General features: G+C 43.2%; 1 protein-coding gene across 1 annotated transcript; it reads left to right on the top strand.

Moving 5' to 3' along the window:
* Nucleotides 1–11,905: 11,905 nt before the first annotated feature.
* On the top strand, nt 11,906–70,956 carry RFX8 (regulatory factor X8). The gene is made up of 15 exons (XM_039253107.1): nt 11,906–11,981; nt 19,808–19,931; nt 31,081–31,142; nt 32,664–32,750; nt 47,860–47,923; nt 51,171–51,281; nt 51,867–51,944; nt 54,287–54,400; nt 55,205–55,355; nt 57,465–57,523; nt 58,957–59,113; nt 59,972–60,066; nt 63,312–63,426; nt 65,703–66,019; nt 70,625–70,956. The coding sequence occupies exons 1-15, from the start codon at nt 11,908–11,910 to the stop codon at nt 70,754–70,756; spliced, it is 1,740 nt and encodes a 579-aa protein (XP_039109038.1). The 5' UTR covers nt 11,906–11,907; the 3' UTR covers nt 70,757–70,956.
* The last annotated feature ends 1,133 nt before the right edge of the window (nt 70,957–72,089 follow it).

Raw genomic sequence — 72,089 nt, 5'->3', positions numbered from 1 at the left:
TTCAAGACATTAAATATTTATGCTGTAATTTCTAAATTTTTTTAACGTATATTTATTTTGAGAGACAGAGAGACAGAGCATGAGTGGGGGAAGGGCAGAGAGAGGGGAAGACAAAATCTGAAGCAGGTTCTAGGCTCTGAGCTGTCAGCACAGAGCCCCATGTGGGACTCAAACCTATGAACAGTGAGATCATGGCCTGAGCTGAAGTCAGACACTCAACAGACTGAGTCACCAAGGTGCCCCTATGTTGTAATTTCTAGAGTAATGTTTTAAAAATAGACACAGGATGTTACTTCCAAATTACTAGATCATAAGATAAGAAATGAGATGATAAAAAAACTAAGTTAACCCAAAAGAAAGCAAGAAAGGAGAGAAAATTATTTTTAAAATTGTCATGAGATCAGAGGGTAATTTGACAAATAATGAAACTAGTAACACAGACATCACACAGTAGGAGGTCACTATTAAATGGAGTGAGAGCAGGTATTCTCAGCACTTAGAGGAAGACACAAGATGAAAATAGGGGCAGAACCTCTTTCACCATCTATACAACCATGTGGGACTTGATAGCTTCCTCCAAAACATCTGATGATTCCATGGTGTGTCTTTAAACTTGTGTATTGTCCAAAGGTGCTGTAAGTCATAGCTATTGTCCCTCTCATCCTCAAAACCAAATGGATCCACTCCTCAGTGGGATGCTGTCAGCCTCTCTTTCCTCCACTAGTCTGTGGGTTCACAGAAGTCACTTGACCGTCAACCTGTATTGTGAATGTTCCTCTCATTCCTGGCAAAGTTGCTTTATCCAGGAAGAAGAGTTGCCTTTGTTGGATTTGAGGAACTCTCTTCCTTGTATAAGACAAATAGTTTTTTCAGCAATGTGAGAGCTGAGTTTGGGAGCCATTGTTTAAGCTTTCCTGTGCTGGGTTTTGTGATAAATTGAGACTTTTGTTTTGTTTTGTTTTTCTTCCTTGCAGAGGAAATCAAATGTGGCCGGCCTCTTTATGGTGGGCTGGATCTGATGTGACACAGGCAACAAAGTCAGGAAGTTCAAGTGATGCCTCCTAGGATGCGTCCAAGCAAAAAACACCACCCCCACCTTATGAAATAGAAAATATTATGCTAAAACAAACAATGCAAGAAATGGTCCTTTTAAGAACACAAAACTCAAGTTCCTATCATCTCTCCCAGGAGGACATTCCTCATTTCTTAAGCCATTCAACAAATATTTACTCAGCACCTACCAGTGTCTGTCCAGCACTATGCTCATCAGTCCCTACCTTAAGGAGCTCACCATATAGAAGAAGGACAGCTAGGCACACAGAGTGGTAGAGCCCAGCATGTGCAATGCTGTGATGGGATTGAACCCAGGAGTATAGGAGGGCACTGGGGATCCCCCCCCATTTAGATAGGATGAAGTAGAGGGGCCTGGGAAAGCTTCCAGGACAAGGAGAGATGAAGCCAAAGTAGGATGGACGGAAGTTAGCCAGGAGAAGATAAGAGAAAGTCTAGAGATTGCAGGCAGAAGGAGTAGGTGGTGCAAAGGCACTAAGACACACAGATGGGCAGCTCCTCAAGGAACTGCAAGTTCAGACTTTCAAATCTACATAATTTCTGTACGAATATCTGAACTATAGGTGTACACCTATAGAGAAGAAAAATCTTCAGGTGTGCGGTTATATCACTGCAGTCAGTTGTGAGAAACTGAGGATCCAGAGGACTGACCAAAACGTGAATGATAGCAAAAGTTTAGATGGGTCACAGAATTAGCTGCAATACAAATTGCAACTGTACGATCTTGAGCAAACTGCTTAACTTCTCTCTAAGGAATGTTTTACTTTTTTAAAATAAGGAATGGTTTTTTTAACCTACAAAACAATAAAAATATTCCATAAATGGATGGACAGAACAGTGTTTTATGAACTTTAGGAGCAAATGTGATGTAACAGTAACAGCAATTGTGCTAAGGAACATTGTGTAAAGTATTAGCATTCTTAGTATCATAATGCTCATCGCCGGCACGAGGTTTGCTTTGTCTTCTCAGCCCTCCACATGTCAAGAGACAGAAAGAAAGGAAGACTAAAGAAGATACAGTGGAGGGGATCGGAGGGGAAGGGCAGAGGACTCCAGGATCTCAGATGCACCATGGGCTATTGATAGAGTAAAGAATGAGGAGGAAGGTGTGTGCGGGTGTTTGGCTGGACTGCAGAAGGATCAGGAAGGGGAAGTGGCTAATTGTGTGGTGGGTGGATAAATAAAAAGTGAGTCTGTCAGTCAACATTCTGTGACTCTCAGCATATTTTTTGAGCAGTTATGATCACACTCTTCTTACTGTTATTGTTTTTTAATAAAACTTCCAGATCAAGGAAATCCCAAATTGATCCATCTATTCAGTTTTCATCATGCTTTCCAATGCACAGGTAAAACAGGGGCGCCTGGGTGGCTCAATCAGTTAAGCAGCCAACTTCAGCTCAGGTCAGGTCATGATATTGCAGTTCATGGGTTCGAGCCCCATGTTAGGCTCTGTGCTGACAGCTCGGAGCCTGGAGCCTGCTTCAGATTCTGTGTCTCCTTCTCTCTATGCCCCTCCCCTCACTCACACTCTGTCTCTCAAAAATAAACATTAAAAAAAATTTTAAAAACATGAATCCGAGTGCTAGCTAAGAGGAAAATCAGAGAAAATTCATTTGCATCATATCAGAATGCTGAATGTATAAAACCTAATTATATATGTCTTTTAAATCTCCCATGTTCTCTCTCCTTGTATAAAACCAAACTCTGACTTAAATCTTGCTTGCCATAAGAAGGCCTGACGTGTATGTAATTTGTGGGAGGAAAGAGTAGAAGCTGAGACTTCACCCAGAGCCCCAAGGAACCAGAACTGTTCCTCTAGCCTCCCTTTCACACTAGTCAGAGACACTGCTTCTGTGGGAAAGGTCAACAAGATTCCTTCACAAATCCACCTCTTTCTCTTCTCTGGGTATGTGGCAGCTGGTGGTTCGGGGCCATGGGGAAGTAGAGTAGGGAGAAGAAAAGTAGACAAAGGAAACATGAGACAAGGACACTAAGCTTCCTTTTTGCTAAACCTTTAGAAGCCATTTTGTCTAACAGAACCCTTGCATCCTGGACAGCCCACAAGATCTGACTTATTCTGTGATGTAGCTCATACCAGCTTTTCTCAAACTGAGTTCCATGGAACCCCCTCATCCTTCAAGATGTTTATCAGTGGTAATCAGTGTTATGTAAAAACAGACAAATCAATGGGGAGCAAGTGGGGATCTGTAGATAATTAAACATGGAAACACTAAGTTAAATGAAATTAAACAGGCTTATCTACTGCAGGATCTCTCAGGTCCTTTAATATAATACATCTGTGAATCATCAAGACAGAAATATAGTATCTGGTCGTTTCCAAAGAAGAATGTTTTGTATATGTGTGCAGAACGCTTACTTGCAAGAGTGCTCTGCAGAACACTAAACCAGAGTCCTCATAATTGCATATTGAAAAAATACTAGGGCTAATTATACTGTTAATAACATATTATGTTTGGATATTCTGCATGTTGAAGAGGGTTTTAGGCAGATCTGAAATAAGTGTATGTGTGTGTTTATTGTGGATAAATGTCTTTTATGCATCATCCCCCAGAATACAGTCTATATATATATATATATATATATATATATATATCAACTTTATCAACTTGCTTTTTGCCTCATAGCTATTCTCAGAGGTAGTTACTGCCCATTTTGCAACCAAGGAAGCTGCCACTTAGACTTCCCCCAGTGGAGTGGTTAAACCTGTGGCCCTATGTGTTCTGCGGCTTAGTGGCTAGATGACTTTGGAACAAAGTCTCTTCAAGTCTCCTTTCCCTTCCTGTGAAATGAGGCAAACAATACTATGCTCCTCTAGTGGACTTATTATCATGTATAAGAATCTAAGGAGTACTGTTCTCTTCTGCACATGCTGGGTACGAGGGGGGAAATCTATATTTTAATCCAAACCACTAGAGTGAGTCCAGTGTAATGATTCAGCAAGCACTCTGAGATCATGCCCAGTCTCCTTAGGGAAATATGATTTATCTCTGTTTCATTTCCCTTCCCTGTCTTGCACCAAGATGGCCCCAGTTTTGTGGGAGAACCACCTAACTCCTAGTTTAAGCTGGGGCACTCTTCAGAATGGAAAAGCGGGGGCACCTGGGTAGCTCAGTCGGGTTAGCATTCGACTTTGGCTCAGGTCACAATCTCACCATTCTGTTGATTCTTAGCCTGCATTGGGCTCCGCGCTGACAGCTCAGAGGCTGGAGCCTGCTTTGGATTCTCTGTCTCCCTTTCTCTCTGCCCCTCCCCTGCTCACCTCTGTCTCTGTCTCTCTCTCAAAAATAAATAAACTTTAAAAAACATTTTTTTTAAAGAATGGAAAAGAGAGCAAGAAGCAGTTGCACAAGGGTGGTAGGCATAAGCCAGGGGCAAACCCCACCCAACATAGGTCCCTTCTCAGGCTGACCCTCTTCCCTGGCCCCCAGCACACAGACAATGCCCTTGTCCTCATGGGTGCTGCCCACTCTGGTAGCAGCACAGCCAATATCTGTGGCTGGCCATGGTTAGACTTCAGTCACCCTCCCTGGAGGACTTGTGACCTCTTACTACTGAGGACTGTTGTGGACCCCTGATATCTCACTGCATCTTTACTATGTTCCCTGCCAGAAGGCCCACCCTGTGGCCCTGTTATATGTCTGCTCTGACAAAGTCCTTAGCTAGACTTTCAACCTCTATCTAATGTGTTCGATTCTACAGAGTCTTTTGAGGTAGCCCTATTTTCACTTCTATGTCTCTGTCAGGAACAGTGATTGCCATGGGTACCATGAGGCAGGTACCATTGCAATGTGTCCTCACTGAGGTCTCCCCAATCCCTGGCATGCATATGGCTCATGTAGGTACTTCATAAATACTTATTAAGTAAAATGTTCAAATTGAACACCCCCTCCACTTAGCCACAATACATCAACTATACTTCAGGATGATCACCTCCAGGTTGGCAAGAGAGCAACCTGCTTCTCCCAGAATGTTCACTGAAAATATAAATGACAAGTATCAGAAACACATCCATTTGCTTTAAGAAAAGGAAATCTGCTCAGGTGAAAAAATAGTCAGTTGGAGAACACAGAGGAATCTTGCAGAGCTCAACTTTAGGAGAGATAGCAGAGCCACTGGGGAACTAGAAGGTTATCAGGCATTGATCCTCTCCAGCTCTCCCCTCAGCTTCTCCTGGATCATCTGCTTCCTTTAGAAGCTTGTAAGAAGTGTTACAAACTGGGCTGGCTGGGGGATTATCAGAGCCAGGTGGGAGAGGTATGACCTGGACCACTCAGCTGCATGTCGCTGTGGATGAGAGGCACTGGGCAAGCTTTTGGCACAGCGATGGCACCTGAAAAATTGTACTTGAGAAAGATGATCTTTGACAACTGTTTTCGTCGTGGACTAGCTCTTTGGGGTCTGCATGTTAGTGGTTTTTAACCCAGGTGAAAACAAGCTTCTATTCATAAGACATGCTTTGCTTTAACAATTTTTAGGCATCTGTCCGGATGTTTACTTTTGTCCTGCAACAAAGCATGTAGGCAGATGCCCTTTATAAAGCACTCTCCCTGTCTCTCTCTGCTGGGGAATTCCAACTGCTAGTTAGCAGAAGAGGGTCATACAACCAATAGAAAGGCAGTCTGCTATACTTTCTCTGCTGTCAAAGATGTGTCCAACATGTGTTTTGTTTGGGGATGCTTTAGTGAAATTCATTTCATGGTGGGGATGTCACGAGATAATTCCATGTGGAATAGCTGGGAGCAAACGGCTATTGGAGTACGTTTTTGCCAAAGAATAATATGAATTGTGAAGAAAGATGAAGGTTTTTTAGCAAAAAGTCAGCTAATGTTATCATTTAAAAAACTGCTTTTAAAAATAATTCCTTCATGCTCATAAAAACCTTTAAAATAGCATTCACACAAACCCAAACTAATTGTGTTAGTGTGCCTTTGTACATTCTCTTAGAAAATTATTAAACAAGTTAGGGTGTGATTTGTGATTTTCCACACACTCATGATCTGAACAGGTGCCTTTTGAGGTTATGTGACAGCTCTAATAGGGTGACTTATTTCATTCCTACTGTTCTTTTGCAAGTGAAACCACTTTTCACTTTGTTTTTGCTTGGTTTCCTATCAGACTTCAGAAAGAAAATCCCACTTTTAATGTAGCAAGAGTTCAAAATGTATTCCTCTACAAATTATTATTTACGAGAATTCTGTGAGGAATGAAGGCTGTTCCCTTTCATTCCACACATTCTCTGAGTTCCTCTGCAGATAATACTGTTTGTTACAGCGCATGTGGCCAACTTTTCACGTGATCTGTACAAGAGCAGGGAGAAAAAAACCTGTGGGTCGGTAGAAATGAGCTTCTACAGAATCGGTCTGTCTCCAAGGTGCTCCAAATCATGGATTTCAGATGAAGAAACAGCAGAGATATTGTTTGTGTGGAGCTGGATTTTCTTTCCCACCACCCTCATGTCTGTGAATATGGTGTACACGATCAATTTCAACTGGAGCATGAACCAGACACTCAAGAAGGTGAATCTAGACCAATGAAAATTTTAACATGTAATAGCAATTTGGAATCTCTTCAATGAGATGGCTTTGCTCCAGTATAGTTTGAAGTTTCCACGACTTACTGCTTTAGAGCCCAATGATCTTAGAAAGTCTCTTCCAGATGAAAATGGAACACACAGTTGTCTGTTCTCTGTAATGCTTTCTCCATGCAGATGCTAACTACATTCTACATTCTCAACCAAATGCATTATACTCATTAGATTCATTCAAAAATACATCTATTGCCTGAAGACACCTGGTACATCCACAGAAAGTGAATAATTGTAAGGATTGAATGAAATTAAGCACCCCAGATTAGAGATGGTTTTGTGCAAGGATAAGGCACAGCTGGTGCCCTTTTAGAAGGTGAAATGAGACTAATTAGATAATCTAGAAACCAATTAGACTGAAGCAGGCAAAAGAAGTCACTGTTTAACTAAAAGAGATATATTCAATGGCAGAGGGAGAAAAGGCTTGTTGTGCATAAAATGTGACATGAGGAATTGGAATTCTGTTTGATATTAACTTTAAGATTTCTTTTCCCTGTAACAGTATAGGACATTAGTGGTCAGATGCTGAACCTAAGTTAGAGGGAGACTGGACTTTTCAGATACAAGAGAGCATATAGATGGGTCTGGCTACCCCATCAGTGAATGCCATAAAAGGAAGTTTTTTTGTTATGTCAGTTGCAATTAAACAGCCTTTGAAAATAAAATGAATTTTATTTTTAAATTTTTTTAATGTTTATTTATTTTTGAGAGAGAGAGTATGTGATCAGGGGAGGGTCAGAGAGAGAGGGAGACACAGAATCCAAAGCAGACTCCAGCATCCAAACTGTCAGCACAGAGCCCAACACGGGGCTTGAACCCACAGACTATGAGATCATAACCTGAGCCAAAGTCAGACGCTTAACTGACTGAGCTCCATTCAGGTGCCCCCAAAATAAAATGAACTTTAAACCTAATTCTACTTAGCAGTCTATGTGGAAATATGCTCAACCCAGATGAAAGCCTTAATTATCCTGCTGGTAAAAGTCACTTTCAGAGCAAATGTATTTTGCATATTTATCACATTAGGAAGGCATACACTGTGAATAAATCTAAGAATGTTATTGTATTCGCATGTAACTACTCAGAGTCTTCATCTATATGAGGGTTGGTCAAACTAGGGACACCAGCTGTCACCTGTCATAGATGAAATTAACTGGTCCTTTGGGTGGAGGGTATGAAATTGACCCCATGGCCTCATTTCTATAGTCCTCCATCCAACTGGCCTCAACAGCTCTGCAGTAACGCAAAGTAATGTTTGGATTTTGCCGCATCTAATATTTGATGATTATCAAATCTGGTCAACCAGAAGATCATGGTGTTCCATTGTATTTCCAAGCTCTGTTCCAATGCCTAGTACTGACTGGAGCAAAGTTAATATGCAAATATCACATAATCATCAGTAATATAATAAGACCTCAAGTTGGCCATAACAAGTTGAGCCTAATAACAGAAGCCTCTCTCTCGGTTATTTCCAGTCTCTGTGAAAATGGGTGGGCATCTTAAGAAGTTTCTTGGGTGGCAAGGAGCTGCGGTAGGACCTACATAAAGAATGGAGGGAGCCATGTCCTCAGCTTCCATAGACCATTGAGAAGGACCTGTCCCACTTCACATCCCAGGATGTGAGCACTCAGGGCAAAGCAAAATGGGTGAAGCAGCCTGACAGAGCTCCCACCCAATGTCCTGAGACACCATCCACTTCTCTGGAAACAACCAGAAAAAAAAAGTGTTGAACTCAAGAGAGCTTCCGTGGAGAACCTTCTAGCCCATGGCACTTGGTTGTTTCCTCTCTCCTCCTGCCAGTCCTTCATCACAGTTACCATTCAGCTTTCCCTGTTCAGTGGAGTCTCCTGGCACTACCTGAAACCAGCTGCTGTCAACCTGCTTCTTACCCACACAGTTGGCCTCCTCTCTTTGTCAGGTCATAAAGGAGCCTCTCCACGTGCTGTTCTCCTTGACTCCTGGCCTGAGAGGAGTTGATGTGGTGTCATCTGTCCCCTACTGGATGGCTTTTTTGTTAATTTATCTATTTTGAGAGTGAGCGAGAGAGAAACAGAGATAGAGAGAGAGAGAGGGAAAAAAAAAGCATGTGTGCTCACGAGTGGGGGAGGGACAAAGAGAAAGAATCCCAAGCAGGCTTCATACTGTCAGCACAGGGCCTGACATGATACTCATACTCATGAACCTCAGTATCATGACCTAAGCCGAAATCAAGAGTGGGATGCCAAACTGTTTGAGCCACCCAGGTGCCCCTCTATAGATGGCTTTTTAAAGCAGCCAGCCCTAAACAGGGAAACTCAGCTGAGAAGATAAGCAGGGCAAACATCGGCCTCCATCACTTACTGATCATAAGTCCTTCCCACCCCACCCCCTACACCAGAAAAATACTCTCCCCAAATTTCAGGACCAGGCTGATTCCTGGTGTAGCTCCCTAAAGGGAAGCCAGATGCCATCTGAGGTTGGCTCCAGTGACCTGGCCAAACTTCAAGGCTCAGGCTCTTTTCAATGAATGTCCTGTGATCTCCCCTCTAGAACTGCTTTTGGAAACTTACTCCTGGTACCTGATGATGGTGTCCCATTAGAGGGAGAGTGTTGGCCCTGGAGACCTCTAGTATGCCCCAGCAACTACTCTCTAGTGCTATCACACAGAAGAGAGACATTGCTGTTTGTTGAATGAAACTCTGCCCTGCTTCCAAAATGTATGCGTGTGGTGTTGCGGGGTGTCTTTTTTTTTTTGAGGAAGATTTTTTAAATTATGGCAAAATATGCATAACATAAAATTTACCATTCTAACCAGTTTTAAGATGTCAATTCAGTGGCATTAAGTAATTTACATTATGCAACTACTGCCACTATTAATCTCCAGAACTTTTCCCCTCATCCCATACTGAAACTCTATACTCATTAACGTCTCCCCATTTTTCCTCCTCCAGCCCCTGGTAACCACCATTCTTTCTGTCTCTATGAGTTTGACAGTACTAGGTACCTCATATAAGTAGAATCATCCTTTTGTGACTGGCTTATTTCATTTAGCATAATGTCTTTCAAGTTCATTCATGTTGTACCATGTAATAGAGGTCTGTTCTTTTTTAAGGCTAATATTCCATAGTATGTAAATACCACAGAAATATTGTGTGAATGCATTCATCCATTGACAGACACTTGGATTGCTTCTACCTGTTAGCTATTGTGAATAATACCACTATGAATGAGGTACAAATTACAGATGTCTGTTCAAGTCCCTGCTTTCAGTTCTTTTGGATACTGAAGGAATTCAGAACAAGTCTCCCCAGAATGTGCCACGTTAGGATGGGGACTATTTTGAACTAAAGGTAGCTGACACCCTGTGGGCTCAAAAGAAACTTCTGCCCCTCCCTTAACCACCTAGAACCATCTAAATTGGGGGTGTTTCCCAGAATAAAGTTACTACAGAGATAAATTTTATTTGTATAACTCATCAGTATGGCAGGGCAAACATCTAATTACCAAATGTTTGCCCCTTTTTCTTATTGTCCTATGAATTGCCCTGTTCCCCTTTGAATCCCCAGGCCGCTACCCATTCCTCAGCTCAGGATGGCATATAAACCTCATCTAACTTTTCTCTTTATACCTTTCATGTATGTATGTGTGGTTCCCATACATACAAAATTAAATTTGTTTTTCTCCTGTTAATCTGCCTGATGCAAGTTTAATCCTTAGACCAGCCATAGAAATTTTTGAAGGATGAAGGAAAATTTTTCCTCCCCAAGAGTACATACCCTAGAAGTGGAATGATGGGTCCTGTGTTAATTCTATTTTTAATTTTTTGAGAAACCGCCTGGTTTTATAGCAGCTGCACCATTTGCCTTCCCACCAGCAAGAGAACATGGTTCTACTTTCTTCACATCTTCATCAACAATTGTGATTTTGTTTTATTTCTTCTTTTTAACAATAGCAATCCCAATGAGTGTAGAGTGATATTTCATTGTGATTTTGATTTGCATTTCTCTCGTGGCCAATGATATTTAACATCTTTCCATGTGTTTATTAGCCATTTGTACGTCTTCTTTTGGTAAAAATATTCAAGTCCTTTGCTCATTACAGAGAAAGAGAGATTGACGCAGCACAAGTGAGGAAGGGGCAGAGAGAGAGGAAGGCACAGAATCCAAAGCAGGCCCCAGGCTCTGAGTTGGCAACACAGAGCCTGACGTGGGGCTCAAATTCACAAACTGAGCTCATGACCTGAGCTGAAGTCGACCCTTAACAGACTGGGCCACCCAGGTGCCCCCTTTGCCCATTTTTTAATTGTGCTGTTTTGTTGTTGCTTTTGTGGAGTTGTGAAGTGTATTTTTAGACTAGATGAAGAAATCCTTATGACAGGACTTGTGCAGTCAGCAGCCAAAGTAACAGTTGTCTGACTGAGCTCTTCTTTATGCCACACATCCTGCATTTATTAGCTCACTTAATACTTAACAATAACCACACAAGACAAGTGAGGTTGGGAGAGAGTGAGCAGTTCAACATCATGCAACACCATGCAGCACCGACGTGAACATATAGCTCTTGAGGACAAAGACAGCCGGCACCTGGCCGCAGGCTCAGGGGATCACTCCGAGGCAGCAATTCCCAGCAGGAGCTAAGGCTAGAGCAACCTGGGGTCGTCCTCTTAAAAGTCCTGATCCCGGCTCCCTTCAAAACTCAGGACCAGTGGTTCTCAGCCCTGGCTGCACACCAGCATCACTAAAGTCCTGGGGAGTTTGTAAAAGCCGGTTTGCCCACGCCCCTCGCATCCCCAGACCAATTACATCAGACCCTTTGGTGTTGGCGCTGGGGCGTCAATGTTTTTGAAAACTCCACGTAATTCCAAAGTGCGGACAGGGTTGAAGACCACTGTTAGTCAAACACCGCGACCTGGTCTGAGACTTATACATTGGTTTCTCTTTATTGCTTCCTCCTTTGTTTGATGGATTGGTAGCAAGGTGAGAAGAGCGCCTTCTGTATTTCTGTCTTTTCTATCTTTTGAATCAGGGGCCGGCTACCCCGTCCGCCCCCAACCAACCCTCACAGCGGGGCGCGGGGCATGACCGAGGAGCCCGCGCCGCGCGCCAGGGGGCTCCAGCCCGCTGCCTCGGCTCCGGCCCCCGCGCCCCCCGCGCGCCCAGCTCTAAAGTAAACACCGAGGAGCGGCGACGGTCCGACGGGTGCAGCGCCGCCGCCAGCTCCCTGCCTCGGTGCGGCGGGCGCGGGTCTGAGCCATGGCCGAGGATGTGCCGGCCGCCCCGTTAGGCGGCGCGGGCACCCCGGGCCTGCACGGCGGCATCATCCAGTGGTGAGCGGCCCCGGCGTCTTCCCACCGGGCCGGGTTTCAAGGTTAGGGCTGGGAGGCGCCCTGGGCAGATAAAATGGAAGAGGTGGTGCAGGAAAAGCGGGGAAGGAGTCACTCCCTCCGCTGTTGTTCCCAGGACCTGGGGCCAGTCCCCAGGGTAAGGAGCGACCGTCGGCGCTCCGAAGCCCTGATTTTTAAAAAAAGGTCTGGAAGGACAGACGTTCGCACCCAGGACCAGCGCGCCTTTTGTTGCTGGCTTGCCCGAGCTGCGGATGGGACTGGAGACACACACACACACACTGTAAAGCCCTCCTGGTGTGGGTTTTCCATGGAAGGGCTTCCCTGTTGGTCACACTGACCGCGGGAAGCAATCCAGAACACCCCCAATAGGGGGCCTGTTGGTTGGACTCGTGCTTTACATACACATCTGAAGTCACGTGGGCCTTGGCCCCAAGAGGAAATGTTTCCCCTTGGTATGACATCCAGAATGGGATGTTTTCTAATTTAAAGCAAAGCAATTTTTAGCTTTAACAATGCATTCCACACTGTTTGTGAAATTCACTTCTGGCTATTTATATAGGGGCAGAAAAACTGGAAAGAAAAATATCATTAGCCCTTGGGACTGATGAACTCATGGGCTTGTAGCTTTTCATAAATAGGAAAATAATTGAAACCAGTCCTAAAACCTAAAACCTAACATTTATAAGGTGAATAAATAGCAGAGATCTGATTACTTTTTAACAAGGTTTTAAGAAATATTTTTCAGGAAAGCCTTCTTGAAAAAATTGTATGAGTGGGTGTGTTTGTGACTATAACATGAAAAGCCCTAAAGGGTTACCCTTTTCCTCCAACAGAAAATGTTTGATATATTTTATCTTGCATAAAAGAAAAAAAATTTTTAAATACATATGACAGCCCACATCATGTTTTCAGAATATTACACAGCAGTGCTCTTTCTTTTATAGTCGCTAACTCAGACCCCTCAGCACAGTGTCTCTTTCTTGAAAGAAAGGACTATGAGGATGACTTTGTTAAATATTCCAGGTCACCATTTAGTAAATTAGAGTTTCTGAGGTTTGCATTATATTCCAGAGACTTGAAAGAATGATTAGAGATGCAAAAATACCTGGACACCTTCCTATCATTGCTCGTGAACTGACAATGCAGACTGCCCGCTGTGCAGATGCCTTAAATCACTTAGGATGCTGTAGACCATTGTAGCAGTGAGCTGAACTAATTCCTATCACGGCAGACCTCTAAAACACAGGGGTCATGCTCTTCAAGTTTGGGAAGAGGTGGAGCAGTAGAGGTGAGGAGAAGCATAGTTTCCTGCAGAGGGCTTCTCTTTAAGCATCCAGTCTAAGAGGCGGAATATTCAACAGATCACTGGTACAGGTGGCTTTAACATTGGCCTTAAAAACACAGCCCCATGCACTTCACACCCGTTAGGAGGGACATTATCAAACAAAAATAGAAAATAACAAGTGTTATCAAAGACATGGGGAAATTGGAGTCCATGTGCACTGTTGGTGGGAATGTAAGATGGTACAGCCAGATGGAAAATAGTATAGCAGTGCCTCAGGAAAACTGACAATAAAACTACCCTGATGATCCCACGGTTCCACTTCTGGGTATGTGTCCCAAAGAACTGAAAGCAGGGGCTCAAACAGATTTTTTTTAAATATTTTTTATTTATTTCTAGGAGAGAGAGAGAGAGAGACAGCGTGAGCAGGGGAGGGTCAGAGAGAGAGGGAGTCACAGACTGAAACAGGCTCCAGGCTCTGAGCTGGCAGTCAGTACAGAGCCCGATGCGGGGCTCGAACCCATGAATCGTGAGATCGTGACCAAAGCGAAAGTCGGACGCTTAACCGACTAAGCCACCCAGGCGCCCCTCAAACAGATTTTTGCACATGCATGTTTATAGCAGCATTATCCACAATAGCCAAAAGGTGGAAATGATCCAAGTATCCATCAACAGATGAATGGATAAACAAAATGTGATATGTACATGTAATGGACTATTACTCAGCCTTAAAAAAGAAGGAAATTCTGATGCATACTACAATATGGATGAAACTTGAAGACACGCTAAATAAGATAAGCCAGTCACAGAAAGGTAAATATTATATGATTCCACCTGTATGAGGGACCTAAAGTAGTCACGTTCATAGAGGCAGAAAGTAAAATGGTGGTTGCCAGGGGCTGGGGGACAGGGAGTGAGGAGTCAGTGTTTCATGGGTACAGAATTTCAGTTTTGCAAAATGAAAAGCGTTCTTTGGATGGATGATGGTGAAGGCTGCACAACCATGCAAAGGTACTTAACACCCCTGAGCTGTATATTTTTAAATGGTAAATTTTGTTATACATATTTTATCACAATTAAAAAATAAATATATACTTTTAAAAACCACACACACAGTAGAGCCGCTCAGTTTGTAACCCAGAGCCTTGGCACCCTGGAGGGTCTTAGAAGATGCCCAAGGAGACCAGCTTCCTAGAAGAGCAGCAGTGGGCACTGACTGGTGGCTGAGCTGTCCAGACACTCAGCAACCGCTCAGGCTTCCCAGTGAAAGACAAGGGAGACTGACTGTTGTCATGTGGAAGAAATGTACCATTTTCAGCATTACTTCATTGCTTCTTTTTCTAGTCACTAGTCAGGTCCTCAACATTTCATAGAGGCTTCAGTGCCACTGTCCTAAGCAGATGAGAAATTCTCCAAAGAGAAAGAAATTCTCCTCCAAGGAGGAGTGGAACCATCTCCAAGAATGGAAGTAATAGATGTTTTCTGTTTCACAGGCAGAAAGGACAGTAGAAATGGAGAGAAAAGTGGTCAGACCTCGGGGGAGTACAAAGGGATGAAGACCAGGGACTTGACCTCCCCTGCTGGGGGGTGCAGACCAAACAGATCTGACTAGGTGGGGCCCCTGGCTTCAGACCTCAGAGGAAACTAAGCATCTTCTAATCCCGATGCATGCTGAGCCTGGCCATAGACTAAAATAACTGTCTCCCACATAGAATATGGCTTTCTCAAATTTCGAAAGACTGTGGAAATTAATGAAATGCAAATTTATTTTGAAAGACACAGAATTCATAGGAGCTTTGGATCAGGCTGAACCAAAGGGTACTGTAATTCCCAGCATATGTAATTCCCTGAGTTATAGCTTTCTTTACCATGAAAAGGAATACTCGGAAAATGTGATAATCGCAGGGCTAGGTATGTGTGCTCTGATGTTGGCTATTATCAGAGTTTCCATCACTCAAAACGTGGAGAACATCATGAATGTTTTTAAGATCCTAGCAATCAACTTCATCTGATTGTGAGACCTGGAAAATACAGTGCTTATGCAGCTCAGCAAGGAATCCAGTGATCTGATTCACTCCACACCTGGACAGGCTGTATAATTATGGATCACCAAACAACATTTTGGTGGCGTAGTGTGAAATCATGAACCAATCCCACCTGCTAGTGGTTCTGCCCAGTCTTACTGCCTGCACATCCACAGCCAGCCTCTCCTTGGATCCACATGGAGCTGAAAGTCAGGCTCACTTTTCAGAGCTGTTTTTGTGCTGCCGGTCTACTAACATGAACGTCTTTCTTGCTTCCGCTCAAGATTTTGGAGGTGAACACCGAAATGGTATCAATCAGAGCTTCAGTGTGTCCGCAAGTGTACTGGGCACATCACGTGCTTGTTCTCCAGTCACAAAAGCCCCGTGGGGGATCTCCGACTCAGAGGCTAAGCCTGGGTCGACTATATGCAAAGCCCTGGGCAATATTCATCATCATAATTTCCTATGCACATAGGAGACTAAGTGCTGAAGAAACTACTATTTGAGCTGAAGGAAAGACATGACCCTGAATAGATGCTCATTCTGAACAAACTAAAACCTCTTTCAAACCTTCCATTTTTCCCAGTTAATGTATGCTGGCTGCCCACCACAGGCCAGTCTCTGAGATCTGGCTGAAGACTTTGGGGAAATGACCAAAGGCACATGGACTGAAATGAGGTACAGCCAGGATCAAAGCAGCAAAGTCACCAAGCAACAGTGCAAGGCTTAAAGCCAGAAAGCAGCCCTTTGTTTAGGTGTGTGACAGAGAAAAGAGTCTCATCATGGACCTTCACTGTTACTCTTACTGATAGTATTATTTGGCCTTGTGCACCCAGCAGGCCCAGTAATGCCATTTTTTTTTTAACAAATAGTTTATTGTCAAATTAGTTTCCACATAACACCCAGTGCTCATCCCCACAAGTGCCCTCCTCTGTGCCCATCCCCCCCTCCCCCCCACATCCATCAATCCTCAGTTTTTGTCAGCATTCAAGAGTCTCTCATGGTTTGCCTCTCTCCCTTTCCCCCACCATTTCCCCCCTTCTTCTCCCCCTTGTTCCTCAGTTAAGTTCCTCCTAATCCTCCTATACGTGCAAACATATGATATTTGTCCTTCTCTGCCTGACTTATTTCGCTCAGCATAACACCCTCAAGGTCCATCCATGTTGCTACACATGGCCAGATTTCATTGTTTCTCATTGCCATGGAGTATTCCATGGTATAGATAAACCACATCTTCTTGATCCATTCATCTGTTGATGGACACTTAGGCTCTTTCCATGTTTTAGCTATTGTGGAGAGTGCTGCTATGAACATTGGGGTACATGTGCTCCTATGCCTCAGCATCAGTAATGCCATTTTGAAAGAGGAGGACACAGTTCACGGAGGCCTGGAACAAATGAATCTCCATGATGAGGAAGAACAGTTCGCAAAAATTTAAACTAGAGTTCGTGTATTCACTAGAGTGAATATTTTGTATGTTTCTTTTTTAAGGAGACTATTCCATGACTAAATCAGTAGTCACTATGAATAAACAACAGTGAGTTTGAACTTAACATCTATCACATTTTGCTGCAGTGCCCCAAGCGTCGCTATTTTTTGTGATACTTCAGGTCTGGGTTTTTCATGTATAAGCAAGTGGTATCTTAACAAAAAAATATAAATGTCACCTAGTTATATGAATTTGCCACTCCCTGTTCCCACCCCACCAATAGACACCATCCTGTATTCAAGATTGAGCCAGATAATTGGTGCCAGAGCAGCTATATTTAAGCCATTGTGAAGCATCTCAAATGTCACCTTCTCACAATGACATTAAGGAGACTCTTAGAAAATCCCCTCCTTGGGCAGGTACTGGGTTGAATAGTGTTCCCCTAAAATGCGTATCTATCTGGAATCCCAGAATGTGACCTTATTTGGAAACAGAGTCTTTGCAGATGTAATTAGTTTAGATGAGATCATACTAGATTCAGCTGGGCCATCAATCCAATCCTTGGTGTCCTTATAACAAGAGGAGAGAGGACGCTCAGAGAAGAGAAGCCCAGGTGAAGACGGAGGCAGATGTGAGTGTGATGCATCTGTAAGCCAAGGAATGCCAAGGATGTGTAGTGACTACTAGAAGCTAGGAGAAAAGCATACAACACATTCTCCCTCAGAGCCTCTGGAAGGACCCATTCCTATGGACACCTTGATTTTGGACTCTCAGCCTCCAGAACTGTGAGAGAATAAATCTCTGTTGTTTTAAGCCACCTGGCCTGTGGTCATTTATACACCTCAGATACAGGGCCAAAGATTCCTCCCTCCACCCCCTGCCATATATTAGTTTTTTGTTTTTCTAGGAAGCCAATGGGTCGGCAACTGTGACTATGGTCTTCAGTGCTGAAGAAAAGTAAATTTGGGCCTCAGCATACGTCATCCCAGAAAATAAGCTGTATATCATCAATGAGAAAGGATAAGAAATATTGGTAAATTCCCTGCTGAAAAATTCTTCTGTGTTTCAGAATTATATTGGCTTACTTTGCATATTTCTCTGAAACAGAAAGAGAATGCGAAGAACCCCAAGAGTCTCTCCTCAACCAGGAAAGGGAAGATTGTGATCAGATGTCCCTATGGACCACACTTTTGGACCTCAGTCTCCCTTACTTCTTGCCCCACACACATACCGGTTGCTGAAAAAGAGGGCTGGCTGTGGGCTGTGAGCCACAGGTAGAGCCCCTCATTGCCAAGGGGCCCCCACCTGCCCCTGGGCACGGGAGCACTTGAGCAGTGAAGACCTCACCCTGAGCAGAGGTCTAGGGTGTTGCAGATCGCATAGAAATGCCACTCAGCTGGAAAGAAAAAGCATCCCTGCCTCTCAGTTTCTTGTATTCTATATCTCATCTCAGTTTAAAGGATCAAAATATAGTGGCCTGCCCTATAGGACTCAGGTTTAAAAATTGTGCAAACAACGGGGTGAGGGAGGCAAAGTGTTGCACACGTGCCCTGGGTCACAGGCACACAGGGACTGATGGGCTGTGCTGGCTCCAGCAGTCACCTGCTAGTTCATAATTCCCACTTTTTAGCTCTAGAGATTGTGCCTGATGAGCCAATAATTTGGGCTTCTTTTTAATATGCCCACATGCCAAAAACAAAAAAGACCGAAAAACAAACAAAACAATAAAAACCTACCATGTCGATCATTAAAAGACCACAATCAGAATGCAAACTGGTCCTGCCACTATGGAAAACAATATGGAGGCTCCTCAAAAAGTTAAAAATGGAACTACCCAGGGACACCTGGATAACTTGGTTAAGTGTCCGAGTTTGGCTCAGGTCATAATCTCATGGTTCGTGGGTTTGAGCCCTGCATCAGGCTCCGTGCTAACAGCTCAGAGTCTGGAGCCTGCTTCAGATTCTGTGTCTCCCTCTCTCTCGGCCCTCCCTTTCTCTCTCTCTCAAAAATAAATAAACATTTAAAAATATAGAACTGCCTTATGATCCAGTAATTGTACTGCTGGGTATTTACCCAGAAAATGTAAAAACACTAATTCAAAGAGATGCACCCCATGTTTACTGTAGCATTACTTACAATGACCAAATTATGGAAACAGCCCAAGTGTCCATCAATAGATGAATGGATAAAGATGTGATACATACATATATATATATCATATATATATGTGATATATGTATATATATGATATATATATATAATGGAATATTATTCAGCCGTAATAAAGAATGAGACCTTGCCATTTGCAACAACATGGATGGATCTAGAGAGTATAATGCAAAGCAGAATAAGTCAGTAAGAGAAAAACAAATACCATATGATTTCACTCATATGTGGAATTTAAGAAACAAATCAAATGAGCAAAGGGAAATAAAGAGAGACAAACCTAGAAACAGGCTCTTAGCTACTGAAAACAAAGTGATGGTTACCAGAAGGGAGGATGGGTGAATTAGGTGATGGCAGTTAAGAATACACTTATCGGGGCGCCTGGGTGGCTTAGTCGGTTAAGCGTCTGACTTTTGCTTAGGTCATGATCTCGTGGTTCGTGGGTTCGAGCCCCGCGTCGGGCTCTGTGCTGCCAGCTCAGAGCCTGGAGCCTATTTCAGAGTCTGTATCTCCCTCTCTCTCTGACCCTCCCCTGCTCACGCTGTCTCTCTCTCTCTCTCTCTCTCCTAGAAATAAATAAAATTATTTTTAAAAAAAGAATACACTTATGATAGGCACTTACTCATGTATAGAATTGTTTAATCACACTGTATGTGATTAGTATAACACTGTATGTTAACAATACTAGAATTAAAATTAAAGACTTAATAAAAAATAAATACATTATGTCTGGGTTGAGAACAAAAAGGTACATTATTGATGCTGTTTGGTGAGCCTTTGCATCCAATAAACAGGTTTCATTCCCTTGGATCCCACACTTATGGTTTGACTATTGATCCTTATCAAAATGTCCTACTCTAGAAAAACTGATGCCAATTTCCTCTGCCTTGTCTTCCTCTCCCTCCAGGTTGGTTGACAATTTCTGTATCTGTGAAGGGTACAGTGTGCCTCGCTGCCTGATGTATGAGATTTATGTGGAGACCTGTGGTCAAAATGCTCAGACCCAAGTCAACCCAGCCACGTTTGGGAAGGTAGGTTGTAAAGATAAAAGTACAGTATTCACTGAATTAAAAAAAAAGTGTGCAAGTGAACTGATGAGGAAATACCACAGTTTATTTGGGTCTAGTGGGAATAATTGCCTTCACTCTAGGAAGCCAACCAGATGGTTAATATACTTCTTTATCTTCTTTGAAAAGCCATTTTGTCCTTTATCCACACTTCATAGTGAGGAGGCTGGAAAGGTAAGAAGTGGGATGATGCCTCAGAAAGAGCAACGATGGCAGCTGTCAACGCTCCAATCAGCCAGGTTTGTTGGGGCCATTGTTCCCTGCACAGAAATGCCAACATCGGGCACCACACGAACTCCAAGGACCACTTTTAAATATCCTCTCTGGAGGTTAAGGGCTGTGTCAGGAGCTTTGTGTAGACCATACAATATAGAGCAAACATTTATTAACACAAGGATAGGCTCTCTGAGATCCTCCACATACAACAAATATTTATTGAGAAGCTGCTATGTACCAGACACTGTTTTAGATGCTGGGAATACAATAATGAGCAAGACAAAGAAAAAGTCCTGCCCTTAGTAAATTTATTTATACTTAGGGGAGACAGATAAATCAGATAGAATGCATGAGATATTAGATAGTACAAATGCTAAGGGGAAGGAGATACGGAGGGTGTGTGTGTGTAATAAGAGTTATAATTTTAGGGAAGACGACAGGGAAGGCCTCCCTCAGAAGTAATATTTGATGGGCACCTGGGTGGCTCAGTGGGTTAAGTGTCTGACTTTGGCTCAGGTCATGATCTAGCGGTTCGTGAGATTGAGCCCCACATAGGGCTCACTGCTGTCAGCACAGAGCTGGCTTCGGATCCTCTGTCCCCATCTCTGTCTGCCCTTTCCCTGCTCATTCTCTCATTCAAAATAAATAAATAAACTTTGAAAAAAAATTTAAAAAGAAGCAATATTTGAGTCCAGACTTCAAAGAGATAAGGCAGTGAAGATGTGGGTATAGATCAGAGAGCAGCACCGGCAGAGCCAATGCAAAGGCTCTGAGGCGAGAAGGAGCCTGAGCAGCACAGAGGCTGCAACAGCTGGAGGGAGGAGAATAGGGAGAGAGGACCAGGATGGTTCTCAGGACCTCAAGGTCAAACCAGGGAGGTGAGAAGAGCCCAGGTGTGCAGAGAGTGGACAGGGATGTAGCAGTGAGGAGGGGTCAAATTCTGAGTATATTTGGAAAACAGAGCCAATAGGATTTGTTGATGGAAAAAGTTAACGGAATCATGGAACTTAACTGTTATTAAATTAACAATAATAACTTCCAACCATAGAGTTGTGTTTATTTCCAAGGCACTTTTCCATCTGGTTTTTAAGAATAGACAGACACCAACTCAAAACAAGTTAAAAGGAGAATTTTTTAAAGGAAAAGAGATATCTTATTAAATCCTATTGTAAAAAGTTTGGATTTCATAGAGTCTAATCCACTGCTGCCCAACAGAATGTAACAGGAGCCATAGATATAACTTAAAACATCCTAGTAACCTCAGTTTTAAAGTATTTTGTTTTATTTTTTAAATTTTTTTAATGTTTATTTATATTTGCTAGAGAGAGAGAGAGAGAGAGAGCGTAAGTGGTGGAGGAGCAGAGCGAGAGAGGGAGACACAGAATCGCAAGCAGGCTCCAGGCTTCAGGTTTGGAGCCGTCAGCACAGAGCCTGACACACAAACTTCGGCCTGAGCCGAAGTCGGATGCTTAAACTGGCTGAGCCACCCAGGTGCTCCTTAAAGGATTTTCAAAAGTGAAATTGATTTTTAATATTTTAAAATTTAAGCCAAAATGTTTAAAATATTATTTCAACATGGAATCTATATTATAAAATTGGTGAGTTACTTTTTCATTATTCATGCTAAGTCTCAAAACTCAGGTGCATATTACACATACAGTCCATCTCAGTTTGGGCTAGCCACATTTCAAGTGTGCAGTTCCCATGTGTAGCTGATGGTTCCCATCTCAGACAGCCCACAACTAGATTGTTAAGTCACCAGGCATCACCTTACTTTCCCTCTGGTTTATCCTTAAACCACTGGGATTCTGCTCCTCTCTACTTGCCTGTTCCATGTCCCTTCCCAGAAGCCAGTTTCCTTCACTGGCTTCCTGATTTCCCATTTTGGCTGCTCAGACGGTGCTTCCCGTGATGCTGGACCTGACCTCCTGCCCCAGTGCCCGACATTGTAACAGTCTGTGGTAAGAGAGACCTGCAGGAAGGACATGTGGGTGAGAGGAAACAGTTGGCATCTTTAATGCTTTGTCTTGTGTCATGGCCATTGGCCGAGGCAAGTAGCGTTAGAAGTCAAGAAAACAAAGCAGCAGTGATGAAGGCTGAGAACCCCACAGCTAGTTGCAATGCTTGGCTGTGTTTGGGAAAATAAATTTTCCTCTACCCTTTCAGGTTCTTTTGGTCGGCCTAAGATTTAAATTGACAAGAGACAGATCAACAGGAGAAAATCAAATTTAATTATGTATGTGTAGGGGCTCCCTACAGCCTACCTGGCAGTCAGACAACTGAGGCTTATATGCCATCCAGAGCTAAAGAGAAGGCGGTGGGAATGTGGGATTTCAAAAGGGAAGGAATGCAATTCACAGGAAGATGAAAAAGGGTAAATGTTAGCTGGGCCATATAGAAATGACAGAGGAATTTTAACAAACAGATTTTGTTAAATTCTTCCCTCTCTTCCACACCTAGTTAATATATACTGTAGCTTTCAATGATGACACCTCCCTTGGAGGATAGCAGGTCCTCTAAATTCTTTTATGCCGTTAGGGGAAGGGTCAAAGTTTCTTCCTGAGCCTTCTCTTTCTTAAAATAATTGGCCTAAAATAACCCACATACTAAAGAGACACATGTTAGGGTGACAAAGTTTGCTCTCTTACAGTGTCCAATCCAGTCTCTTGAATTGTAGGTCAGACCTCTTTCCACTTGTTATTCCTTGAAAAATATCCTTGAGTTCAAAGAGATCTTAGAGGTCACCTGGTCCAATTCCACACCCAATGCAAGATCCCTTTGAAAGCACCTCTGGGTGGAGCTTTTTATGAGAACAAAATGCCCTCACTGGACAGAGACAGCCACAGGGCTTAAGGCTGGGTGATGGGACAGCACATTGCTGTGCTTTTCCTCTGGGCAGACACAGTCCTGCCCCAGGATCTTGCTTGGCAAGCAGAGCACAGGCTGATGAAAACCCGCTCGACTCCCTGTTAGGGACCTTGCACAACCATACGCATTTGGGCAGCCACCTGGCCTGGGCTGAAATGATGTGGGTGACAAGGAGCTTGCTCACAGGGCCACAATGATACCAGTTCAAAATCTTCCATCCCTCCCTTTGTTCTTTCCTTTTTTCATTCCTTCTTCCTCTTTTCAGTGGCCTCAGATGGACAGAATTGAAGCGGTTCATGACACACTGTCATCATGAATCCATGCATGGCCTCATTCCATTTGATTAGTTCGTGTTTAACAATGTGGTAAACATCTGTGAAATCACCACTGCACATGACCCACGTCACCAGTGGCCCCGTGTCTCATCTCCCTGCCTCCCGCTGGTGGGAATCATCAACCTGCTCATCACCTTGCTTTTTAAAAAAGGGTTTTAGTGCATTTATATGTATTTGCTAAACTTTTGACCACCTTCACCCATTTTTTAAATTTTTTTTTAATGTTTTATTTATTTCTGAGAAAGAGAGAAAGACAGCATGAACAGGAAGGTCAGAGAGAGAGGGAGACACAGAATCCAAAACAAGCTCCAGGCTCTGAGCTAGCTGTCAGCACAGAGCCCGATGCAGGGCTCGAATCCACGAACTGTGAGATCATGACCTGAGCCGAAGCAGGACTCTCAACCGACTGAGCCACCCAGGCGCCCCCACCTTCACCCGTTTTGCCCATCTCTTCTGCCCCTTGCCTCTCTCAACCACCAACCCGTTTTCTGCATCTGTGAGTTTGTTTCTTTTTGTTGTTTTGTTTTATTTTTTTTATGTTCACGTGTAAGTGAGATCATATGGTATTCGGCTTTCTTTGTCTAACCTATTTTATATATGTTAGAATACATATATTTTAATGCATATTTTTAATATTTGTGGCTTAACTTTTTTAAAAAGGGGTATCATGTTATTTGTCATCTTTTGGGACTCTGTCCACTTAATATTATCTTAAGATTCATCTAGATTCATCTGGCCATTGTGTAATATTTCACAGTTACTTATCCACTGTCCTACTGATGAGCATTTGGGTTGTTTCTGGATTTTTTTATTTATTTACTTTGGTTTTTTTTGCTATTGTGAACATTCATGTGCATGTTTCCTGCTGTGCACATGAAGATGGTATCTTGGGCGTGTATGTCCAGGAATGAACCCTGCAGACTGAGGGGTGTGTGGCTGTGATGTCTGGGGATGGGGCCAAACTATTTTCCAAAGTAGCTCCTACCCTCCTACAAGCAATTCTGTGGATTCCAATGTTATTTCCGAAACATTGGTGTTTTTAGATCCACTCCTTTATCCAGAAAGCTTCATCCCTGAAATTCACATTCATTGGTGGAATTTATTATTTTGATAATAATAAAATGCATAGGAGAATCTTCTAATGTGGCAGCTGCTCAAATATTTGACACAATGTCTTCCCTTCTCCACACTGAATACTCCTGGCTCCCAAATTTTTACCTTTCTGCCCACTTGCTTCATTATGACTTCAATTTATTGATGTTCTTCCTGAAAGGTAGATAGCCCCAAGGGGGCGCCGAGAGGAGAATTCCTATTGGCTTTAATCCTTCCATGTCACTTCGTTGGTTTCATTTTAAGTTTGTGGGCAACAAAAATAACCCTTAAGTCTTTTTTCACATGAATTAAAATTAAGCTAGTCCTCCCAAAACTGCTTTGTAAATTGTGAAATACTGTACATAGTTACAAAATATTGTCACTCTCAGATTATTGTCGTTATGCAGGTAACTATTCGAATCCAGGAGCAGCTGCTCCCTTATTCCTATATTTGAGCTTCCTTTTTTTTAAAAAAATGTTTTAATGTTTATTTATCTTAGAGAGACAGAGACAGAGAGAGAGTGCGAGCAGGGGAGGGGCAGAGAGAGAGAGAGAGAGAGACGCAGAATCCGGAGCAGGCTCCAGGCTCTGAATTGTCAGCACAAAGCCCGACTCGGGGCTTGAATTCATAATCCATGAGATCATGACCCAAGCCAAAGTCGGACACTTAACCAACTGAGCCACCCAGGCACCCCTATTTGAGCTTGATCTGCAGGTGCATTTACCAGTATCTTCTTGAATCTTGTAGGCCATCCAGTCTTTTCAACCTGGTGAAGCTCACATATTTGAAAAGTGTATCTCTTATCACTTATTCAGTAAGTGAAAGTGAAGTGAGTACGTGTAACATGTTGAGTACAAGCTATGCTCACTACGTATCTCTGAATAAGGTTTTCCAGCCAGCCAGGAATTCCCTTGGCTAGCTTATTATTCAGCCCACATTTTGCCATTTCATTACTTGGCAGCCGGGCACCCTTCCTCAAGGGGAGCCAGTTCTGTGTATCCCGGTTCTGCAGCGTTTTCCTTCTCTACCAGCCAAGCGGCTTGATCAGCTGGAAGTGGCATGACTTGAACCTGAAATGTTTGGGCCCTATAAGTTCTCTACCACCTTTTCTAAGAAATCAAAGTTGATTTTTCAAAATCTTTTTCAGCATTTCTTGTAAGTGGTTTCCCCTCTGGGGTAGTCTCACTTCAGAGCATTCCAAAGAAAAAGTTAAAAAGAGATCACCAAGGGTGCCTGGGTGCCTCAGTTGGTTAAGCATCCAACTTCAGCTCAGGTCATGATCTCACAGATTATGAATTTGAGCCCCAAATTGGGTTTTGTGCTGACAGCTCAGAGCCTGGAGCCTGCTTCAGATGCTGTGTGTCCCTCTCTCTCTCCCCCTTGCCTGCGTATACTCTGTCTCTCTCTCTCCTTCAAAAATAAATAAACATTATAAATAAAAAATAAAAATAAAGAGATTGCCATCTAGTGTGGTGATGGGCATTTAGTTAGCCTTTTTCATCTTAATACTTGCCTTAGAATCCATTCTTCAAGACCCTGAGGTACTAACTTTCAGTTCTCGTTGGGGGTTTGCCTGAAGATGGGGCCACTCACTGGAGCCTCAGTTGGAAAGGGACACTTGCTGCTGAATTTGACTAATGGACAAGGTAGAGGAAGGGGAAAAGGATATGATCCCAAAGCATGTTTACAAGAGAAACAACAAAATACCCAATTCTCATTTCCTCCCTCCTCCCCCGGGAGTGTAGTTGATTCCAGACTCCACATCAAGTTCCTGTGCAGATGTCGGAATGTTTCTTGCTCTTTTGGCAGCCCTGGGCACATGATGGGTAATGCTCATTCTTGCAAGTGTTATCTCACATGGGTGAGGGAATTTCCATAACACTGACTTCCTTTTTAAAAATAACATTTACTGATGTTTTTCTGATCATAAAGGTATTATAATCCCTTTATAGATAATATGAAATTTAGAGAAAGCTGTATAAAAAAGAGGAAAATAAATACCACTATAACCTCACTGTCCACAGACTTAGCCATACATGCACAGTTTATTTGCATGTTTGTGCACACATGCACATACACGTGAGCAGCATGAGCTGAGGCACTAATCACACAGTGGCTTTGTCTGTGTCTCCCATGGTGCTTTGAACCTGCTCATTGAGTGGTTCTTCCTCCCCTCCTAAAAAAGCCCATGAGTGGGCAGAATGACCTCTCTAGAAATCATTGGGTGATACAGAGCCCCGTTGTCACTCTTAACTTACCACGTAATATCAGTTTGATGCTTAGAATGTCCAGTTCTATATGACATCCAGACTGAACTGGGTTTAAAGTAGAATCTTTTCCCCATCCCTCCAGGATGGCTTCTTGCCTGCAGAGAGCTAGGCATGGGGGCTTCTCCTTCCCTCCCTGCCCCTACTCCCTGAAACTCGCTAGGGATGGTTTGACCCCTCTGGGAGCAGGGAAAGTAAAAATGGCTAGAAAGTTCCTACTCCTCAGCTTCACACTTTGGGGGCCAGGCAGACTCTGGCTCCCTAGCCCCTTTGGTGGCTTCTTCAGAGCAGACCATGGGAATGTTACAGTATGCCTTCCTTGTCTTGGTGAATGATTCTGACTCTTTCAGAAGCCTGGCTACCCATTCTGGGGGCCTCTTGCTGGGCAGAGTCTAGGCTCTCCCACATGTCAGCTCTTTTGCAGACAACTTCTGGCCATGGCAACTACTCAACCATTCTTGGCCTGAATAGACTGTGGGTGTGCCGGCTGACACCAGGGTGGTAGCCACTCTCCTCTCCTGTCCACCAAGCCCACTGGCCAGCCCAACTCTAGTCTATCAGGAGTCCTAGGCTATAGCCAGATGCTAACTGCAGGGGCCTCACAAAGAGCTCCTCAAGTGAATCATGAATTCCATTCTGCTAGGCCTGAGGTGATTAAGCCACAGCCTGTCCCCCACACCCTTCACAGACAGGTAACAGGGTCTTGCCACAAGAAATCGCCTTACCCCTCCTCTCTCTACCTTATGAGTGATTTGAGTTGAGAGCTTTTTAGGGTTTTAAAACCCAGTTTTAGCTATATGCCTGAGAATGCAAGTCCTCTCAAATGTGCATCTCAAAATTCACTTTGCTATCTGTTGCCTGTTACCTTCATGCCTCATCCTATTGTATGGATCCTACATGGATTGATGGATTGGAACAATGATGTATGGATGGGTGCGCACAGACTGGATGGATAGGTGGATAGATAGCATGCAGTATGGTATAGTTTTTCTCTTCTTTTTTTGTGATGATAAGTGTACTCTCTAATTCTCATCCCCTATTTCCTCCATTCCTCTACCCACCTCCCCTCTTGTAACCATCAGTTTGTTTTTCTATAGTCAAGAGTCTGTTTCTTGGTTTGTATCTCTCTCTCCCTCCCTCTCTTTTTTCCTTTGCTTCTTTGTTTTGTTTCTTAAATTCCACATATGAGTGAGATCATATGGTATTTGTCTTTCTCTGACTTATTTTGCTTAGCATTATACTCTCTAGCTCTATCCAAGTTGTTGCAAATGGCAAGATTTCATTCTTTCTTTTTGTGGCTGAATAATATTCCTGTGTGTGTGTGTGTGTGTGTGTGTGTGAGACATCTCTTTATCCATCCTTCTATCGATGGACACTTGGACTGCTTCCGTATTGTGGCTATTGTAAATAATGCTGTAGTAAACAAAGGAGTACATGTATCCCTTTGAATTCATGTTTTTGTATTTTAGGGACAAGTATTATTGATAGTGTGATTACTGGATCATTAGATATTTCTATTGTTAACTTTTTTTTTTACAAATACTTTTTGTCAAGTTGGTTTCCATATAACACCCAGTGCTCATCCCCACAAGTGCCCTCCTCCATGTCCATTTCCCCCCTCCGCCCCCACACCCATCAGTCCTCAGTTTGTTCTCATCATTCAAGAGTTTCTCATGGTTTGCCTCTCTCCCTCTCCTCCACCATTTCCCCCCTTCTTCTCCCCCACGGTCCTCCATTAAGTTCCTCCTAATCCTCCTATACGTGCAAACATATGATATTTGTCCTTCTCTGCTTGACTTTTTTCACTCAGCATAACACCCTCAAGGCCCATCCATGTTGCTACACATGGCCAGATTTCATTCTTTCTCATTGCCAAGTAGTATTCCATGGTATAGATAAACCACATCTTCTTGATCCATTCGTCCATTGATGGACACTTAGGCTCTTTCCATGTTTTGGCTATTATTGAGTGCTGCTATGAACTCTATTGTTAACTTTTTGAGGAACCTCCATACTGTTTTCCAAAGTGGCTGCATTAATTTGCATTCCTCCCAACAGTGAGAGAGGGATCCTTTATCTCCACATCCTCACCGACACTTGTTTCTTGTGTTGTTGATTTTGCAACATGGTATGCTTTTTAACAGCCCTAAGCCTGGAATCCACCTAATTAAGTCTAACCCTGGGCAAGTTTTTTTATCTTTTTGTGCCTCAACATCATCAACTGTAAAATGAAACAATTCATAATGTTAATGATAGTCCCTACTTTATGAGACACTTTTAAGAAATTAATGAGAGAACACATGTAAAAAGAATTGAGAATTGCTAACACATAGGAAGCACTCAAGTAATAATTATCTTTTATAATTACATGCTTATTTATCTCTCAGAATATCATAAGCATTTTCACATTAAAATATTTTAAAATAAATGTTGTATAATGGTACAAAATACTTTGTGGATATTCCAGAATTCATTTAACCATTTCTATTATTGGAAATTTAGGTTGTTTATAAACTTTTGTCTTTCCTAGCTTCCATCTGTACCTGGTAACTTCCCTCGGAGACATTTTAGAATTGTAACCAATTCCCAATCCTCGTGGTAGTTCCTGATATCCCAAATCCCTAATATTTTTAACCTAGAAAAGTTGTTGGTTAAGAACTGTATTTAGCTGTTTCAACTTGTGCTTACTGGATGACTAGGGAAGATAAGCACTTTTACATGCATTTTGGCCATATGTATCTTTTGTGTATACATATTATCACTGGACCACTTTCTATTGAGATATTGTTATTAATTTATGTGAGATATCTGTATATTAAGTAATTTATTAATTTATGTGAGATATCTGTATATTAAGTACAAACATTTTTTTTTACTTATTACTTTTTTTTGGAAATAATCATCTCAGTTGATTTTTACATTTTAACTGATGTACCTGATCATAAAATGGAATCACAGAATAGTCTGGGGTTAGTATTACTCAATTAAATAAAATGTATATATTTTTATGCTGCCAACAACTAGGCAATTTATTTCTGCTTCTCCCTCTAAAACACTAGATTATTTCCCAGGGCTCAGGCCTGCTGCATAGTACATGATAATTCTTTTAGGTACTCACTGTTTTACAACTTAATATATAGGGAAGGTTTTAAGTGAGTTAAGAGGTGATGGGATTTTCAGAATCTGTAGTTGAAAATAGGAATTTCTGACCCCTAATTCTGCATTTTTAGACTTTGCTGATGTTTTCTTTTATCTCCTATCATTTATTCTTCATCTGCACATTTTGATCCCCCTTCCCTGAAGGAACCTCTCAGTTTGGCCTCACAACCTTGATGTTCAGTTGTGTAAGACTTGCCTTTCCTATTTCTTCACTTTTTCTCCTCCACCCCCCACGTTTGGGTGGCTTCCAGTAGGAACTGATAAGGCTGGAACCAGACCAGAGAAACCTTAGACACTGTCAAATCCTACTATTTGAAAGTTAAGAAAAAAAGAAAGAGGGATGTCACAAGAAACTAAGCAGAAAAAAGAGGCTAAATGATTATGGAAGGAATTGTAGAAAAGTAGCAGAAATCATTACTTGACTGCTCAAAGCACTGTGCCTTCCATGCTCTGTATTTTTCTAATTCCACCATGCTCCAGGATTTCCACTTTCGACAGACATGCATTTGGATACTGTACATGTCATGGACCTCTTCTAATAAGGAAAATGGAACAGACGCCTATTTTTAATGTAATTGATTATAAATATAGATCAGTGCTAACAAAACACAACACAAACATAATCAGGAGATGAGAAGCTGAGTCAGAAGTAGCTATGTTATTCAATATTTTAATAGCGTTTGCTACCAAAACCTTAAAGTGAAAAAAAATTGGTAAACAAATGAATAATTAAAAGTGAAAATGACTATCACACTGGAAAAAGAGGAAAATAGTAAAATCATGGCAATTCACATGATGGACTATTATGCAGCTACTGCTAATCCCGTTTTTAGAGAATTCTTCATGACAAGGGGAATGTTTATGGTACAATGTGGAGAGGAGAAAGTAGAAAGTAAAACCGCACATGTGCTGTTTCACATGTATACCCACAGAGCATATACACATATCGAGGCTTTGAAAAAAAAGATGAGAAGGAACGACACGGGCGTTTAAATGGTGGTTTCCTCTGAATGGTATATTTTTGTCTTGATACTTGTTTGATTTTTCCAAATTTCATTTGCATATATTTTATTTACAATAAAAAAGAGGAAATACAATGTAAACATTGTAAGAGAAGAAACTGTTTTATTTCTAAAATTTCAAATCATAGCTTTCAATCTGACTTATTCTTTCAGCTTGTGCGTTTGGTTTTTCCTGATCTGGGTACCCGGAGGCTAGGCACGAGAGGAAGTGCCAGGTAGGTTTATCATTCTTGTATTATTTGACATGTTAAAAGACAGGGGCACCTGGATGGCTCAGTCGCGTCCGACTTTGGCTCAGGTCATGATGGCGCAGATTGTGAGTTCGAGCCCTGCATCAGGCTCTGTGCTAACAGCTCATTCTGTGTCTCCCTCTCTGCCTCTCCCCCACTCAAGCTCTGTCTCTCAATAATAAAAAAAAAAAGTAAAAAAAAAAAAGACAGACGTTTTGAAAAATCACAAAATGGGTGACAAAAAGTGCAAAACTAAATGAACTATAACTTTCAACTATTACCAAAGAATTCTCATAATTCAAATGAAATCCTAGTGCCTGGAATAATTTAGGTGATACTAGAATGAAGTATTAGTTTCTATTTTCTTAGTGATTTTGTTAAAAATATGAAAGTCACAATATGTTTTCTTGTTTCAACAATTTAAGTGTGTAGACATAAATGTCTAACTGTTGAAATATTTAAATAATTACACAGAGAGCAATAGAACTGTTTTAATTACTCTTTGAACTAAAATTTCTAAGTATTCATCTAATTAGTATATCTGAATTATTTTCAGGAGACCAGGTACCTAGATTCTATGTATTTTTAACGCAAAAGGAAATTCCAGTGTTATCAGGTGCATCAGGTTATAATTGTCACTCAATTACTATTGTTATTTGTTGTTTCTTCTAAATGAAGAAAAATAGGAGAAATCAGTGAGATCAGGAAATCAGTGAGAAGGGACGGGAGCCAAATTAGGAAAAGGGCCTGCTACTCATGAGGGAATGAAGATAGCCAAAGTGTTTGCCAAACTAAACACTGGGTAATAGTTAATTTGAAAATGTTTTGTCCTGCTGCTGTGAGCCTAGACATGCAGCTACGTTTCCCAGCTCAGCAAAGTGCCTGGGCTAGAGAGAAGGAACCGACTTCCCTCTTGGGTTTCTGAGAACTTGAGTTCAGTTCTCAGTACAGGGAACATTAGTATCACTCCCCTTCACATTAAAATGGTTCATGGCAGGGGCGCCTGGGTGGCTTAGTCGGTTAAGCGTCCGACTTTCGCTTAGGTCATGATCTCACGGTTCGTGGGTTCGAGCCCCGCATTGGGCTCTGTGCTGACTGCCAGCTCAGAGCCTGGAGCCTGTTTCAGTCTGTGACTCCCTCTCTCTCTGACCCTCCCCTGCTCACGCTGTCTCTCTCTCTCTCCTAGAAATAAATAAAAATAAAAAAAATAAAAAATAAATAAAAATAAAATGGTTCATGGCAGTGATAGCAGGAGGCTCTCCCTGTCACATCTCTCTAAGACCAGAATGTCCTAAATTGGGAAACAAGAGTAGAACATTTGCAAGCCTGTTTCAAAACTGATGTGTATGAAGTAGTAGGAAACTGTCTACGTAACAGAACTAATAGATGGAATCAATGATAAAACTCTGAGAAGAACTTCAGTCTTCATCAGCGAGTCTATTCTGTAGCTTCTGTAAAGCATGCTGGCGGCTTGACATAATCTTTAAGACAACCTTTATTTTTCAGGTATCATTATGATGGAATCTGTATCAAGAGAAGTTCTTTCTTCTATGCCCAGTATTGCTACCTTCTGGGAGAAAAAAGGTATCACAGGTTAGTATCTGTCATTTAGGTATTTTGGTAATGGGTCAGTATCCAGCTTTTTTTGGTTGTTCTGCTATTAATCCTTCTTAAGGATGGAAACACACACATCATGTCAACATGGCTTTGATATGGGCGGCAAATTGGTCTCTGACATCATTGGCCAGAGAAAGGCATTTCCAGTTCATTTTCTTGGATACTTTTCATTATAATTATCATCTCAATTGCCAGAGCCATTTTTCATTGAGTGCATCTTTGTTCTTCTCAATTGCTCCGTAAAATTTGATGGAATTGGCCACTTCTTTCTCAAAACTTTCTTTAGCTCTCAAGACTGTTTTCATCCAATTTCTTCCCCAGAGCAACCCCTCTGGGTCTCCAATCTCTCTCCTCCCCTTATATGCAGACATTTTCCTGAGACCCAACCAAATGGTGCTTTTCCAACCTTTGGCCCCAAGATATTTTATCCTTCTTTATCCTTCACCTATCACCACGCCCTTATGAATGACTCCTCCCCTAAGTCATTTTTGATGGCTTTTTCTCTCCCACCTCCCAGCCATTCCTCTTGGGCTGTCTACTGGACATCTCCATGTAGGTGACCCACTGGCACATCATACTTAGTATGTAGAAATCTAAACTTTTAATCTCCCTCCAAATCATTGCTGCCTCTTGACTTCCTTGTTTCAATCTATGATACCAATAGATAGAATCTGCACAAAGTGTGACCCCCAAAGCCATCCCCAACTAGATCAGGAAAGAAAGAGTCAGCCTCAAGATGGTTCTGAAGCTGCAGTGCTCATTCAGATGAGCTCCTGGACCAAACAGGAGGCGGATCAGAAAGATCTCTCCAAGGCAGGGTCTTCAGTTGGTTGAGTCAGTGTCAACAGAAGGAAGCGCAGATGACTCAGCCCAGCCTGTCCCATCAAAACCTCAAACTTAACCTCAAATAAAGTCATCACATTTTTCTTCCAACCAGCTCTTCCTCTTAAATGTCTTATTCATCAATTAGTCACAAAGTTGGAAAAATTACATCAACAAAAAAATAGAGAAGTTAGGGAAGGGAATAGATAGGAGATTTATTTCAGTTAGGGTTAGAGCTTTGCTTGTGCTAATGTATTCTCCCGCTTGCTGACCCCTATGCTCCTGAAACACTGGACTTAGAGCCCGTGACTCTTTGTTTGCCCCAGAGCACCCAGCAGGCAGTTTGGAGAGCCCCACAGCATGACATGGCTGGCACTTAGCCGCAGTTAGAGGTCCTTAGTGTCCTGAGGTCTCTGGGTCAATGTCACAGACAGAAGGTTTGGAACTGGTCTTTATGGGGAAAGAAGGAGGCTTCATCCTCAACAAGGAAAAGGAAGACTGTCGGGGGATACAGGTAAAAACAAGGGTAACATTGATTTATCCATGAATAGGCCCAGCAGCAGGTGCTTTTCGTGTTCAATGCATATTTATTAATATTTAATAATTGATAAACTCTGTAAAGTCTTGGCCAATTAAGAGATATTTTTAAGCACTAAAATCTAAAGTAATCTCCTTACCAACTCCACATTTTTAGAAATACTAAATATAGGGGCGCCTGGGTGGCTTAGTCGGTTAAGCATCCGACTTTCACTTAGGTCATGATCTCACGGTTCGTGGGTTCGAGCCCTGCATCGGGCTCTGTGCTGACTGCCAGCTCAGAGCCTGGAGCCTGTTTCAGTCTGTGACTCCCTCTCTCTCTGACCCTCCTCTGCTCACGCTGTCTCTCTCTCTCTCTCCTAGAAATAAATAAAACATTAAAAAAAATTTAAAAAAAAAAGAAATACTAAATATATATTTTAGAATGTAGAAATATAATTAATGATATATTGCTGTTAATAATTATGAAATATACAGATGAAAATGTCTTCTATTTCATTGTATCTTTTCTATAAGGACCTGTGCAACAAAATTGGGTCTCAAAATAAAACCTTCATTTCTCCAGTTTTCGAGTAATGAAAACTATAGAACTTATCCGTTCATTTATTTGTTCATTCAACAAATATTTGAGTTCCTACAGTAAGTCGGGCCCTGTTCTAGTTACGGTGATGAAGCAGTAAGCAAGACAAACAAGGTCTCCCTCTTGTCAGTTTTAGTGGGAAAGATGTAAGACAATAAAAAAGGAACAATAGCAAGATTTATTTGAAGACAATGAATGGAGTCATGGGAAGCCTCCTTGAGAAGATGCCTTTTGAACAGAAATATGAAAAAAACAGTCAGCCAAGTGCTCCAAGAGCAAGGGCTGCAGCCCCCTATAGGCCTCTATTAGGCTTCCCTCTTCTAGTCCTTTGTTCAGAGAGTGCAGATTGTTCTTGGTATTTATATCTATGCCTGCTGACAGTTCTGGATTACAGGTCTCTCCAGTATCCAGTCCAGATATACATGAAACATAAAAAGAAAACCTAGGGCACTCACCACACTGTCACACTGCCACTCTGGGCAGTCCACCTTCTTTCCAGCTTTCACTGACAAATTTCTGGTGTATGTATTCGCATTAGAGGGGAGCAGCAAGGAAAAGTGAATCTACACTCTCTTGTGTATACTCTACATCATTCTAGCTGCCTCAGAAACCTTCTGAAAGCGGACCATGTATATATTATAAATTAATTTACTGGTGATTGGAATGCTTGATTATATGATGGTGCCTAACAAATTAAAATATGATGAGTCGAAATATGATGGTAGGGACTTTTGATGGGGACCAAAAGATGGCATAGATCCATTTTGTTCTGCTCCTCCCTGCTAAGCACAACTATGAACCCTGGAAATAATGCAAGAAGCAAATGAATAAAAACTCTGAAAGGTGGCAAGAGGAAAGCGAGCTGGTTGAGGACCCCAGGACTGCACAACCAGCACAGCGGTAGGGCATCCTGCATCTTCCCCCACCCACCCAGGCCCACTGTGTCCCAGCCCCCTACCTAGCAAGACACGGCATCCAGGTAGACCCATTTCTCCTCTCATCCCTCTAATAATCAAGCAAGGGGCAGCAAGAGAGAGTCCCACCGAAAATAAACAGCTAGGGAAAGCACTCTCCTTACTCGCTGGGTCTGAGACACCCTTTTCCACCATAAGATACACTAAGGAGTGTGAGCTAATCTGTCAAGAGAGACCCAGCTATAGCAAGTGGCCTTGTCCAGGAAACCTCTGTCCCCACTCCACCCAGAGGCAGCTGGAGAGCACCAATAGAGGGAGCCCCTACTCCACAGAGACAGATTCCCCACCTAGTCTGGGAAAAGTCCTCCAGTCCCCCAAGGCAGTACCAGCAGGGAGTCCCAGTGGTACCAGATAAACCAGGCAAACTGAAATAATACACTCGTACCCATAGCTAAAATTTACTACAGAGACCTAGTAAGGATAGTTGAGTCATAAGGTGAAAAGAGGCAGAGATCTGGAGGCTTCCATACGCTATTGCCCTCCCATGAGGGGTCACACAGAGCGCACTTCTCTGTGCAACAAAAATACAGCAACACATGTGTGATGCTTCTGTTCAGGTAGGCCCGTTATGAGACTCTACACTCAAAAGTTTTTATCGGGGGATGGTCATAAGCACATTCTTCCTAGCATGTGCCAAAATGACAGATCCCCAAAACTAAACTGTATTGTTTGCACAAAGAGTCTAGGCACAGGGAACCACTCTTATCAGTTAACTGTTGACTGGGAACACCCTGGGAACCAAGTTCCCAGCCTCCAGACAAGGGCCAATCTTGCAAGCACGACTTTCTAAGGAGAGCAGTCTCAATACTGCTATGTTATCTCTTTTCTGCACAATTGTATGATCCTGTGAATACATGAAGAAAACATTGAATTGCACTCTTTAAAGGAGTGAATTGTATGGTATATGAATTATCTCTCTATGGAGTTATTTTTAAAAAAATCCAAGCAAGATTTTTTGTAGACATAGAATAACTTTCATTCTAAAAGTTACGTGGAAAGGCAAGGCCCTAAAATAGTTCAAACAATCTTAACAAAGAAAAATCAAGTGGGAGGAAACACTACATGATACTGAGGCTCACTCAGTATGTAGCTACAGTAATCAAGGCAGCAGTGTGGTTTTGGTTTTGGTGGAGGCACAGACACAGATCAGTGGAACAAAGTAGAGAATCTAGAAATAGAGCCACTTAAATATGCTCAGATAGCGTTTCACAAAGGTGCAAAGGTAATTCAGTGGAAAGAGACTAGATTTTCACCCAATGGTGCCAGAATAACTAGGTCACCACATGCAGAAAAAAAAAAGAAAAGAAAAAGAAATGAACCTCACAACTAAACTTCACAATTTATACAAGAATTAACTCAAAGTGGATCATAGATGAAACAAACAAACACAAAGTCAAAATGGATCATAGACTTACTTTTAAACCATAAAAATATTAAACTTAAAAAAAATAGGAGAAAATCTTCAGGACCTAGGGCTAGGCAAAAAATTCTGAGACTTGACACCAAAACTGCAGTCCTTAAAAGGAAAAGCTAATAAGTTGGATCTCATCAAAATTAAACATTTTGTTCTGTGAAACACTTTATGAAGAGGGTGAAAAGCCAGTCTACAAACTGGGAAAGAGTATTTGCAAACTACATATCCAACAAAGGACTAGTACCTAGTATATATAAAGAATTCTCAAAACTCAACAGTAAGAAAAAGGAAAGAAAGACAGAAAGACAAGAAAGAAGAAAGAAAGAAAGAAAGAAAGAAAGAAAGAAAGAAAGAAAGAAAGAAAAGGAGGAAGGAAGGAATGCAATTAGAAAATGGATAAAAGAGGGGAACATGGGTGGCTCAGTCAGTTAAGTGTCCCACCCTGGCTCAGGTTATCATCTCACACACAGTTCATGAGTTCGAGCCACACATCAGCCTCTGTGCTGACAGCTCAGAGCCTGGAGCCTACTTTGGATTCTGTGTCTCCCTCTCTCTCTGCCCTCCCCCACTCACGCTCTTTCTCTCCTCTCTCTAAAAATAAATAATCATTTTTAAAAAGTGTTCAAAAGTCACGATTATACATCTCACTGAATAGAATATATAGATGGCAAATAAACACATGAAGGAATGATCATCACCATTAATCATTATGGAAATGAAAATAACACCTCAATGAAATGTACCTATACAACTACCAGATTGATTAAAATTAAAAAAAAAAAAAACAGCACCACCACCAAATGCTGATGAAAATTTTGAGAGGCTCGATCACTGATACATTGGTGGTGGAAATGAAAAATAGTGTGGCAGTTTTTATAAAATTAAACATACAATTAACATTCAAACCATCAGTTGTACTCTTGGATATTTATCCCACACAAATGAATATTTGTATCCACATAAAAATGTGTACATAGATGTTCATAGCAGCTTTCTTTATAATAGCCAAAAATTAGAATCAGCCCTGATAGTTTTCATTGAGTGAATGGTTAAACAAACTCTGGTGTATCTGTACCATGGAATTTTACTCAGCAACAAAGAGGAACAAACTATTGATAGAATAGCTTGAATGAATCTCTAGATGCTGAGTAAAAAAAAAAAAAAAAAAAAAAAAAAGCCTCCTATCTCAAAAAGTTCCATATTTTATGATTCCATCCATAAAATACTTTGAAATGACACAACTTTTTAAGTAGAGGACAGGAGAGCCTGAGTGGTTCAGTCGGCTAAGTGTCCAACTCTTGATTTCAGCTCGGGTCATGATCTCACAGTTCATGGGATCAAGCCCTGCATCAAGCTCTGTGCTGACAGAGATTATCTGTCTCCTTCTCTTTCTGTCCCTCCCCCATGCTCGCTCTCTCCCTCAAAATAAATAAATAAACTTTAGAAATAATAATAATAAATGGAGGACAAATTGGTGGTTGCCAAGGACCTGGGGGTGGAGAAGCAAGAGATGGATATGGTTATGAGGGGAACAACACAGAATCCTTATGATCATGACAATGTTCTGTATCTTGTCTGTGGTGATGGATACACAGATTGCTGTAGGTGATAAAATTGTATAGCACTGAAGACACACAAAAATGAGTTTAAGTTAAACTTGGGAAATTTGAGTGAGATCAGTGAATTGTATCAATGTCAATATCCAGGTTGTGATATTGTACTGTAGTTTTGCAAAATGTTACCTTTGGGGGGAATTGGACAGAGTGTAAAAGAAAGCTCTCTAAATCATTTCTTACCACTTGTCAATCTACAATTACCTCAGTTAAAAATTTCGATTTCAGGGGCGCCTGGGTGACTCAGTTGGTTAAGAGTCCACCTTCAGCTCAGGTCATGATCTCACAGTTCGTGGGTTTGAGCCCTACATTGGGCTCTCTGCTTTCAGCGCAGAGCCTGCTCCGGATCTTCTGTCTCCCTCTCTCTGGGCCTACCCTGCTTGCTCTTTCTCAAAAATGAGTACAAACATTAAAAAATTTCAATATCAAATAATAAATCAGGCCTAATCCCACATGATAACAGGTCCCGTGAAGTAGCCCCACAGAAATCTGCCCATTTCTCAAGGACATAAGTCCAGATGACCTACTGCTTCTTCTGCTCATGAGCCTGTTCTCTCTTCTCACAGAGTTCAGGTCTGTCCTTTATTTCAGAGCACTCTCCTGCACGTTCATCTGTGTGGAAATTGCAATGGCAGCCTGTTGTTCTTCCTCTGGAGACCTTAAATTGCCTCATTACCTTCACCGAGCAGGACTTCTTAGACCTAGGAGGCATACAACGATAGGAGCATGCAGGCCCCACACACCTGGAAGTCTTCAACCCCCATGAGTGGTGGGCGGCTGCGTCTGGTCAGCCACCTTCTTACATTCACCTTCAAAAACGTGATCCCCCCAGTGTTAAACACAGAGGGGAAGCCCCCAGCAAACCACAGACGAGTGTATTTGTAGTTCCTGAAAGTTGAATGGTCCCGTAAAGCAGGCACTTCTCTCTGTGAGGTCTAGTTTACAAAAACTGTCTTACGAATATATGCCAAAGAGAAAAAGAAGAATGTGAACTTTCAGTTTTGTTGTTGTTGTTGTTGTTGTGGGGGGTTTTCTTTTTTTTTTTTTTAAGAGCATACCTTGTTAAGAGCCTCTTAGAGTGGAATGTACTCCAAACCCAGCAACAAGCCTCTGAGTCATTGAACTGTGTGTATGCTGTTCCGTGGCATCCTGTCTGTCTTTAGTTCCCCCCAGACCTTGTTTTAAGGAAAGAAATGGAAATGCCAATAAGAGCATCAGCATAGAGAGACTTGACAAGGAACCAGGGATGGCATCAAAGGGGTGGCTTTGGGGGACTCTGCTTCCTTTTCTCCACCACCACCAAGCACCGCAAAGAAGCATCAATAATCTAATTAAAATAAATTTAGTCTCAGGCGCCTGCGTGGCTCAGTCGACTAGGTGTCTGACTTCAGTTCAGGTCATGATCTCATGGTTCATGGGTTCGAGCCCCGCATCAGGCTCTCTGCTGTCAGCACAAAGCCTGCTTTTGAAATGCTATCCCCCTCTTTCTGCCTCTCCCCTGCTTGTGGGCGCTGTCTCACAAAATTAATAAACATTAAAAAGATTTTTAAAACAAAATAAATAAAATAAATTTAGTCTCAAAATAAGCCCCTATCTCCTCCTTATGTCCTCCATATTGCACCTCTAAAGGCCCATCAGTATAGAAACTCTGATGCCCGAGTCTCTGACACCAACCCCCACGCAAGCAGAAGCAGCAGGAGATATGATCCAGAGCCAGGGACTACGCACTGATGGTCCCCTTAACTGGACACCTAAGTAGGTAGCTAAGGAGCAGATCGGGAGTCTAGCGTGTGAACAACATTCGTTTGCAGAGGGGTGGGGTGGGGCTTGTGCTGAATTTTGCTAAAAAACTGCTGAGGCAGCATCTACCCTGAGCCAAGCAGAGACAGAGGTTTGATTTTCAAAGCAAATGAAAAGTTTGAGGCTTGCTTTTTTTTTTTTTTGGAAAAAGAAAAATGACTATAAATATGCAGTGTGTACCATATGAAAAGGACCCCTTCACAAAATCCAGAACGTTTTCCCTCCTGCTCCTCTCTCCAGGGTAACATAATTTTACAGGGAATAGGCCTCCCCAGATTCCAACTTGTTTAGCTGGCATCCAGACGGAGACTTGGAGCTGGGTATAATTGCTGACCTAGAAACTCACTGTAGAATTGAGGCCAGAGTATAAAATGCTTTATTACTGTCTGGGGAGAAGGGGGAAATGGGGAGAGAGAGAGAGAGAGAGTGAGGGAGAGAGACAGAGAGAGAGGGAGAACATGCATGCATGTATTATTGTCACATCTAAAGAAACAACCCAGCTTAATTTACTGTTATTCTCTACCTCTCAGGCAAAATCCCTGTTAATATGTCCCAAGGAAAACTTTTTGTCATTTTGCAAATAGATGAATCCCATTCTACCTAATGTAGATTCTGAAAGCAATTGTACAGAGTCTCATGTTTCTGTCAGGAAATATGGAAACTAACCCTTGCCCTCATTCCTCCCCCAAAAAACCTCTCTCTCTCTCTCTCTTTCTCTCTCTCTCACTCAGCTTTTCCAACTTAGGATATTAAAGGCCTTTAAAAAGCTTCTAAAAATGTGCCTTCAACATTCCATGCCTTTGTTCTTCAGTCCTTTGTTCTTCTGCCAGCTCATGAGCCCAGGGGGCTGCCTCGGTGGGCCCCACGCCTGCGGAATCCAGAGCTGTGGGTCCACAGCTGGCTAGTCGTGCCGACAAAGCAGAAAGGCAAAGGTTCGTCTTTCAGACCGCACCACCCTGGAGGAGAATGAGTTCACAGGGAGCTGTCAGCCTGGCAACTGTGGGCACCACAGACCTAATGATGTCAGAGAGAACGCCAGCGGCTTCTTGAGAGTCTTTCTCCAGCCCCAAGAAGGGCTTCTTTTCCTTCTGTTTGCGCAGCCCTGGCACCCGGTGGGAGTTGAGGGTTTCCAGGCTCTGATGAGCCCCAGAGGGCCTAGCTCTTAGGTACTAATAAGGTGTCCAAGTTGCAACCCGCTTTTTGGCCCTGTCCACCCTATGGTTTTCAAGGCTGGTTAGAACTTGTTAAGGTTAAAAAAATAATGCATTACCTGGTTGCTGCCTAGAAGTTCAAGAAACATCGGTGAGGAGAGCTATATCCTAGACTGCACCCTTGGTTGGAAAGGATTTTTAAAGCAGGTAACTTTCCTAAGCTCGCAAACACTGGATGATCTAATTGTTCCAGCCAGAGATGCCCACTACAAGGCCACATGTCTGCTGTCTGCCCGTGGGGCTTGACTTCTGCTTGCTGAGTTCTACCCCAGGAGGGTGAATGTAAATTAATTAGACTTTCAACACTTCCAAAGGTGTTCCCTGCGGTCACCATTTTGCAATTAAGTTGTTCATAAAGTCTAATGGGTCAGGATTAAGCAGGATAAAAAGCAACAGCCCCCAATGCAAAACATGACTAATCTGCACCACTCAGCAAACCAGTTTTACAAATAAGGTAGCTCTTTCTGTTTTAAGTTTCCGAAACCTGGTATCTTACCTTGTCCTTCTTGTGGACGTTATTTTTCATCCTACCTGTACCTCTTGTGAGACAGAATAGTAGAAGAGGTCATAGAGATGAGACTCTGAAGTCAGAGCCGGGTTTCTAGCTCTTTGAATTGTTTCTCTTTTCCGATATATGAAATGGGGATAACAATGAGTTATTATCTACGTACCTCTTGGATTGTTGGAAGAATTTAGGTAACACCAAGTAAAGCACTTAGCTCCGTGGCTTGCAGTGATTAGTATCATTCGTATAAGCAAACTTCTATCGAAGAAAGCTTTTTCGCAATCCTAACGACACACATCTTTATGTGAACACATATGCTAACTATTTTAATTTTAGCTACAAACACATTCATTAAGTTCCTCTTCTCCTAATGAAACCAAACTAATTAATATTCATATGCTTTGAGTAAAACTTGAAATTAGATCCTTTAATGATCGGAAGATGAAGCACCTTTGCTCTACAATCTGACACCAAACAAGTATGGCCCACAAATTAGTTTTTATTACATTTTTATCCTCTTACCTTTGTAATTGCTTCAAGTTGTTTCACTGCTGTTGGAGTGATTTGAGAGGACAAATTACGAGGCCAAAATGATGTAAATGAAAGTCTGGATTAATGACAAATGATGTCAAAACCTGAGAATGTGAATGCAAGTTGTACTTAGACTAAAAGAAAAGTCAAATGCCAAAAAGCATATTAAGCTAACACTGCATTTGAAAGATTTTATGGGAAGAAAGAAAGATGAGTTGTGTGCCATGTAATCACGTCTCTATCCTCTTCACTCTGGATCCTTCTTTAGCCAAATCGATCATAAAAATGAATTAAAGTAAAATGTGGTTCTCATGCTGTGTCTACACTACATTGAGTGACGTGGATAATTTTTAAGGCCCCAGAAGAGACCTTCCTCCACTCTCCCTGCATGAGGACCAGAAGAAATCTTCTAACCATCATGTATACCCTGGAGGGCTTGAAGTCTACGTGATCACAAAGGATATAGGCTCTGGGAGCTGGAAAGGTCTTGGGGGGGGTCTTCAAAGCCCATCTCCTCCCTTTATAGGGCTGGAAAATTGAGGCTTTCGAAGTTCAAACAACAAGCTTAAGGCCACATCACAAGTCAGTGGCAGAGCCTGACAAGGATGCCTATTCTATTGTACTGTGCCAATTCTCAGCCTTCCTTCTTCCTGAGTCTCTCTCCCTCCGTTTCCAGCAGACCCTTTGCAGTGCCTCCTGAACCCATTCCCTATCCCAAGTAGCTAAATCCTGACATACTGGGTCTGGTCCAGCTTATATTCTGTGGAGCAGGAACTCACTACACAAGTGACCTTCCTGGGCAAACTAGATTCAGCACCATGAAAGCATCTCAGGCCTCAGGGAATGATGGAAGAAGACGCCTGAGACTGGAAGCCCTCCCTTCATGGCAAGGCTGGCTTTGGATTATCAGTGTGATTTTATTAGAACCATATTTTAGCAATGGCTGTGCTTTTGACCACAACCTAATAAATGTCCCACAGGACTGAGTCAGAATCACACATGGGAAGTGATGCAGTGACGGTGACCCCTCGAATACAAGACCATCCTGGCTGGCACTCTGAAAGCGAAAGTGTCACCTCCAATGCTGTTCTGGCCTCCCTATCATCACTGCACCTCTTGAGCAGTAGACCACACCTGTCTACCACAGTCTCCCGTTCTAGCCCAGCCCAGCCTTGCATAAAGATGAAAGCATGGGGCCAAGACCTGCAAAGTCCTTTCGACCTCATTGGCCAGATCCTCTGGGTGCCGATGCCCTTGACTTGTGTCTCTGCAAATCTCCCTCTTAGCATAAGGCTGGTCTCCAACAGCGATCCTCTTCTCACCTGCTTTGTAGCCTGGCTCCGATACTGCCTCCTTCTTTCCCACTAGCTGGTGCACATTTTCATACATCTTTGCTTTGGGGGGGTGGTCTTTGAGACTAGGTAATTTTTTAAAGAAATAAATAGGATTTCACTAAACCTAGACCCATGTTGTGAGCCATTGACCTAAACTAAGGCATGCCAAGGTTGGAAGAGGCTGCCTTGCCATTCTTCTGAATAAGTGGGCTGTCACTGTCTGGCCAGATGCAGATAGGCACTTTTTTTTTTTAACATCTCTCTTCAAAGTTGACAAATTTTGTTTTTCCTGTCACTGTTGTTTCAAAGCATAAAATCCCCCAATTTAAATGTTACAAAAATAAAATAGCCCTCCAGTGAGCATAGTGGTGTTGTGTCTCCTAATCTGATACTTAATGACCTCTATAGGGCAGGGAATTCCCCTTCAGTCTTCCTTTTCGTAGTGAGAAGGGTAACACCACCCTCCTTTCGATGGCCGTTGAATTAAACTCATATTCTGCATTGAACACATGGCAGGAACTTGGGGGTTGCATTTCTAAATCCTAAATAATTGAGAGTTTCACTCTCAATTGATTGGCTTCCAAAGCTACCAGAATAAGGGTTGGGACAGAGGGAGTGAGCAATAAGGTGGAAGCTTTCCCTTCTTGTTTCTTTTAGTCAGAAACCAAACCTTCTAGCTTCCAGATTCCTGTTTCTAAGTATCTAAAAGAATGTCCCATGAAGATTGCTATCATTGTCCAAAGAGTTTAGTAAGTGCTGTCCAAGTACAGTGTTGTGATGAGTACCAACCAGATGGGCTAGCTAATCACAAAGGAAACTCTCCCGAGCTTATCAAGCTGCTAATTTACAGGTATGTAACTGTTAAACTAACAAGAAGATAGTATGGGCCCCCTGACATATGTCCCCCTAACACCTGATATTTCAACTGTCTTAACTCCCACTCAATGTCTTTGCAATTATTTATATAACATTTTTTTTCTTCTACAGAGTCTATCACCTCTATAAGAACAGACTTTGTCTGCCATGATCACAGCTATATTGCACAGGGCCTAGTGCAGTGCTTGACATATAGGAGGCATGCAGTTAATATTTGATGAAGGAATGAGAGAAGGATGGATGGAGGGAGGGATGGATGAAGGGATGGCTAGAGTTAAATACATTCATACCATGGTCTTGCATTCATTTTCCAAAGAAAATGTATTAGGAGTGGCATATGAACACACTGTAGACTTCTAGAGAAATTACCTCCAATTTAGAGGAGGAAAGCCTCACAAATGATTTTTAAGACATTTCTTAAAGGCTAATGACTATATATTTTTATTTAAATTCCTCATCTATTAGCCTTTTACTCAGTGAACTGTCATTTCTGACATTTTCTTCTGTTTTCTTTCATTTGACATTTTATCCAATGTTTTATGTATTGTTTGTTGGTCTTGTTGATGTAATGTCCCAGAATTTGTGTGGCAGTGGGCTCTTTACAAATTTTACCTGGAGAAACTCCATCATGGTCCATGTCTACCCCAGAGATCACTGAGATATGACAAGTGAAATTACAACACATCTTAAATTCTACACCTGTGGGTCTCCTTGCATCAACCATCAATCCATCTTCTTATCTGGAGGGGATATATTTATCTCCCCTCTAGGTTGAACAGATCCCACATTCTGAAACCCTCTTGCCATTAGGTACTCCAAGGTACAATTCCCATTGTGATAACAACTCTTAATGGAAGGTTAACAGGGTGGCTTTCTAGTGGTTTTATATCCAGACCCTGAATCTATTTTCCCTGTTTTGAAATAGACTATTATATGGAAACATTGATTACATGGGTATCAAGTATTGTGCCCAGGTTTCCATGACTTGGATTGGAGACTGGATGGACACAAACCTCCATCAGAGAGCTTCTGGGGGTTTGTAGAGGCTGAGAGGGACCACAGTGTCTCCCTATGTGAGATGAAAGCTGTCTACCTCCATCTCCCCTGTTCCCCCTGACTCTCACCTCCTTCCAGCTGTCGCATTAAAGACCATTGCCTTAACGACAGATGTTGGCAAGGATGCAGAGAAAGAGGAGCCCTTTTTACACTGCTGGTGGGAATGCAAACTTGTGCAGCCACTCTGGAAAACAATATGGAGGTTCCTCACAAAATTAAAAATAGAACTACCCTATGACTGAACAATTGCACTACTAGGTATTTATCCAAAGGATACAAGTGTGCTGTTTCAAAGGTTCACATGCACTCTAATGTTTAGAGCAGTGCTATCAGCAATGGCCAAAGTATGGAAAGAGCCCAAATGTTCATTGATAGATGAATGGCTAAAGAAGATGGAGTATTACTGGGCAATCAAAAAGAATGAAATCTTGCCATTTGCATCAATGTGGATGGAATAGAGGGTATTATGCTAAGTGAAATTAGACAGAGAAAGACAAATATCATATGACTTCACTCATGTGTGGAATTTAAGTTACAAAACAGATGAACATAAGGGAAGGGAAGCAAAAAGAATATAAAAATAGGGAGGGGGACAAAACATAAAAGACTCTTAAATACAGAGAACAAACTGAGGGCTTCTGGAGGGGTGGTGGGCGGGGGTTTGGGCTAAATGGGCACGGGGCATTAAAGAAGACATTTGTTAGGATGAGCATTGGCTGTTATATGTAGGAAATGAATCACTAGATTCTACCCCTGAAATCATTATTGCACTAAATGCTAACTAACTTGGATGTAAATTTTTTTTAAACGACCATTGCCTTGCTCCCAGAAGCAGAGCACTAGTCCACTGCCTTCCTCTTCTCTTCGTATGTTTATAGAGTTGAAACACTCAGGTATGAGGACATGTACTGACTTGGAGTGGACAGAGAAGCCACAGCTCTGAGGATGGTGAGGGCACAGGGAAAAAAATGCCATCTCCTCTGGCATCCACAGAAAACACATTCCTTGTGCAAAGGGGGTTGTCTCTGGACTCCCAGTTTCTCAAATACTCAGAATTAAAGAGAAAATGTACCAGACCGCATGGATAAGACTGAATCTGTTCTCCATGACACATGACTGTCTCCATTATATAAGGTATAAATCCAAGAGGCATGGTGAAATGGAACATACATCTGATTTCTCTCAGTCTCCTCAGTCTTTGAAGGTGCTCTGCTACATCCATCCACTCAGAGGATATTCTCATCTCTGAAATAATAATTGTAAAAGCCCCAGATCAGGGGTGCCTAGATGGCTCAGTCGGTTAAGCATCTGACTTCAGCTCAGGTCATAACCTCCTGCGTTGTGGGTTCAAGTCCTGTGTTGGGCTCTGTGCTTGGAGCCTGGGAGCCTGCTTCAGATTTTGTGTGTGTGTCTCCCTCTCTGTCCTTCCCCCGCTCTCTCTCTCTCTCTCTCAAAAATAAACATTAAAGAACAATTTAAGTTCCAAATCAGAAAGTATAAGACCTCATTTCCATGAAGATTTTTCTTTTCTCTCAGGAGCAAGGTCTACCCATGATGACATCATAACTTTACTTCTAAGGAGAATAAACCTCTCAAAAGAAATACATGATTACTCCCATTACAGAAATTGATTTTTTTAACTCCAAGCAGGTGCTACTCACCAATCATGTATAGGAACTTGGAAGAGAGTTTTGAAATAAAAGCTATACTCCATATAAGTAAACTTGTTGCAGAAAAAACAAACAAACAAACAAAAACACAACCACTTCATGCTTGTGCTCAGACACAGGTGGCTTACTAAAACTATTTTTCTGTTATCTGTTCTGTCACAGTGGAGATATCGTTGCCTTTGAAAACTCAACTAATTATAACAGCATTATCCAGCAAGAAGGAACAGTGAGTGTGGAATAAAATAAATTTACTATAAGAGACTCTGCAATATTCAGTAATTGCCTGATTGGATGCAAGTGTTTTCCCATGTTTAATGTTCTTATTATGTGTGGCCCTTAACCACTCACCTGTCTGACCAGGGTTGGTGATTATCCACCATGTACCACACCCTATGCTGGGACAGATATCCTCAAGGAGCATATTGTTTTGCTGCACATTGTGTTTCTTTTGCTATAATTAAGAAGGATTCCTAGATGGTTAGCAATAAATTTGTGTGAAAATGTCTCCATATTACAGTTATAGCTTTTTGAATTAGGACACCAGAACTATTAATAGCTAATCTATAACATCACAAGTTGAATTCTGCTTAAGTTGGCCAAGATGACATGATAGTACTTTGATAATGTCTTGGTGAGGTGTCATTGAGTGGATAACTTTTTGAAAACCTGTTTTGTGACCAGCACTCTTGAGGACTGAGTGAGGTGTGAAAGAGAAGTAAAAACAAACAAAAACTCCCTATACATGAATAGAATACCGTGTCATGGTTGGGAAACTGAGATAGACACGAAATAACTGGTGTACTGTGGAAAGGGCAAGGTAGGCTGTAGCTGGTTTGGGAACTCCAAAGTGGGACTGGGGGGAAAGGCTGTAGTGGGCCAGAGTGATTAGGGAAGGCTTCATGGAAGAAGTGGCCTGTGTTCATTTCCTATTACCACTGAAACAGATCTAGTGCCAATTTACTGGCTTACTAACAAACTTATTTTCTTACAGTTCAAGAGGTCACAGTCTGACCAGTTCAAAGTGCTGGCTACAGTCTTTCTGCGGCATGAAGAGGAGGATCTATATCTTGTCTTTTCTGGCTTTTGAGGCTGCCCATGTTTCTTGGCTCATGGCTCCTTCCTCAGTCTTCAAAACCAGCAAAGGCAGGCTAAGTCCTTCTCATGCTGCCATCTCTCTGGTTCTTTGCTCCTGGGAAGGGGTCCCTGCAATTAAGAACCCTTGTGATTACAGTGGGGCTGCCTGGATGCTCCAGATAATCTCCCCATCGTAAGCTCCTTAACCTTAATCACATCTGCAAAGTCCCTGTCACCCTCTAAGGTTCCAAAGATGAGGATGTGGACACCTTTGGGCAGCCATTAGTCTGCCTGCCACACTGTCCTTACGCAGATCCTGGAGGGGTCACTCAGGTCTTCTTCTAGAAGGCATTCATCTTGAGAGTATAGCTTGCATTCATGCTGGGAAGTATGTGGACAGTGAGGGGCTGGAGGTGAAGATTTGGGAAAACAGTAGACTCTGGGTGGGGTCAGATGGCAAAGAGCTTGTCAAAGCCAGGCTGAGGAATTTAGATTTGAGACTGTAGGCCACCACTGAGGCAACTTTTGAAGGAGAATGAAAGGATCCATTTGCTTTGGGAGTGATAACTGAGGGAGCAGTGTCTTCGAGGATTCAGGAAGGACCAAAGGCAACCAGGAGAACTGATAGGGGAGGCAGATAATACCTAGAGGGTCGGGTGTTGATAGGAAGGGTCCCTCATTGTACCTCCAGGGTGTGACGTATAGTATGTGCTCACTAAAGATTACAGTGACATTTTTCTTGGAACTACTGAAAATTCCAAACTGTATTTGATATACCTGGAAAATATAAATAGAATTTCTCACGTTTTTCTTTGTCATTTTGCTGAATTATTTCTCCAGAATGGGAGTCCCTCTGATTCTTTCCTGAATGCCTTCTCCTAAAGAAATTCCAAATTCAGTGGTTTTGTAATAAACTTTCGCTTTAGATTTCTGATTATGTAATTTGTAAAGAAAAAATTTCAATTCAAGATTTTAAATCAATTTTTTTTTCCTGAAAGATAAATTCTTTTCATAGGAAGAGCTGGAAGCAGTTAACTTCAGGAACACATATCTTTGCTTTTTATTATTATTTTTTGGTAATTGGTTATATTTACATGTTCCTTGTAATGATTTCTTACATTATTACAATAGTACATATACAGACTTTGAACAGGTAGGACTGTGATGAATTTGCCATTTTGAAATGCAGAGATTTCTGCAGTGAGACAGAGAATAGTCTGACTGGAACTATGGTTCTCCAGTTGAGCATGCATAAGGCTCACTAAGGAGGTGGATTAAAATTATAGACTTCTGGCCTCATCTGATCTCCTAGAGCCCTAGGGATATGAACCCCAACTGCTCCCAGGGATTCTGATATGGATGGTTTCAGGGCCACACCTGAGAAGCACTAGCTTTGATAATAGAAACATAAGCCTCAGGAGCATTGATGAATACAGGAGGTCAGGGTGTGCTGTGGAGAAAATGGATGTAGTTAGGGTAGGATGTGGTAGGTAAGAGAAGCCAGCCCAGAGTTAGACTGGATGGCTCCTTAGTGCTTCTCTAATAGAAGATTGATGCCCAGGACTGTGAACTCCATGAAATAGCCCCATTTTTATTAAATTAATTAATTATCAATTAATTAATTAATATTAATTATCTAACACCCACATGCTAGAGGAGCTCTCCCTCCGATGACTCCAAATGAAACCAGGGTTCCAAAGTGGTAGGAATGAAGGTTGAATAGCACCCCGTGCAAACCCAGTGAGAACCAAACAGTACCCAAAGGAAATGACATTTTTTGAGCCTTCTGCATGACTACTTTATGTATTGATTTAGACACCCAGGTCTCTATTTTTATTCCAAAAATATCAATGAGAGGAATTTCAACTTGGCATCTTCACCATGTTAAGTGCATACGATGCATTTTTCCAAGGAGAGGAACAATTGCTTTCATCAGAATCTCAAAGAGGTTCAGGACCACAAAGAGTTAAGTAGTACAAATTTTATAGAATACAGGCATCATGACCTAGACAGGATCCAGTTTTATTTCAGGGAGGGACAGTTATATAGACAAGGATTGTATAAATGTATTTGTGGTATTAAATTATTCATAGATAATATTTTTAACACGTTACTATATAGCACTTGTAATACATGACTGCAAGAGTGATACATCTGGGTAATATATTCAGTCCTAACTGCTTCCTGATGAGCATAGTTTGTAGAATTATAGAGGAAGGATAATATCACTTGGAATGAAATAAGGGGAAAAGCTGCCCGGATCAATGATATGTCCAGAGATGTGTATAAAAGGTTGCACAGAACATTAGCCTGTAGTAGCAATGTGATCATGACATGGTTTATATACAAGAAAATTCATTTTATTTTGAAGAAATAATTTATGTATAAATGGCTTCTAGTGTGAAAATCATTCACCGATAAAGACAGACCCAGTTGGATCCCCTTTGTCTGAATTCAGGAGATGTCCATTCTGGGAGCAAGAATTGGCAAAGAAGTACTCCTACAAAATGGTAGGCTTGCACACATGGGGGAAACTAAGTTTTCACACATTTGATGCCTAGGGGAGTAAATGTCTTCTTATTTTGCTTGTGATCATCTGAACCAGATGGAATAATGTTTGCCTTCTCCCAGACCTATGAGCACCAACGTTCCCTCCCTGGGCTGAGTGGCAGTCAGGAAGTTCAGGTCTTCCCCTCATGTCTTATAGAAAGGCTCCACCCAGGACCACTTTGTCATTAGAGTGAGGGCTTCCCTATGACAGAGCAGAGAATAGATATGCAGATTCTCTAGAAACTGGGACTAGGGAACATGGAGGGGCAAACTGGGATTTAGGGAGAAAGGTGTCAGAGATCGGTGACCTCTTTAGTGGATGATACAGATCCTAGAGTTACTACGTCAAAATTGAAGCTATGTCAATGTTAGGCCAGTAACGTGTATGCATTGCTACACATAAACAACACTGAAAGAGCTGAGCTACTGTCATGTCAGAAGTGCAACATGAGCAGCAGCCTCTAAGGACTTAGAAAGGTTCTTTGAGGATCAGTTCATTCTGGAAGTGCCCCTAAAACTGAAATGATTTTCCATATCCTTCCTAGATGGCCTTTCTTGCTGGTGAATACTACAACTATTGCCAAGACATTTTACAAAACGTGAGGAACCGAGAACTTGAGAGGGTAGGGTTTTATCTATAAAACACAAATATTTATGACTCATCATTAATCATTGTACTTGAAAAGACCCCTCAAGGGATGTCAAGTGGTAATTCGTTGCACTGAAGTGCTTAGAAGGCAGCTATTTATACTTATTGAGGTGATATCTGAGGTGATATTTTTATTCAATGTAATCATTTGGAAATTTTTCAAGGTGCTAAATAACCTTATTCTTTGAATATAATTCAGCTATTTTTTTATGATCTAATTCCTGCTGATTTTGAATAAAGTATTGGTAACATTATTCACCCTAGAATTTTCAGTAACGCTAAAGAGCCATTTTATTGATAACATGCTAACTGAAAAGGAAGCAAGACTTTGAAGCAGGGTCATCTGTGTTGTAATGATTGGATGATTTTATTCTAGAATTGGCTGTGAAAAACATGAGCAAATCTTTTAGCCATTCTTAATTTTATCTTTTGCAGTAGAAAATCCAGGAGAACAAGTAGACATTTCAATGAAAGCTTTTTTGATATCTAGTGCTCTAATTACTTCAACTTTGGGTGATAGTGTTCATTCAGCATGAGTTCATTTAGTACTTATTGGGTGTAAAGCACTACAGTGAAGGAGATGCCAAGGTGTCTTTAGGATGGCTGCTGTCCTACTAATGCAATTTTATAAATATCCATCCACATTGGGTATCTAATATACTCCTTTCCTTCATTTGCTCATCAAGCATTAACTTAATTCTTACCCTGTGACTAGAACCATTTCTGGAACTAGGAAGGTATTCTCCATAAGGCTTATAGTCTGGTACTAAAAGGAGCAATATAAGCCAATAAATATGATACAATATGGGAAGTTCTAAAATGGCAGCTTGATTGGACTGTTCTGGGTGCCAGGAGAAATAGTAACAAGATGGCTGAGAATCTCCCAAGGGGAAGTCATGTTGCTGTTGATGGCAGTGGAAAAACAGAGGTTCAACAAACTTAAAGTGCAGTAGGAAAGGGGTTCCAGGTAGAACCAATGGTGTAGGCAAAAGCAGCAAGATGTTCACAGGCATGACATGGCAAGAAATGTCATTGTGACTAGATGTTAATATCCCTTAAGGAGAGAACCAGAGGGAAGGTGTGAAACTAGTCTGGTGCTAGAAAGGGCCTATGCCCTGTGAAGAATTCTGACTGATTGAGAAGGTGGAGGGTGAGGAGCAGTGATCCAAGATCACCATATTGGACCGGAGGGCAGTGAGAATGTTTTATCATTGTCAAGGTGAGAAGAGGAGGTCTGGAGCAGTGACAGTGACATCAGAAGGAAAGATAGACAAATTGGAGAAACACTCCTGAAGCAGATACACAAGATTGGATGACTTTGGAAAGGCTGGTGAGAGTTAACAGAGATGAGCCCTTGGTTGCTGTCTCATCTCTCCAAAAAGCCATGCTCCAAAGTTACCAACCTGACAGTAAAAGGATTAATAACCATGCTCATCCCACTATTGTATTTTTGTTCAGTATCTTTGAGTCTCTTTGGAGATGTCTTCTCTAGAATTAATGCTCTGGTAACAAGATTTCAAATCACACGCTCACCATCAGGTACTTCGAGAGTTGGCTCTAACTTCCTTGGCAGCCTGCATACAGGGGTAGCTCCTTGCCTACAGTCATTGGCAGGTCCTTCTGTCAGGGTTTCAGTGCTTCAAACTATTTGAGCTTACAAAAATCCCCAAAAGACAAGAGTCTTTATCTTTATTAGCTGGCATCTCATATTGGCCGTCTGGTTCAATAATAGAGTGTGAAGACTCAACATGGGCAAACATAAAGAAAAGTAAGGAGGCTGCCATTTTGTTCCACAACAGAAGGCATCTACAGAAGTCTTTAAAGAAGGCTCCTATGTAGGATGATACTGGTCCTCTTTTATCACATAGTCCTTGGGTGAATTCTAACTTGGCAAGAAGGAAGCCTCTTTGATAACAGACTGTTACACGTCCTTCTGAGCCGACAAATAATTGAGAGAGTCAGTCAATATACATTCATTCTAAACTGTGGTCTGTGCCCTGTGGCCAGATCTTCATCCTGTTACAATCAACAGGAGCCCCCTTGTGGTCAGAAACAGGCTTCCTTCCAGAAAACTTCATGAAATTTATATTCCATATCATCCCATCCAACTGGCAGTTGCTCTCTGATAGACTACCGGTGATATTAGATAGTATTCACTGCTAAAACACAGCCTGGAGGAGCTGATTGGCAGAGCTTTACATTAACTGGGCTAAAATTCATCCCATTATCACTCGGAGCTGATTAAGTATGTAATGGGGGATTAGTCTCATCAGGCACAAAAGGAGTTTTCAGAGGTATGTTCTATTCCCTCATCAGGTGGAGGACTTGCTCACTTCTTTCTGGAAATCTCTTCAGCAAGACACAGCCATGCTTATGTCATTGCCTGATGTGTGCCAGCTCTTTAAATGCTACGATGCGCAGTTGTACAAGGTAAGAAGACATTTTGCTTGCCTTTCCTTTCTAGAAATTGATACCAAAAGCTAGGTTAGAACCACAGCCCTCCTGCTCTGCAGTCTCTGGTCCTCAGGCCTCTGAGGATTAAATAATGGTGTTGATGGACCACAGGCCTTTTGATCGTTCCCTAAAACTTGGCTTTTTTTTTTTTTTAATTCAGTGGAAGTTACTTCATGTAAAGAAAAAGCCAATACACATGGTGTCCTATGGTTCCAGTGATTACTGAACCCTGCATTGAGTTCAAAGTTCTTTGGTAATTTCAACAAAAGAAGTCTTTTTAAAACGAGTAATTGGAATAATTGCTTTGGAATATACCTAAGTGCCAGGGTGTTCTGGTTGTTGTTGTTGGGTTTTTTTTTTTTTAATTGTCTATCTCTAAAATGGTTATTATTATTTGGGGCTCAGTTATATATAATTTCTGTGGTTCTCCTTAAGCTGGTCATGAACGTTTACCTTTCACTTTTTAGGAAACAATCTAGTACTTCAAAGTTTTTAACACAAAGTTTGAAAGCCAGAAGCTGGGTTCAGACCTTATATATTTAGATTTGATCCACCAACTCTTGGCTGAAATAGTAGTGTTTCTTAACATTTTGAATCAATTATCAATGTTTCAAGATCTTTTTTTTAAAAAATCGCATCCTGACTCTACATCCTGCACAGTGAGCAGTGGCTAAGGCGGGTGGTGGCTTTCTCTCTGTGGCACGTCTGACCATGGCCACTTGTAACTACAGGACCCCTACCCTGGCCGGCAGCCACCACATCTTGACAATTCTGTTGTAGGGAATTGAGGACGTTCTCCTTCATGACTTTTTGGAAGATGTTCCCATTCAGTACCTGAAATCTGTCCGGTTATTTAGTAAGAAATTTAAGCTGTGGCTACTTAATGCTTTGGAAGGTTTTCCCGCCCTTGTGCAGATCTCCAAACTCAAAGGTAGGTTACAGTGAAAAAACTGAATTCTGTTCAGAGTAAGTACATGACGTCTCTGACATTAAAACTGAGGCAGGACACCTCAGGTGTTGGGTGACTCTTCCCCTCCTGCATTGAACTGCGATCTGCAAGGCCTGACCACTTCAAATCTGCTGGGGTTAGAGGTGCAGGGAAGGAGCTGGCCTCGCCTCCAGCCCCTGGCTAAAGTGTGCCTTCTCAAACCAACACCCTGAGGGCAGCCTGCCGTCCTTGGGCTCACTGGCCATGCAAGCGGGCCTGACCAGGGCTCAGGCTCCAACATTCTTCTGCCTCTTTGTGCTCTGTGTGGCCTCCCACAAGGCTTCAAAGAATATTGCTCCCTCTTTAGAAATCCCTCCCGTGTCCTTAACTTTCTTATGCCTCTTGGGCCACAGGGGCACTGACACTTTTGCGGTCTCAGTCTGCCCATTGGCTTTCTAGAACACTTTCCCCTCCATCACGCTGCCAGATGGTAGTGGCTGAATACTGCTTCCCCAAGGCTGCTTGCCTGCTCCAGGCCTACAATGGCTTCCTTTAAATGCCTGCACTCACCCATGTGTGCGTGACATGCTTTAAAGTCCTGGAAATACCCATTTGCTCCCTCCTGCCTCTGTGAGGTTCTCCACCACCCCCAACAGCCTCCCCACCAGGACCCTCCTTTTCCTGGGCCAGCTTGCTCAGGGCTGAGTCTTGCTTTCTTCGCACACTGTTTGCTCCCTTCTCAGAGTGCCCACAGAATGGGACTATGTCTCATTTTAACCCCCAGGCCCTGCACCCCTTGCTGGGTTCAGTACTCACACTGGGAAACTTGATCCCGTGTGACCCACCTGGATCGTGGGACCATGGCTGCCAGCCAAGAATCAGCAGGGGGAGGTGCTGCAGGGAATGTGAGGTCTGGCACTTGCTGTGGCAGAAGATCCACAAAGTGGGGAGATGAAGCCCCGCTCCGGCTTTGCTGTGGTGGCTTTACCTCTAGCCTTAATCCAACCCCAGGTGCCTTCTGTCCTTCCCAGAGCCTACACCAGAGCGTGCTAGTTGATCATCCTGCCTCCAGCCTCACCCCCTCAGTCACACTCCGCTCCACACCTAGTGATCATTCCACACCGTGATCTGACCCATTAAAACCTTCCATGGCCCCTGCTGCCTGGAATGTGCGCCAGCAAAGTCATTCTCAGCTTGGCCTCTGGCCTCATCTTTGTCCCCAGCCCCCCAGGGCATCCCTCCACGGGTGCTCCTCAGCAACACAAGACAAGTTGTCCCCAAAAGGCCCTTATTCCTGCTCCTGTCTGTGCCTAGACTGCCAACCCCATCCCCTTTCGCCCCCCCCCCAACCCTCACCCTCGCTAACTCCTAACTTGCACCTTCTAAGTGAAGCCATCCCTGACACCTTCTTCCAAATGGGCCTCTCCCTTCCCCTGGCACCCACCACACACCCCGCTCCTTCGTTCTTCCCTTCCCCGTGCTGCTCTCGCTCTGCTGGAGCACTTACCTGCTGTGGAGAGGGGGTCTGCAGGTGTGGTGAACCATCATCGGGGGTGAGCCCAGAGAGGGTAGAGGCTGCCCTCCTTTATCCAACAACCTGGCAAACACCCAGCAAACATTTACGGAGCAAACGTGCCACGCGTATCCATCGTAAATATCTGTCAGATGAATACATGCACACATCCCCTTTATGTTTTCTCTTGTCATCCTTTCTTTCCTTGGGTCATTTTTTGAGGAGAGCACTGTAGAGATGACAAAGTTGGGGGAACTCAAGCTTCCAAGGCAAAAATCCTCAACTCCTTCGAGCCGGCATATCAGATGCTGGGATTACATCATGTTATGGTACAAGGGAGGGGGGACTGAGGGGAAGGGGTGAGGCCACAGGGGTGTTTTAGTCAGTGGCCCCTGTCAGCCTCTCCTAGCCATTTGGGAAAGGGTCAGAGGGTGGTGGGAAGACCAGGATGCGTGGAGGCCTCCCCATGTGGAGGGCAGTTTAGGTGGCTATACCCTGCTAGGTAGACATGCATCTGTCTATGCCTCCTCTTCCCCACTGTGTACATATGACCCTGAAGCTACACTGTCAGTAATGGCCATGTGTGTTGTCCTTAACAGAAGTTACTGTGTTTGTCAAAAGACTAAGAAGAAAGACATACCTTTCCAACATGGCAAAGGTAGGTTTCAGCCAATGACAGGAGGGAACAAAGCAGTTTCTTGAAGAGAAAAGTGAAAGCTGCAAGTATCCGCTAAGAGCAGGTGGCAGCTGCCTTTGCAGGGAGGCCATGTGCATCCACTTAAAGGGCAGAGGACAGCCAGGAGGACCTTGCTGGCCACTAACTAGGAAGGCCTAGTGGGCCCCAAACTCAGCTAGAAGCCCACCCCTCAGCTCCCCTCCTCAGAAAGATTCTTCCTGCAGGAGAAAAAGCAGAATTAGCAGGTCAGTGTTCTAAAGCCAGGGGACGACCCCACATAAGAGCAGACCAGGGCCAGTCAGGGTCAGAGGTGAAAGGGCATCATGGCAGAGCCTAGAACAGGCAGACGGAGCCCTTCGGCCAGTGTGTGCTCCCAAGGATTTGTTGTGTCTGGGCTGCCAGGTCTCCCTGCTGGATTGATTGTGCAGTTTCAATGTTAGAGGAAGGCAGAGAAGGGGTGAAAGAAAGATTATATAAGCCTGTGTGTGGGCCGCTCAGGAATCTGTTCTGAAATCCTGTGGACAGCAGATCAGAACAGCACTTAGACTGCTGCTGTGTTCCAGATCAGCCCCAGCTCAGCAGGAGCTTAACCCTCTCCATCTCTCCAGCACAAACTCTCCCTAGACAGCTCCTCAGGACTTCTTCCCACCTACGTGCTCACAGCCTGTCCAGTTCTCCAGTACTTTCTTATTCCTGGTTGGGTCAACTGGTGAAGGCCCCACAGCAAGGCCTTCATTCCAACCCAACCCAAATGGCAAGTTCTGGAGCTACCCTGCTCTGAATCTTATCTAATTAACACTTCTACTTGGGAAGCTTGACTAACACCCCAGGTGCCCTCAGGCTCCTCAGTGAGATGGAAGTGCTCCTAGTGCCTGCTCTTGAGCCTGGTGTGAGGATGACAATCCCCCAGACTCCAGAATTGTAACAGATTGGATTGGCCCCCTTGGCCAGCTGAGGAAATCAGACCCCAGAGGCTGAGTTCATTGCGCACACCTCCAAGAGGAAAGGACAGGGATAGCTTCTGAGTCCCTGCAGCCACCTGCTGGAACCAGTCAATACTCACTTCCGCAGAGCCATACTTCCCTTGCAGAACCTCAGTCACCTGCTGTGTTCCTCTCTAGAGTACTTTAGGCTCATGGAGTGGGGTGCAGAGAAGAGTCAGGGAGAGGAGGAGCCACGAGAGCCCCGACTGCTATGAGCAGACCACTCAGAATGCTGATTTTCATAAAGACAGTTCTAGAATGTGTGAAATTCAAACACTTCAGTTGTCATTTAGGATTCAGTTTTAAACGGATAATACCCAAATCCACCTCTCTTTCTCTTCAGCAAAAAGTCTTGGTCATTTGGAGGGGGGGATTAGGCAAAAGTAAAATACCAAGATTTAATGAAGTATTATGCTTCCCCATTCTCTTTAGACTATGAAAATGGTATTGAAAAACAACAGGAGGGTCAGCGTTTTGAAGTCGGATCTACACGCCATCATCAATCAAGGTGCTTTGGACACTTCCAAGAAAACCCTGCCGAGTAGCTCACGCAGCACGGCTGACCTGGAGACGCACACGGAGATGCAATGTAATGTTCCTTCTGCAGTTCGTGTTACTAGAGCGTTTGGGATATATTTGGGGCTGCCCGGCCATCACTAGTTTATGAATCCTTAACAGAGACAGAACCTACTTTACTCTTCGGTATTATAATTTATCTGCTCACGCACCTCTTCCTGCAGGGGTGGGGAACATCCAAGGGAACACTCCACCAGGGCCCTCCTGAGGGTCTGCCAGGCTGGCGGTGCTAGTACATGTTTGTTGAATTAATGCACAGATGAGTGTGGTTGTTGCTTCGTGGTATCTCTTTCTGGAAATCAACCTGGAGTAGACACTCAAAAAGGTGAGAGAGCCGAAGGCCGTTCTTTGCTAAGTGCTGGCTGTGCAGGTGCGAGAGCCAAGTCCCAACGTCACACGTGCTGGGGCTCTGCCCTTCAAGTCTGTACTAACTGAGTTTATACCCCCAGGCAAAGCACATCCCTCATCAGCTTTGATGTCCACCACCAGTTTCAAGGACATTAGTAAACTACCCCTTTTGTGAACATGGCAAGGAGGTGATGTCATGTCTGTATCATGCAATGAGCTCACCTCTAGCTGGGTTCTGTATAATTACAAGGTGTAGTTATTATTTCAAAATATTTTCTCCATTTCCACAAGTGACAGAGGTGGTTCCTTAGAGGCAAGACCATATAACTCTGAACTAGTTGACCGCAGAGGTGACAAATCCAGCTTTAGAATTCATGCTTTGTGTTCAGAAGGGGTGTGAGGCCCCAGGGAGTTCCTTTAAACTACTGTTCCCAGTGTGGTCCCCTAGGTTACCTTGTACACAAATACCTACAGTAAAATCCTGCTACTTGGCTCACAATCTTTTTGTTTCTTTTGTCTATAGGTTTAAGCAGTTTGATTTCTTTGCTGGGGACATCCACAGACCTCAGCGTATTCCTGAATTGTCTGTCTTCAAATCTCCAAGCATTTGTCCTCCAGGTATAAAACCATGATTTTTAAAAAAAAATTTTTTTTAATTTACATCCAAGTTAGTTAGCATATAGTGCAATAATGAGTTCAGGAGTAGATACCGGTGATTCATCCCCTCTGGATAAGACCCAGTGCTCATCACAAGTGTCTTCCTTCATGCCCCTCACCCATTTAGCCCATCCCCTCACCCACAACCCCTCCAGCAACCCTCATTTTGTTCTCTATATTTAAGAGTCTCTTATGTTTTGCCCCCTCCCTGTTTTTGTATTCTTTTTGCTTCCCTTCCCTTATGTTCATCTGTTTTGTACCATGATATTTTTTTAAAGGGAAGAAGGGGATGTTGATCATTCCAGTTACATTTTAGCATCAGTGCCCATGACCTGATGAAATGAAAGAGTTTTCTCGGGCCAGAAATGTGTCAGTGCTCGTGTGGTTGTTAAAGATGGGGAAGTGGTGTCTCACCCCTGTAGCAAGGCAGGAATCAGAGGCTGGCACATGCAGGTGTGGTGTTTGTGGGTAAGCGTGTGCACTTGGGTGAGCACGTGTGGGCTCAGGTGTGTGTGCAGGTGAGCATGTATGTGCAGGTGAGTGGGGGTGGGTAAGTAGGTGTGTGTGAGTGAGCACGGGTGAGTGTGTGTGCGAGTGAGCATGTGGGAGGGTGAGCATGGGTATGCGGATGAGAGTGTCTGTGTATGCAGATGAGCTTGGATGAGTGTATATATATGCACCAAGCAGGAGTGTCTAGAAGAAGAGGAGATTTTTTCTGGGAAGAATGGTGCTGTTCTGGGTATTCTGCAGAACGCTCTCAGTAAAGTGTCAGGCTTGATTTCATAAAATGAAAGACAAACTGTTTTGGATATGGATGGGCTTGATCCTTCTGGTCAACTTGAAACTTGGGTGTTACTTGAACAGGGAGGGTCCTCTGGCTTGGTTGCTGTCACCCTCTGCTTCCACAGTCACACCGTAAGAGCAGAGAATGCTGTCCAAGAAAGCCACAGCACCCTTGCCCTAGCAGCCCATGGTGTGTGGTGGGTGAGGAGGTGGGGGCTGCACATTTAAAACCGAGACCGACACAAGGCAGCCCAGAGCTGCCCCCGCTTGACGCATTCTCCTCTGAAGTCTGAGGAGGTCAGGAAAGGCCTTGACGAAGGAGGTGGGATTTAAACTGGGGTGTGGAAGGTGAATAGGATTAAAACAAGCTAAGGGAACAATGTCCGCAGGAGAGACCTGAGCAGAATGAGCATATGGAAAAGGGGCATCTGTCTAGGGAAGAAGCAGCAGCCATCTCTGGAGCAGACTTAAAGGGCCTGTACCGTGAACACGACTTTGGGCTTTCTCTGTTTAAGCCACTCCTCACTTTTTTTTTTCTCTCCCCTTTCCCGCCCTGCCTGTTCTTGTCCGTTTGCCTGTCCTCCCTGTCAAAGAGAAAGGGCACAGACAATACCTGAGGTCACGAAGACTGCAGGTGGCATTGGGCTCGCACACCTCATAGAGAGGAACCAGAACACTACTCAGGAAGGAACTCGAAAGTCATTCCTAACCCTTGGCAGGTGTCTGTTTCTGTTCTTCCCTTCTGGGTGATAATCATTCCAGATCCTGTATGGCTTTTATCCCTCCCCGTCGGGCTTTGTCAAAGCTTATTTATAACAGTGGTAAACGTATTTAGGGCTGCAATGCTGTGGAGACATTTATTCGCGTGAAAGCTTCACCCACAGAAGCTTTCAAGCCTCTGTTCCTTGTTTTGGGTATTCACTCCACCTCTGACTTTAAGCAAGATGAGCCCTCTGAACCAGTAATACCAGGCCTGCCTCAGAGCAGCCGGAGAGGCCCATCCTATGTTAGACCATGTAACACGCTGTGTTTCCCAAGACTCCACCACCGTATCTTCAGCCTTCAATCAATGAGGCATGTAAGAAAAATGGTGTTTTTGTAATTGTGTGCCTTTGAAGGGCTTGTTTTTGTAAAGCAGCTTGGCTGATAAAAAACAGACTATTGTCAATAAAATACTCAGACTGTTAAAATGTGAGGCCGTGAGCATGTGGGAGATGACTAAGAGCTTCCGTGGTTAGCATCTGGCAGCTCGCTAGCGGAGGGAGATGTTCAGCTGGTCACGTGCTCGTTCTCCCCGCTCTTGTGCCGATCGGGCCCAGGAGCAATCTCTGAACATGGGCACCTGAGGTGCCACGTGGGTGGCAAGCGGAGGCATATTCCATACTGTTGAGGGTTTACATCTAAATGTCTATGCAGAGTGCCGGTCACCCGCAGCTACTTCTCTTGATCCTTTTAAAAAGTATCCTTGTGTCTGTGGAGCAGGGCTCCTCCCAGGAGCCCCATTTTAGATGATCAGCAACACTGACTGGGGTGGGGGAGGGACCAGAAGCCAGGAGGGGAGCGGGGTTCATATGTTCCCAGAGTCCCAGGGAGGGCAGAGGAAGGAGAGCAGCAGTGATGAGAAAGGGGATTCCTTCATTCCTAGACAGTCTCAGCATCTCCTCCTCAGAGACATGTGGCTAAGCCAGTGGGTGGTCCACATATAGAGGAGACTTAGGAGGCTTCGGGGCATTCATTCGGACATATGCATGCGAGATTCATATGATCCCATGGGTGTGTAATTCATTGCAAGTGTGGCCCAAGGCAGCTCCCAGTCTGGATAGTTTCTCAGCCTGCCTGTGGAGGCATCTCACCCGCACCTGGTTCAGTGCTATGCAGGCTGTCAGCTGGCCTCGGCTCTGTGGGCCCCACGGGGGGACCTGCCAGTCCTTGGGTCATTCACATGATGCAGTGGCCAGCTTTGTGCTTTCCAAAATCTGTGCTGTTACTTTCATTATTACGGGATTCTGTGCCTCTTTTTCACATGGTCCGACTTGCCAAGGATAAAACAGCCGCCATCTCTCTCAATGGCTGCTGCCAGGTGGGCTTCAGCGAGGCTGCCCCTGCAGGACTTCTCTGTTACGCTTCACAAATGACTTCTTTCATGGGGCTAAAACAAAAAAATGTAGGCCAACTCCCCCCTGTTTCCTCTTCTCCACCAACTTCAAAGGGCTCTGCCCTAGAATCATCTCCATAGGAGATGCCGCGAGAGCAGATATAGGCCAGTGTGCCTCTGCCTCCCTGCCTGCCCTATCATTTCTTCTTCTTCTCCTCCTTGAGCCACTTGGGAATGTCTCTGCATGACAGCTGTGCACACTGGAAAATACGATCTTCTTGATTGTGTCATAAACCCCAGCATTTTTTCCCTCACAAAAATGTAATAGCCAAGCAGAAACAAAGAAGAGTTTATCAGACTGGCCGCCAGCTTCCAGCTAAGGTGGAATTTCCTTCTTACCACTGTGAGCAAAGCCATGACCCTCTGCCACAGAGATAGTTTCGGTAAGTCGGACAATACAAAACATTTTGTATTCTACCCTTTAAAACTGTTATCATAGCATAAGTATTCTCCGTGTTCTACATAGAACCCAGCCACCTCCTTTTCACCTTTTAAAGTAAAATACAACATAGACACAGAAAGTCATACAAAGCCATGACAATCATTTTTTAATGGCAACATGATAGTCCATCAAACAGACCATGCTCCCCCTCATTTTTTGTTTGTTTGGTTTGGTTTGTTTTAAGTAGGTTTCAAGCTGAACACAGAGCCCAATGTGGGGCTTGAACTCATGACCCTTAGATTAATACTCAGACGCTCAACCAACTAAGCCACCCAGGTGCCCCGCCTTTGTTTTTGAATTCTGTGCTTGGGGCATGTTGAGGAAAGCATCCAAGGAGCCAACTGAGATAGAAAAAAATGGGTTCTTTGGGGCTCCCGTGTTTAAATTTCATGAGTAACAATTGATGGTCAAATGGATGGTCTTTCTCTGTCAGAGAAGGTCACGTCCATCCCATCTATGGCAAAGATGGAGTGTAGGAGAACTGTTGGAAGGGAAATTCACCTCTGAGCCCTCCAGCCCCATGGAAAGAATCATTCACTACAACAGCTATTTATTGTGTTCCTACAAAGTCCCAAGCGCCTTCCTGGGCACCGAGCATACAGCAGTGGAAAGAGTCTCCAGCCCTCTGAGCCTGCACACTAATCGGGGTGAGGATTCCCTGCTCCAGAGAGCTGCCAGATGTCCTGGCGGAGAGCAGGTGGCACAAGGCAAAGGAGACAAGCCCTATGGTTGACCAGTGTTGCCAACCCTCTGGAGGGTGGCTGCTGTCTGCTGCCATGGAGGTGACACCCACTGGTAATGAGACTTTCCCCTTTAATGAAGTCCAGATGACTGCTTTATGCTAATACTATCCCAGCACAAAGTGATGGTGCAGGGCTCACAGGCAGTCAGGGAGTGAAACCCAGCCCTGAAGCTGTCGTCCCCTCCCCCAGTACACCTTCTTTGGGTCCCTGTATGAAGCCCAAGAAAGTATTTACACTAGTTTTCCTCTTCACATGGTTACATGGGCGGGGGGGGGGGGGGGGGGGGGGGGGGGGGTTGGTCAGGCTTATTCCAGGCGGTGCCAAGCCATCCCATCTCACCCAGATCCTTCAAGGAAAAACAAATATTGGATAAGGCTTTGATATGGACAGAAGTTGGCTTGAAATGGACAAAAGGCATTGAAAAAGGTTGAGCGCCCTGGTCCCCAGTTATCTGTGTCTTTCATTGTGTTTGAGCTATTTTACAACTCTATAACGTGTATCCAACTGATGGTAATGCAAATGACCCTCCAGGGAAATATGCAAACTAGCTGTGTCAGGGGGATGCCATTGATTACTGCCCTGAGGACAGGTCTGTTGAATTTGTGTAAATACTTCACTGTCTATATATGGTCAATGCTTTGAATTCTCTTTGAACCAGTTGCAACATTTTACTAACTTCTTCTTTAATAAATGACACACGAGCTCTTTGACACCCGTTCATTTTACATCTCTATAAAGAGTCATGGTTTTACCTTCATTAAAAAAGTATCTTTTAATGATAGCAGTAAGCCAGATGCCCCTCCCCCACCCTACTCCACCTCACTTTTCAGCCGAACGTTAATTATCTTTTTCTTTTCTGGAGGACCAAAGGCCTTGGGATTTGGAATGTTCGGCTGAGTCACGTGCCCTCCTGTCTCCCCTGCCTGTCTCCCTGAGGGCAGCCCTGGCAGCCTCATGAAAGAATGCCAGCCAGCTTCCCTCCCCCACTTCTCTCACCAGGAGATGCAGCCACACAGACTGCAAGGAGGGAAAGGCAATGCTACGTTTCAAGCCCTTTCCAGCCTCCCAAGGGCAGCTGGCTCCCTTCCCCACTCTGCTTCTGCATCTCCCATCCTGTCCCTTACGGGCCCCACGTGCCAACCACGGGAGGCCGAGGGGCACATTTTCCAGCTCTGGGAGTGGCATCTCTTTCTTGTGGAATTTGCTTTTCTCCCACCTCCCACTGGATGGCTTTTAAGTTCCCCTCCATGGCTCAGACTGTTTAGCTCTCGGTGCTTTCTGACCAAAGCCTCCTTGGCTGGGGTTCATGGGTATGGAATGCCTGCCCAGGGCCCCTCAGGATCTGCTCTAGGAGTGACAAGGTCCCAGTACACAGGAGTTGAAAGCCCCAGAAAAGTTGGTAGTTCCACAGGGATCTGTTTATTTGTCCATCTGTCTATCTAATTATTCATTCGGGCTTGTTATTTCCGTGTAGGCTCCTGGCATCTGTTTCATTTGCTGCTTCTGGAATATGTGATTCATATACTTCAGTCATGCATTGAAGAGGAAGAGGATGACGACGACATGGGAAATCTCGAAGAAGTGCTACCAGATGACCAGCCTCTTGTCCAACCAGACCAGGCACCTTTCCACCCTCCAGATTCTTCACCAGTTCAGGAGCATGACAGCCCATGCGTGGATCCACATCGGGTGACGCTGGAGCACATAGGCCAAAGCCGATGTCCCATGGGTGTGAACAGTGTGTTTCTCAGGGTCCTGGGCTTCCTGGTGGACACTGACACGGGCGATAAGGTATAGACACAGGGGCAAGCTTGGCAAGGGAAGTAAGAACTATCACATGGTTAGGAAACCCATGAAGATCTCTCCGTCCAAACAATGATACACGGTTCTAGACTCATCTTTGCTTCAAGAGATTTTCACCAGGGGTGGTTTTAGTAGTTTACCTGTTAATCACTGGTCAGCAAACATTCGTGGTGCATTGACATGTACCAGGCACATGTAGAGGTGTGGAATATTTGGATTGCCTGGGTCTTGCCTTGCCAGAGCTTACCAGGCATGGTTGTGATGAAATTTGGAAGAAAGAATTCCTAAGATATCTTTGGTGCAAAAGGGTGATTTTATTATAGCATGGGACAGGACCCATGGGCAGAAAGAGCTGCACTGGTATCGTGAGGAATGACTGATTATATACTTTTTTTTTTTAATTTTTTTTTAATGTTTTATTTATTTCTAGGAGAGAGAGAGAGACAGTGTGAGCAGGGGAGGGTCAGAGAGAGAGGGAGTCACAGACTGAAACAGGCTCCAGGCTCTGAGCTGGCAGTCAGCACAGAGCCCGATGCGGGGCTCGAACCCACGAACTGCTAGATCATGACCTAAGCGAAAGTCGGACGCTTAACCGACTAAGCCACCCAGGTGCCCCTGATTATATACTTTTTAATTAGTGGAGGTTAGGGATAGGGTACGTCTCGGGAATTTTGAAGCAAGATTTTCAGGACCTTGAGGGGCTAGCTGCTGTTAAGATGAGGTTACTGTTAGTCTGTAATAAAACATAAACATTAAGTCACTAAGGCAGCCATGACTTCATTGAACAAGGTCACACTGCATGTTTCAGGTGTCTGTCCACGGGCTGCAAGCTGTAAGATTTAGCTTAAGCTACATTCCTCTTGCCTCTGTTTTCCTCAGCAGTTAGGCTAACTGAGCCAACTAAACTAAGAGGCAAGCCCTGAAACCACCTTGGCATTTGGGATTTTGAAAAGACGGAATTAGGGTACATCTTAAAAGATACAAAAATAAGAATTGCTATTTATCTAACACCTACTATACAACCTTGTTATACGTTATCTCAAAGCCATACAGCCATGCAGCAAAGTATCTGCCCTTATCATTTTCATGCCATGGCTCAAGTAAGTGAGGCTCAGAGAAGCTAAGTGACTTGCAGAAAGTCACACAGCAAGTAAATAGTGGAATGGAGATTGGAGGCCTAGCCTTCCTGATGTCCAGTCCATTCTTATCCCACAACACAAGATCAGAGGAAGGTGGTCCACGCCCCAAGGAGAATAGGACACAGCTTGCAAAGTTCAGAGAGGGGACCTTAAGTTCCAGAAAGAGGAGCCAGACTGCCAGAGCAAGCAACTGAAACTCGTCCGTTTCCTGGAGTAGCGGAGGGCACCTGGTGTAAAAAACTGTTTTAGTGCTAATTTCTAAAACTTCTATACACATGTTTGGACGTTTAGCTACTTTGCATAGTATTTCTTTTGCACCTTCAATTTCCTTCCCCTTTTGAGAAGATGAGGAGTTGAGCCGAGTAGGAGATCTCTGCAGGGGCGTTGCCCTTCACCTGAGTTAACCGTGGTCTTGACCGTGGGAATGAGTCACAGCCTGAAACTGTTCAATGCCCTACAGTCTTCACAATAACCAGAGCCTCCCAGGGACCTTTCCTTCCCGAATAAACCCTCGTTCCAAGTACCCCAGAGTACAGAGAACCCTGGTATTGAGCACTACTCAGAACACCATATTAGACAAAAATAATATGAGCCGGAGTGAAAGAAATGCATGTCAGGTTTACAAATTCTCTGGTTTTGGTCTTTGTTTTCTTATCTTGCAATGGCAGGTTCATACATCCGGTGGTCTTTGATGCTGTTGGTGGGGTAGATTCAGATGCGTACCTTTAAATAAGAAACTCCCCTCCTCTGTGAGTGTGTATGTGAAGCAGGCATGACAGATAGGCATGAAATAGTGACCTACTGGCCTCAAATCAGGGACTCAATGGTGGAGGCAAGGAGAGCTGGGCCCCATTAGGAAAGGAACAGCTGGGGACACTCAGGGCATCGCTCATGAGCTGGTATTTCAGGGCTGCTGGCAGAGAGATGGCCCTGTTAGACCTGAAGAAGGGACCAGTTGGCCAGGCTGTGCCCGGGAGAATGTCTTTCCCTGCACCCAACCCTCTGGATGAGATGCCCCGTCCTGGCAACAGGGCCTTGCAAGGGCTGCCCAGTGGGAAACCCACCTGAGTACACTCTGGAACATTCTATGAAGTCCTAGCAGGACAAGGAATTGTGCTGGACATTCAGCTCCAAGTGTGCACATCTCTCCACTCACTGGCTGGGGAGAGAGCTAGGACTGTAGGCAATTTGACATGCCCCTTGGTCACCAGGGTAACCAGGAGTAAACTTTGTGCTGGGCATGTAAATGCATCATTTCAACAACACAACGAGACTTACCATCATTGCTCCCGGTTCACAGATAGCATAACTGAGGCTCATGAAGGGTTGAGTAACATTCCCAAGGTCACCTCACTAGTTACTGACAGAGCAGGGATTCAAACCTTCATAGATCTCCTTACAGAAGTGTCTCTTCCTAGCACCCTCTCTCTCCCCAGAAGCCGCTGCCATGCGCTCTAATTCCAAAAGCATTGACAGGAATACATTAAACATACCTTCAAGTCTGATGATTCGGGAACATTAAGTGGACAGTCTAGTATGTAACTTCCTAGACAGGATTCAGATTCCCCCATCTTCCACTTCAAGGCTGAGAACCTTGAGCAAATGGCTTCATTTATCTATTTCTCAGTTTCTTTATCTACAAAATGGGAATAATACTATCTAATTCTGTAGGGCTATTATGAAGTTTCAATAATTCAATCATTGTAAAATTCTTGGAACATAGTTAAGTACCCATAACAATTAGTCATTATTATTAATTCTCCAATGAAACCTCCTAACCTGAGCACCTTTCCCGACACCCCACCCAATCCTCTAGCACCTCTGAAGTTCATTGCAGTGGGACTTGACCTATATTTAATTGGTGGCAACAATAGAGCAAGACATTAAATACTTAATTGAACTACATAATAAAGCAATACAGGCAGATGAATGTCAGATAATCCAAGGTAATATGCATTAGAGATTAATTAAATCTGCCTCTGTTTGTGCATGTCTGCTGAATTAGCTATAATGACTTAAACACTCTAACACTGAAAAGAAAGTTACGCTCACCTAATTTTTATTGCATTCATTATTCAGCATTTGCACTCATCATCAACAAAAAAGCACACTCTCTGTGTCCCATCTGCAATCATCTGCCACGAATTAACGCCCCAGCGGCACATCTGTGGCAGCCTCATTCGTTGAACAATTTAGTGCCGCCCTGCACCTATGATAACAACCTAAGTCAGCATTCCGGACTGCCGTATCCATATGCCACTCTTCCACATTCTAGCAATGTGCAAACTAGGAAGGTGCCAAGGAATGTTTAAGAATAAAGTAAAAAAAAAAAGAATCACACCGATATTAAATAAGAAATATTCTTTTTTAAAAACACTACACAGTTTTCACTTTAGGGCATGTACTCAAGGATTAAAGCATAGCAAAAATATTTAAAAACAAAGGACTCTAGCTCCAGGACAGAGCTACAAACAATTTTTTTGAGAGAAGAAAAACATCTGGTTGGGTGCTGATGGTTATTGTCAAATTTAGGGAGGAAGAGTAAGAAATATTTTCACTAATCTTGCATCTGAAGTTGTCATGTGCCCGTCTCTGTCAAAATATATTGAATTATGGAGGCTTGGAGGGTTATGGATGAAACCAGACCAAGAAAATACATCTCTGTCAGTTTGAAAGTAATCATGTCCAAGGATTTGCTCATCTCCCAAGTACCATTGGAGCTAAGGGAAGGAAAGCAGATTATCCTTGTTTCTCTGATAGGAAGACGCACTCAGTGAAGTTAGATGTATTAGCCGAGAGCAGGCACTTAAGCTAACATCAGAAATCTGTGATTCTCTCAAACCTCTTACTACCCAGCTGAGTGTTAAATTAACCAATGACTATTATCATGGTTCCCACCCCCACCATCTTATTTACTGTACTGGCATGCTTGATGGATGGTGGAGGGAGGATCTATGTGGGAATTTGAGCCAAGAATACAGGGATTGGTCTCCATCTGGAAAGCAGCCACAGTGATGAGCGTTACAACCACATGGAGCTCCACGGACATTTCATACGTTTCTTCCTGAGTTTCACAACAGATCCACGCTCTCCCGTGCCCTTAATGGGAGAGTGTTGGCTTGATCTCAGGGTCAAGGTCCCCAACAGCTGCAGGCCCATTCCTTTTCCTAAAGACGGCCCACCTGCCTCACCCTCCACGGCTCCTCTCTTGCACCACCACAGGGTTGAGATTCCCTCTCTGAAGTCCTCACTGGGCCCTGAGCAGTCCTCAGAGAAACTGGGATCTGTAGTAGTGGGATAAATAAATGCAGTAAATAAATGCAATAAATAAATGCAGGAGCTACTGGTCAGGTAGGGTGAGGGCAGGGTAGAGGAATTCAAATAGTGGGTCTTGCAACAGGAAGTCACGTAACTTCTCTTTTTATCTTTTCCTTGTAACCGGTCCCCCTTGCAGCTCATCCAGGTATTGTTGGAGGACAAGGTCGCCGAAAGCGCCATCGAACTCAGCCTTCCTGTGGGACAAGAGGCCCTAGTAACCCTAAAAGATGGACAAAAATTTGTAATTCATGTGTCAGATGTACCCTAAAGCTCTGAAAATGTTTTCTTCTGGGAAGGCAACTCTAATACATGAGACGATTTATTAGAATAGGACAGGAGAAAACAGATTTTTGCCCTTAAAAATGTATGAAACGCTAAAGCTTTTGTATTGATAAGAAAGAAGACTTTATGTACATAATAGAGGTAGCATTGTCTGTTTTGTGTTTATGTGTGTTTCAAAGAGTTAGTTTTGGCGAATCATATAAACTGATTTGGAGAATATTTTTTGCTTCTGTTGCTTTTTTGCAGGGCTTTTCGAGTATTTTTACTGGGGACGTATCAGAAGAGAAGTTTGGGAAATCTTGTGAGTAGAGAAATGGAGAGATCTCTAGCAAAAGATAAAATTTGAAGAATACAAATGGGTACAACCAGTAAAATGCCAATGGTAACATTTTTCTTCCCCTTGGTAGTGCCCTGATTGAAACAGAATTTGTGGAAAGATCTCCTCAAGCAGTAAGGAACAAAATGCTATTTCATACCAACCTTTATGCATTGGCCCATTAAGAACATTCTTAAAGTGGAATCGCATTTGGAACCCAACAATCTCTGCAACAAATGATGATGCCCTGCTTTGAGTCACTTTTTATTTCTCTCTTTGTTGCAGAATCCTAAGAAATGTTGAAACTAAGAATAGATCATTCACTGTTAAAACCAGATCAATTTTTATGTAACTGATTATAATATTTAAAACGAATTTAACAATTCATGCTTAGCATGGTTTCTGGTATAAGAGGAAATGGAGAATAGTTTATTGATCTCATGTTATATAAGAAATGAATTAAATTTCCCTAAATGCTTAGCAACTTTAAAGAAACATGAGAACTGTGTCACTAGATTTGTTAAGAATTATGCATCTTATCTCATTACTTAAGCTCTCTGGGAGTAATTGTTTACCAAAGAATAACTCCAAGATATTCCTTTGCTCACTGCTCAGTGACCTTGCATATCATTCATTTGCTCACATGTAAGCAGACAGATGGGAGACTGAGTCAAGGAACAAAGGTAGCAACAAGACATATTAGTCTGGGAACAGAGTGAATTTTATTTGCATATTTTGGGGTAAACTGATTAGCTGAGAGCTAGCAGAGCCATTTCAAGCTATTCAGTCCTTGAAAAAGCCAACCAGGTTCATCAAAGGCCAACAATCTGAATTGCTGATCTCTGGGGTTGGAAGTTAGGGTAGATGAGGGTGGGTAGTAAGAAACGGGAGAGGAAGGGGCTTCTGGGACCCTCATAGTGTTCCAATCTGTCTTTCAAGTGTGTTCACCTTGTGAAAATGTGTCACAGAGCTTATGATTTGATTTAATTTTCTGCTTTATGTT

Source organism: Hyaena hyaena, unplaced genomic scaffold (genome assembly GCF_003009895.1).
Source record: "Hyaena hyaena isolate Hyena2069 unplaced genomic scaffold, ASM300989v1 scaffold_438, whole genome shotgun sequence".
Lineage (NCBI taxonomy): Eukaryota > Metazoa > Chordata > Mammalia > Carnivora > Hyaenidae > Hyaena > Hyaena hyaena.
The sequence above is the reverse complement of the archived record's forward strand: the minus strand, read 5'-3'. Positions and strand labels throughout refer to the sequence as shown.

Excerpts from the sequence above, each read along its gene's own strand:
- RFX8 (XM_039253107.1), top strand. The coding sequence starts at position 11,908 with ATGGCCGAGGATGTGCCGGCCGCCCCGTTAGGCGGCGCGGGCACCCCG. Across the intron at positions 51,945-54,286 it reads GGAACCGAGAACTTGAGAGG|GTGGAGGACTTGCTCACTTC; the intron begins GTAGGGTTTTAT and ends TTCCCTCATCAG. Across the intron at positions 57,524-58,956 it reads ACCTTTCCAACATGGCAAAG|ACTATGAAAATGGTATTGAA; the intron begins GTAGGTTTCAGC and ends CATTCTCTTTAG.